Below are 72,089 nucleotides of genomic sequence, written 5' to 3' on the forward strand. Positions count from 1 at the left end.
GGGAAGTTGTTTGAAAAGTTTGAACTGAGATATTATTACTAGGCAGGTGATCTTCATCTCCGCTATCTCCTTTTCATCTGCACCAGGAGAGGCAGTTTAACATCTCGATCAATATCTGCAGGTAACTATAGACTGGATGAGAACCAATACATTAAGCATGAATCCTGGAAACTTCCTTGCATTCAAAAATGGTCTTCCCCATGAAGCTATATACTGTAGAGCAGACTTCAGTTCAGACACAATTTGGCCCAGTAAGCTAATATATAAATCCAGAAACTCAATCCTTTATTTTACTGAGATCATACAAAAAACTATGCAAGGACAAGGACATACATGTTAGACTGCATGTATTGCTGTACTCTTGCTGATTTTCAAAGGAGAAGCATAGTAATTATATTTTGTTCTGTGGACTCACACGGAGAGGTAGTCGTTGACTTACAACCACAACTGAGCTCAAGTACATGCTGGTAGCTAAATATCCAAATTTTAATCAGGTGACCGTGTAGATACTGCAATAGTTGTAAGGGTGAGAACTCTTAACTCTCCTTTTTCTACCTACCTAAACTTCTAGAAGGCAGATATTAAAGAACATGAACGGGTCTATCTGTCTGCATGCATATATCCCACGACTTTGCAGTATGCGGCATGCTTCCCTGGTCTGAAGCCAGTGGTGGGTTCCGGATTCCGTTCCAACCGCATGTGTCATACAGGTGCGCGCATGAGTCATACTTACCTGCGATGCTTCCTCAAGCCTCCACGACGCTCCAGCTGTTCGGCAGAGCATCACGCAGGCACCATATGCACCATGTGTGTGTGCGGAAGCGCCAAATGCTTAAAGCACAGGTAAGGAGCGAGGGTGGGCATGTGGGCCCTCCAGAGCACCATACCGGAACGGTATCTGGTGCTCCGGGCAGGCTCCGGTACACCCGTACCGGGGCGTACCGCCTGCAGCCCACCATTGTCTTAAGCCCTCCATATTTTTCAAATTACAACTCTCATCTAGATGACTGCAATATGTTAAGAGACTACTAGATTGGGGAAAGCTTTGAATATGGAGATAAATGGCTAATCAGATATAAGCAAAACATTTCAATTTGCTTTTGATGAGATTTTAAATCACTTAACACATATACATGCACACACATACATGCATACATACATACATACATACACAGGTAATTCACAACTTGCAACATTTCGCTTAGTGAACCGTTCCAAGTTACAACAGCCCTGAAAATTGTGACCTGACCGTTTTTCATAGTTATAACTTTGGCAGCATCCCCGTGGTCACGTGATCAAAATCCAGGTCATATTTATGACCTTTGCTGTGTCCCATGGTCATGTGATCACCTTTTGTGACCTTCTGACCAGCACAGTCCATGGGGAAGCCAGATTCACTTAACAATTAGGTTACTAACTTATCAACTGCAGTGATTCACTTAACAACTGGGTCAAGAAAAGTTCCAAAATGGGGCAAAACTCACTTAACAAATATCTCATTTAACAACAGAAATTTTGGGCTCAATTATGGTCATAAGTCGAGGACTACCTGTCCTTGACAGGAAGTACACACGCGCACACATACACATATAATGAGAAATTAAATTTTATTCAAGAGAGGCCTTTGCCTAATATGCGTGCCCATGCAGCTACACTAAAAGCAATGCATTTCTTCTACAATGCTTCTATGGACCCAAAGTTAACTTGTCATTTTTTCCATTTCACTGGAAGCCCAACTGGCACAGGCTATGACATTCCATTTGCCTTAAGCTTCAAGATGAAGTTGATTTAATATTTCATTCTTACAGCTCGTGGTTCAATTCCCATTTGCACTGGTTCGGTGACTACCTTTGAATAGTTAATCCCTTTTCTGAATCCCATGTCATGAAAATGAGATGACAGTTATTCACAAGCTACTTTCTCACAGATTAGAAAAGCAAAGGATGGAAGGGGAAGGGTGTCTCACCATTTGCAATAGAGGAAGCTATCTTAAATAACATTGCAATCTATTGTAATGTAATAATACTAGATAAACCATGTCCCACTGGGTTATCATTTCAGAGATATTTCCTTATCTAAACAGAGTAGTAGAATGTCCAATAGTGGCAAAAACAACAATAACAACAACAATGGGAGCAGAAGTGAGATCTGACTTCCTGCCAGCTTCCCATTTGGCTATTTGACAAGGAGCATTGGAAACCTTCCTTCCTTCCTTCCTTCCTTCCTTCCTTCCTTCCTTCCTTCCTTCCTTCCTTCCTTCCTTCCTTCCTTCCTTTCCAGGCAGGAAGTAAGTGTCTGCTGTTGGGTGGGGGAAGGAACAAAGGATTGCAAGACTGGCTGGAAAACTGTCACGGAAAGTGGAAAATAAAAATCACGTGACTGCAGCAACAGCCAGTTGCACTGAAGCAGCCATACCTTTCCCAACTTTCAACCCTTCAGGAGTCATGGGCCCCAGACTCTGAACATGTGCTGTAAATTAGCACATTAGAGGTACCTTGGTTGAAAAGGTTTTGCTCTGTGAAATACCATTTTGTCCAGGCAAAGGCAATGATGAGAGGTTTAGTATTAATAGATACTACCTTTGCTTCATGACTTGTCATATATTTTGTGATCTGAATAGGCAAGTGAAGCATTCTGTAGTTGCCATTGTTGGGATCTGCTGAGAGAATTCTTAATTTTTCAACTCTAGAATTCTTAATTTTTCAATAATAGTAAGTTGCAATATGTCTGATAAAAGGATAGGTGGGGGTCAGGGTTCATTCTCGAAGCTTGTGGGTTGGTTTCCAAAGATTGTGACACATTGACCTACAACCAGCCTACGAATCCCTCAGAATCCAAATCAACCGCACAAGCAACCAGAGACAGCACTGACCCCCAACCGACCCATGCAACCCCCACACCAGCAGTTCACCTCCCAATGACCCTGACCTGATGTAATTTCCTTACATCACAAGACTCACCCATGACTCACATCTGACCCATCACAAGGCCCTCACTTGATACACCCACACCTGAAGGACACTGACATTCACATGCCCCAAACTCTGTTGAAGATGTTAACCTAGTCTAGTAATGAAACGTTTGGAAACTAACCCACAAGCTTGGAGAATGAACCACATCCTACACCAGAGCTACAGATATTCACCACTATTACAAGGATAGGTATCTATGGGGTGGTTGTCGAGAAAGTGAAGGTGGAAGCTGCAACTGCATGAGTTGGCACTTTCTGAATGTGCTTTGTCTTTTATACATGCTTAATATACATGTAAACATATAATTAAAACTTTGATCATTTCATCACTGCTGCCAGCTTGGCTTTTGCCTCGTCCCCCCAGGGGTGGGTTCCTGCCAGTTCTAACCTCTTTTATAGAACAGGTTCCACAAATCTACAGTGCCGTTTAGAACCGGTTCCAGCTCCCTCCCCCCTCCTGTCCGAACATCATCAAGATGAAGAGCAAGAGGAGGAATTCTGGGAGTTGAAGTCCACAAGTCTTAAAGCTGTCAAGTTTGAACACCCCTGGGGTTTTTTTTCTAAAGGGTTAGGGGTGCAAGGGTCTTGTAACTTGACAGCTTTAAGACTTGCGTGCTTCAAATGCCAGAGTTTCTGAGCCAACATTTCGGTTGCTAAACAAGAGTGTTGTTAAGTGAGTTTCACCACATTTTACAAGTTGGCCACGCCCACCCAGTCACATGGCCAGCAAGCCACTCCCACAAAGCAGGTCACACCTACAGAAGCTGTTCTAAAATTGTTTGAAATCCACCACTGCCTCCCCCCCCACATGCACAGTCCCCAAACCTCCCTTGCACACAAACATGTGTTTGCTGTTTGGCTGACTACCCTTAACACAGGCTCCTGATATGTGTCAAAGCTGGTCTTTCAAAATGTACATATTTCCATGGAGCTGCCTGGTAAAACCAAACCTCTATTATTGCTTACCAGTAAATTCTCTAGGTAATAAATCAATGGAATTTCTTTTCTTTTGTTCTTTCTTTGCTCCACAGCAGTAGTGATCTCTCTCTCTCTCTCTCTCTCTCTCTCTCTCTCTCTCTCTCTCTCTCTCTCTCTCTCTCTCTCTCTCTCTCTCTCTCTCTCTCTCTCTCTCTCACACACACACACACACACATCACTGTCCATTTTGAATACATCTATCTATCTATCTATCTATCTATCTATCTATCTATCTATCATCTATCTATCTATCTATCTATCTATCTATCTATCTATCTATCTATCTATCTATCCATCCTTCATATTTATTAACTGCCCATCTCCCTTGGGTTCTCATAAGTGAATGGCTTTACTCATTGTCATTGTCTATGATAGAAACTGCCATAGGCATTAAATAACTGATTAGCTGTCAGTTATTTAATAGTTAAATAACCATTTAACTATCATTAAATAACTGATACTATTTAATCATAAAGTAAAGTGGTACAGCTTTCAGCTTTATCTTTAAAAATAATGAAACCTTTACATCAAGATTCTTGGTTCTCACTAATGGGCATCTTATCCACAAGCAATTATCTCATCCCATCTCCATCAAATAAGTTGTCATTGGTTTATCTGCTGGGCTTGTTAGTCAGTTATATTGAGCATGGAATACTCAGCTGCTGGTGTTTCATGGGCTTTGACCTTCAAGATATATTTCAGGCTATTAGCATCAAGACTTGCCTTGTAGTGTCACGATCTAACTTTGCTCCATTATGGCACCCTTGTTTGCTGACAGTACAAGTGGGATCAAGTGTCTTTACTCTTTTCTGCAGCATATTTGTTCTGTCAAGATAGCTTGCCCCTCCCCATAAGAAGCAGAAGTGGGTGTGAAGTTAATCTAAACAGCACATGTTCTTAGCAGTTCCCTTCTGCTCATAGACCTGAATGCAGAGTAATTCATTCATTTCCGTGAATATGTATTACAACAGTATTGGCTATTTTAATATATTGTTTTTATTTTATTTTTTTACAAAGGCAAAATGATATACATGAAATTTACTTTTTATTATGCTTTTTATTTTCCTAATTTTGAAAAGCCTTGAAAAAATTGTGCTACTAATTAGGGTAGTATTGGAAGAAATGTCCTTCTGGGTTCAGTTCAGTGGTGGGTTTCAAAATTTTTTAGAACTTCTTCTGTAGGTGTGGCCTGCTTTGTGGGAGTGGCTTGCCGGCCATATGACTGGGTGGGAGTAGCTTGCCAGCCATGTGACTGGGTGGGCATGGCCAACTTGTAAAATGTGGTGAAACTCACTTAACAACGCTCTTGCTTAGCAACCAAAATGTTGGCTCAGAAAGTCTGGCATTTGGAGCACGCAAGTCTTAATAATAATAATAATAATAAATAATAATAATAAATTTGGATTTATTAGCCGCTCCCTTTCCGCTGTCAAGTTACAAGACCCTTGCACCCCTAACCCTTTAGAAAAAAAAAACCCCAGGGCTGTTCAAACTTGACAGCTTTAAGACTTGTGGACTTCAACTCCCAGAATTCCTCCTCTTGCTCTTCATTGTGATGATGTGCGGACGGGTGGTGGGAGGGAGCTGGAACTGGTTCTAAACAGCACTGTAGAGTGGTGGAACCTCTTCTATAGAAGAGGTTAGAACTGGCAGGAACCCACCCCTGGTTCAGTTCCAAATAGGGAAAAAGACACTGGAAACATGGAGGCTGCTTGGAAAGATGGTTTAATGATGGACAGGACCACATGGTTTGAGTCCTGAACAGAAAAGGTCATCACATGCTTGAAGATTTTGGGTGAAGAAGAAAAGAGAGTGAGATGCTGAAAGTTGCTGGTTTTATGCCTTCTTTGGCCTTTGATCTTGATCTTGTATTCTGATTGGTTGTCAGACTCCCATGAGGTCATGTAGGGGCAACTCTTTAGGCTATGCTTTGAGTCCAAGTTTGGTTGCCTTGCTGGGTGATGTAATTTCCCCAGATGCCTTGTGGTGAGTTTCTGTAGAAGGCGAATCCTACCTTTGTTATGTAGAGTAGACTAGCTCAGGCTTTTTGATGGCTTATTGACAAGGATGGGGGCTATTAAGAGCAAGTCTGTTTCCTGCCTAAAAACATGTTTCTCCATTCCTTATTTAGGGAAATATATTATTCTGCCTTTTCAATATTTCCCAGGATATTTCATTTTTCTAGGAGAGGGATGGGTTTTAACTTCCTACAGTAATCTGAGAGAAGTATATGGGTTAAAAAATATAGTATGGTGCCACATGAACTATCTTGCAACATAAATGAATAGCAGATAAGTATAAACAAATACAATGGTATTATCAGAACTGTTAGATCTGGGCAACGAGAGACAGACTGCGGACACGAAGTGACTTAACAGCTCTTTATTAATAGTAATAGTGATCCAGCTTGCTCTGTGGTCGGAGGGTTCCCCTTTTATAGGGATCGGGTACGCCCCTCGACCAATCAGAACGATACCTGTTTCCCGCTGTAGCAGCGGACCAGAGGGGAGACTTACTACGATATATGCTAATATCTAACACCTCTCCCCTCCTAGATGGAACGTTGCGGTAGGTAACATAGTCTTTTAGGTATGTGGGTGTTTGTCTTGCTCGGGAGGAGCGTCGTAGTTCGGGTTGGTTAGAAGTGGTTGCAGGATCGGGTGCTTTTCCTGTTTCACGTTCGGGAGGTTTTGTGCCTTCGTTGCTAGGGCGTTCTGGAGTCTGCTCGGTTGCGTTGTCTGGGGTTTGCTCTGCTTCGTGCGTGTTTTCTTGTTCCAAGCTTGGTTCGCAGGTGTCGTAGTTTTCTATGATGGGGCTCTCGCGTGGCTGACTTTCTGTAGGCAGGAAAATCTCGTCTTCGTTTCGAAGGTCTGAGTGTGCTAGGCGACCCCGAAGTTGATCAATGTGCCTTTTCCAGTTCCGCCCGTCTTCTAGTTCCAGCAGATACGATCGTGGACCCGTGATGCCAATGACCTTTGCCGGCATCCACAATGTTCCCCCTGCATAGTTGTGGGTGTATACTGAATCCCCTATGCTGAAAGACCGAATTTTGCTTGTGGAGTCTGGGGGAGCTGTGGCAGAGTAATTTGGGTGAAGACGGTCCAGGTGAGACCGTAGACGGCGGCCCATGAGTAGTTCAGCGGGACTCCTACCCGTCGTTGCGCTTGGTGTAATATGCTGAATTAGGAGGTAATGGTCAATGCGTGTTTGCCAATCACCTGGACCCATGCTAGCGAGGGCCTCTTTTGTGAATCACACCATTCTCTCCGCCTGTCCGTTTGATGCCGGATGGAATGGCGCGACGAGGGCATGCCGAATTCCCTGACCTGCTAAAAACGTTTCGAAATGCATGGCCGTGAATTGGGGCCCGTTATCGGAGACTAGGAGGTCGGGCAGGCCATGAGTGGCGAAAAGTCGCCGTAGAACCTTAATGACTGCCTCTGCCATGGTTGAAGTCATTAGGACTACATCTAGCCATTTTGAGTATGCATCCACAACTATGAGGAAAGTCTGACCTTGGAATGGCCCTGCGAAGTCGATGTGTATTCGCCACCAGGGTGCTTTAGGTTTCTCCCATTCTGTGGCGGGAGCTTCCGGGGGTGCTGGTCTCGATTCCTGGCATGGGTCGCAAGTGGCCACCCACTCCTCTATTTCTTTGTCCATGTTTGGCCACCAAACGTAACTTCTTGCTAACGCCTTCATTCTAACAATCCCCGGATGACCCACATGTAAAGCATCTAATACATTCCTACGTAAAACATACGGAATAACAACTCGATCCCCCCACAATAAACAACCTTGTAACACTGAGAGTTCGTCCCGTTTTGCCCAAAACATTTTGAATTCCGGGCCCACGTTTCCCTTCGGCCACCCCCTCCAAACCCAAGTTTGAACCTGCTTTATTACATTGTCTTTAGAGGAGAACCTTGCAACGTCGTATGAAGAAACCGGTCCAGAGTCCAAACAGTCAATGAGCAATACCGGTACTTCTGGAGTGGGGTCTGGCAGAATGTCAGGTAATGGGCAACGGCTGAGTGCGTCTGCGTGTCCGAGAGTGGAGCCCGGTCGATGAATCAATTTGTATGAATACGCAGCCAGGAAAATAGTCCACCTGGTCATGCGTGGAGAAAGGGAGACCGGGGTGGGGCGGTTTCCCGCCAAAAGTCCCAACAACGGTTTGTGATCTGTAATTAGTTCAAAATCGTGGCCGTAGAGGTATTCGTGGAAACGCTTTACTCCAGCTACAGCAGCCAGCGCTTCCCTGTCCATTTGGTTGTAATTCCTTTCGGCCGATGAAAGAGTTCTGGAGTAGAAGGCGATGGGTGCTTCTTTTCCGTCGGGCATCCTGTGGCTGAGGACTGCTCCAACTCTGAAAGGTGATGCGTCGCAGGTCAATACCAGCGGTAGGGTCTGGCTGTATTGGACAAGCAGTGAGTCAGTGGTGAGCAGGCGCTTTACCCCGGTGAAAGCTGCAGCTTCGGATCGTCCCCATTTCCATGGTGCGTTCCTCTGGAGTAGACGGTGTAGTGGCTCAGCAATGGTCACCTTCTGCCTCAGAAAAACGCTGTAGAAATTAAGTAATCCGAGGAAGGCCTGCAACTCGGTCTGATTCCGTGGTGTGGGGGCGTCCTGGATCGCCTTAATTTTCTTTGAAGTGGGGTGTATTCCCTGACCATCGATTCTATAACCCAGGAATTCTACGCTAGGCACGTTGATTTGGCATTTTTCCTTTTTAAGGCGGAGACCCTTTTCTCTGATTCTGGCCAAAACAGTTCTGACTCTTTTATTTAATTGCTCCTCGTTTGCAGCGGACACCAAGATGTCGTCAAAATAGGGGACGACTCCCGGTATCCCTTGCAAAAGTCGTTCCATGACGCTCTGGAACAATCCTGGGGCAATGCTCACGCCGAATTGTAGCCGGTTGCATTTGAATGCTCCTCTATGCGTCACTATAGTTTGGGCCTCCGCTGTGGCGCTATCAACTGGCAGTTGCTGGTAAGCTGTTCAGCGCTGCTGTTTCTCACGGCGTTGATTCCGGTGACTTCTAACCCCAGGGCTTCAAACCAATCAAGCCCCAGAAGGTTCTGTAATGGTGCGCTGGCGATGGTCACGGGCAACTGGGCTTCGATGTCCTTGAAACGGATGTGGAATGTGCCTTGGCCCACGATGGGGACTTGGTTCCCCTGGTAGTCTCGTAGCAGGACGTCTGGAGCCCGTAGTTGACTCTTTCTGAGGCTAGGGATAGCCTGTTTCATGGATGCCCATGAAATAATCGTCAGGGTCGATCCTTTGTCAACTTCTAGCTCGCAGGGTGAGCCCTCCAAGAGGACTGTGACTCTCAGCCTTTTTGGCCGCTTAGGGCGGACCTGATGTATTGTGGTGAGATACGTTCGCAACTCCTCTCTCTGGGTCAACTCTATCTCATCATCTACATCCTGAAAATACTCTCGTTGAGCGTCTTGATAGAACGCTCTTTCAGCTCTTTGTTTGTATTCTCTCTGGGGATACGCTCGCTCAGCTCCTTGTGAGTAATCTCTCTGGGGATACGCTCGCTCAGCTCTTTGGGAATTTTCTCTCTGGGTATACACTTGTGGATTTCTCTCTGGGCGCCCTTTCTGATTCCGCCAAGCCCCTGGGTTGGGCTTCTGTTGGCGGTACATGGGTGGCTGCCATGAGGCAGGGACTCCGCTCCGGCACACTCGTGCGATGTGCCCAAGTTTGTTGCAGTGCGAACAAACAACGTTCCTGAACCTACAAGTAGACCTGGGGTGATTCCCTCCGCAACTTGCACAGGGTGGCAAGCGGGATCCGGGTCTCCCCCCAGGCCTCATGTGACTGCTCCGCATCAGGTGACTGTCCTCGAACTCGGGATCCTCGTAGGCGGGGCTTGTGTCCTCGTAGTGAACTTTGGTGTGTCTTGGCGCTGGCTGGTCAGTGTTGAACCCGCGTTGAATTGTCTCCGCTGATCTGTCTGCTGCTTCTGAAGCTCTTGCCTCCTCGAGTACAATCTGTAGGCTTAAATTGGTTTTTGCTAACAGCCGCTTTTGTAGGGAAATGTCTCTCAGCCCGCTAACGAGTCGATCCATAATCTGCTCATCCAGGTCTCTGAATCCACAATGTGTGGCTGCTTTACGTAGGGCTGCAACATATTGGTTGATAGATTCTCCCGCCTTCTGGTTCCTCGTGTTGAACGCTTGGCGGCAAACATGGCGGGAAGGTTTTGGCGTGTAATGAGTCTGTAGAGCCTGTTGCAACGTCGCCCATGATACTGCCTGTATTGGAGTAGGCGTGGTGAGGTCTCTGGCCGTATTGAAGACTTCCTTTCCGCAGTAGCGAAGGAAAATGTTTTTCTTCCTTGCGTCGGTGATCCCCGTGTATTCGTTCGCTTCGAGGAAACACTCGAAACGAATCATGAAGGCTTCCCATTCGTCGTTTTCTGGGTCGAAAGGAGCGGGGGGAGCATGCATCGCCATCTTCTCTGTTTGAATTTGCCGCGCTGCGGAGATCTGATATGGCGGCCGGAATTTCTGCCGAATTCCTGGGCTGGATCAAATCCGGAGATTCTGGAGGTAGCGTTCTTCGTCCTATCTGCCTCTCGATCCCACCTTCGTCGCCAATGTTAGATCTGGGCAACAAGAGACAGACTGCGGACACGAAGTGACTTAACAGCTCTTTATTAATAGTAGTAGTGATCCAGCTTGCTCTGTGGTCGGAGGGTTCCCCTTTTATAGGGATCGGGTACGCCCCTCGACCAATCAGAACGATACCTGTTTCCCGCTGTAGCAGCGGACCAGAGGGGAGACTTACTACGATATATGCTAATATCTAACAAGAACAGATTACATAAGGCGAAAGGAATCACCAGTCGTCCACATTTGTCACAGGAAGCAATGATAACCACTAACCCAAACAGCTTTATAAATCATGTAAGCAAAATATTGCTCTATATATTACCTTTAGAATTAGAGACAACAGGTGTCTGAATACTGGATGCTTAGAAAAGCAAGGAGGGTGACTGTGAAGAAATTTTTAAATATAAGTCTGTTTTGAAAAGCAGCACTAAATACCAGTGAATTGGTGACATGGTGAATCACAGAAGTGTTTTTTCCAAAAGACAGCTGGATTTTTCTTGGACTTTCTAATCAAGAAAGTCAAGTTGCCTTTTGGAAAATCACCTTGGGAACATCCATGACCTGGATAATTGAGAATTCTCCATAGATATTGTGGCATGGTGACAGTATAAGGATATAAATGAAATTAGATTTTTATGTCATTAGAATGTGATTTATAATATTATTACTGTATTGTGTTATGTTGATTATTTTTGTTTTGGGAAAGGGTGCTTTGTTCCCTGTGAAGTAACGTTAAACCTTGTGAAATAAACACCCCTCCTTAGAAACTGCCATATATTTTGCTCATACATGAATTTTGCTTCCCTTTTTAAGATTTGTGCTGTAGTCCTTCATATGAATAAAAGCACATTTGCCTCTTTCGGATCTTTACCTGCACATAATGTTATCTAGTGCAGATGTTTTGTTTGTTTCCTGTCTTAACTAGATTACAAACTAATGGACAGCATGGCCGTTGTAATGTCAATTCACATTTTCAGATTAAAAAAAATAAATCATTTGGCTTTATGGAGGAGCAATTGCAACAATTTCCTTTCTGTTTGAAATAGGACTGTTCAATGATTGCCTCACAGCTTGATATAAGGCTGTCTTAAAGCAAAATAGCACCAACATCCCAATTAGTTCTGCTGAAATTGGCTGTATATCAGCAACATTTAGAAAAGGAGTTGCACGTTGGGCACATCATTTAAATCAGGGGGTCATATGGGAATCTCAGTTATTTTACTTTCTTTAACTTGTTATAAGTTGGCCTTTTTAAAAGTACCATCTGTTCCAAATTATGGGGCTTTGTCTTCAGCAAACCGTCAACCTCTATTAGGCATCCTTTTTGATTGCCTGCTCTCCATTTGTATTGTAACTTGGTTTAGTAAAGAGCAAAACTTGGTTTAGTAAAGAGCAAAACTGAAACAGCAGGCGATTCTGCCATATAGCTCCTCATCGTATTTTAATTTCCACTTGTAGTACCATTATTAATATAGTTCCATAAAATTAGAACATAGATATGATGTACATATGTGTGCATTTACTTGTTTACTTTACTTTATTGTCATTGTACTTTTGTACACAGTTTACACATACAACGAAATTCACATAACACCCAGAGACCAGGCCCAACACACATAACAATCCCCAAACTCACCCTCACCCACCAAAAAATTCCCCGCTCCTAAACCACCCAATATCCACACAACAGACCAAGTAGTGCTGTCCAATAGCTCACTGATGGTGGCCCTTTAGTTCATTGTTGAGTGTAATTATAGCTCTGGTATAAAAGCTATTCAGAAGATGTGTGATCCTAGTTTTAATTGTTCTGTATCTTCTGCCAGAAGGCAACAGTCCCAAAAGTTTGTAAGCAGGAAGAGTCTCCGAGAATGTTATGCAACTTCCTCAAACAGCGAGATGAGAAGATGCTACCCAGGGCTGGTAGCTGCAGCCCGGTGATATTCTGGGCAGTTTTAATGATTCTCTGTAGAGCTTATTATTCATATATTTAAATTATATTACAAGTCTAAGCTTAATTGGCTAAGGAACCAGATTAGATGTGTAAAAAGTTTCATCCAACTGCTCTAATCTTGCACTGGTTTTTCTGCTGGTAACATTTTACATTCACAAAAGAGGAGGCTCCTTCCCTAACACTGATCATTAGTAGAGGTGCATTATATATCTACATAGCAGTGAGAATTTTTTCAGATCTTGAACATTTTCCAGGAAGAAGATTGAGGACCTTTGACTTGAAGTAGATAAAAAAATCATTTTTATTTGCTCATGTCTTTTTAAATGTCAATTGAAATGTATTTTATGAGGGCTATTATTGGGGCTGTGATTTTATCTTCTGTAAAAATTATTAAGGCACAATCAACTACTCAATCAACTGTATAGAAGCTACCGGTTGATGTTGGCACTTCAACAACCAGTTCTCCTTTCATAGGACTCTTTGTTTAAACTGGACTTGGGTTTCATAGAGGATGACACCAGACCTAAGCACCACGGAGTGTGATTGAAGCCACATTTTACCATAAGTATTGAATGTTTGGCACCAGGCTAGCAGATACGCAAATTGTTGCATCTTGGGGTTAATGGTTATCCATTTTCACTTCTGTCAGAAAGAAAAGATGAACTGTTTATGTCTCCATAGCAATAAATCAGAATGGGAAATGTCAGTCCAGAATGATACACTGTCAGCTGCTACAACATTTTTTCCATCATCATATTTATTAATATAATATATTTATATATTAAACCATCAAGATCAAATTAAACAAAAAAGCCAACCAAGTACTGTTCATCAAAGGCAAAATAAATATAAAAATAAAAATAAATAAGGCAATGCAAACATTTTATCTCTGACCAAAATTAGGACACTGCAATCTCACCTACCAATTTATGCTTACATCAATAGGATTCAATCCTCACAAACACCAGTATGGAGCTTTGATGCTAGAAATTAAGACTTCTTCAAGTTGCTATCTCTACTTCATGGACACATCCATATCATTTTCTTGGCAACAATATGTATGTGGCTTGCCGTTGCTTTAATATGAGATGTTTCTGCATCTAGTCTATAGCCATAGTATATTTGAATTCACGCTGTAGAAAAGCAATAAGTTACAGGCAATGTAAGAGCATTTGAAAGTTTTATTGGCTCTGATACATCTGTGATGGCACATTATCATGTTTCTTCTGGTTAATATGTCCTGTCTATAAGAAGTGAATATGCAGTCATGAATCAGGCTTTAGGGATCCTTGACAGGTGTTCTTTGCTAACAATGATAACTCGTGAGGTTAAAAAAAGTAATGAGAATTGCATTTATATGTTATGTCACTTGACTTAGAAGAATGTTATAGCTGCAGAAATTGATACTAATAAGCTGACACTATCAGCCACACACTAAAATCAAGAAGGAGAGTTGAACACATCATAAGAGTGAAGAAGATCTAAAAAATCCAAATGCCATGGAGCAAATACCATCAAGCCAATTAACACCCAGGCAATTCTAGTCATCAGACTGGACATTAGATACACTTTAGAGTCAAGCAGAATTAAAAGCCCTAGAGAGGAATATCAGAAAAGTAATGACAATGAATCAATGAGTCTACACAGCGTCATTGACAGACTCTATGTACAAAGGAAAATAGGTGGGCGTGGAATGTTGCATTGTAAATAAGAAAGACAAAGAAGTCTGGATACTGGACAATGCAGTACTGGAGATTGCAGAATAGAAGAGGAAAAACAGGAGGAAATTGCAAAACACAAAAATCTGCAAATAGAAGTAGTGCAATAGTGGCAAAAGAAAGCAAAAATAGCAATATTAGTAATATGTTCCTTGTGTGCAATCCCCAAAAATCGGAGTACTGCAAGATCCACACTGAGTCAGTCACTGGAACTGGAGGTTTCATTGTCTAAGCTTTCAGACTCGTGCTGGAGCCCAACCTCAGGAAACTTCTCTCTATCAGAGTGTGTGCTTTGGACTATTCTGTGTATGGTATTTATATGATGCCTGTTGTGCATGTGGCTTTTCAGATATTGATTGGGATGTTGATGACTGACTAGTAAGTGGTTGGTTATATTATTAATAGCCAGGCATCAACACCCCAATCAATATCTAAAAAGCCACATGCATATAAATACTGCACACAGAAAAGCTCAAAACACATACTCTACTAGAGAGAAGTTCTCTGATGGGCTTCTAAATGGGCTCCAGCACAGGTCTGAAAGCTCAGAAAACAATCTCAACTGACCAAGATTGGATCCAGTGGTGGGTGGCAGTAGGTACGCCCCGGGTCGGGCATACCGTTGTCTGCCGGGAGCACCGGGTTTCATTCCATTCTGGTGCTCCAGAGGGTCCGCCCGCCCGTCCGACCTCCTTATCTGTATTTGAGCCCTTGGTGCTTCCGCACACATGCACAGAACGTACAGTGCCTGCACGACGCTCCGCCGAGCAGCTGGAACATTGCGGAGGCATCGCAGAGGTGGCGTGGAGGTAAGGATGCATGCACGTGTTGCGTGCGAGTGCCCACATGCTGCACGTGTTCATGTGGGGGATGCTGGGCCCCATTGCACCGTACCAGTTTCAACGGGATCCGGAACCCACCCTTGATTGGATCCTGCAACATTATCCTAGTACAGTGATGGCAAACCTATGGCACGCGTGCCACAAGTGGCACGTGCAGCCATTTGTCAGGGCACACGAGGCGCTGCCCTGTCAGCTGGCCAGCACGCAGCTGAGTTCACCCTTTTTTAAAGCCGTTTTTCACCCTCCCCAGGCTCCAGAGACTTTATAGGTGCCTGGAGAGGGTGAAAAGAGCCTCCCTGCCCCCCCCCCCGAGGCCCTCCAGAGGCTTCATGAGCTTCCCTGAAGCCTCCGGAGTGCAAAAAACCGGCCCTACGGGCAAACTGGAAGTTCAGGAACAGACTTCCGGTTTGCTCGGAGGGTCGTTTTGAGCATTCTGAAGGCTTCAGGGAAGCCTCTTGAAGGTCCCTGAGCCTTCAGAGCACTTAAAACGACCCTACGAGCAAACCAGAAGTGACTTCCAGTTTGCTCGGAGGGTTGTTTTGAGCGGACTGCTTTGGAGGCTTTAGGGAAGCCTCCTGATGGTCCCTGAAGCCTCCGGAGGGCTTCCGGGGGGGGGAGGCTGTTTTTGCCCTGCCCATGCTCCTATAAAGTCTCTGGAGCCCGGGGAGGGCGAAAAAAGCATGCAAAAATAGGGGGGTCATGCTGCGCCTGTAGTGCGTGCATGCGCACTGGAGGGGTCGCGCATTGCATTATGGGTGCGGCACGCCTGCACACGACCCCCCTGTGCTCCCCCCACTTATGGCACGCGAGCCAAAAAAGGTTTGCCATCGCTGTCCTAGTACATATATATTTATCTTCATTCATCTGGAGTACTACTTGAATTCTATCAACACTGGGGGGGGGGGGGGCACCATCACTCAATTGCAAAAAGTAGTTTTATTTGGAACAGCTTACATCCTGTGACAATATTTTTAACACTGCCAAACAATATTTACCTACCCTAAGTCCTTGGAAAGCACTTGAAAGGTAGACCAAAATACCACATCCAGTCTAAAGAGCGGCTAACCGTGCAACCAAATATAACTTCATGCCTCTCTTATTGCACCAAAAGCAAAACTATCCACCACTCCATCCACCATCTGATATCAATTGTAGAAAAACAGATTTAATAAATTTTGACTCCTGGAAAAAATAAGTTATCATAAATGATAAAAAAGCTATTCACTTCTAGTTTACCCATCCATAAAGCAAAGGGCAAGAAATGGTTTCGATGCAACATTTGGCTTGCAGGCCTTCCTTACAAATGTGTCCCTTTTGGCAGGCAGCATTTTATGTATGTTCATAAAATGGTATCTGCCCGGAATGCCTAGTCTTTTATATAGCCTTATTAATGGCACATCACAAAAAGTAGGTAAGATCTCAGAAATAAATACATTTTCATTTAATATGGAATTAATTAAACTTGGTTAATCTTATTACACCCCATGTAGTCTCATTCAAACTTTTCATTTGGCAGCAGCTTTTGGAAAGGCTCCGGAAGATAATTCCCTGAGCATAGATTATTATGTAGCCAAAATGATGCTAATCTATAATATGGGGAATCTCAGCAAGCTTTCAGGAACAATTAAATTTAGAGAAATAATCTCAAGAACCAACAAAGAATGCAGTGGTGTTGACTGCTGGCTGGGAATAAATCTTTCCTGAATGCAATTCTTTCCAGTGCTGTCTGGATAAACGTATATAGGGTTGCATTGTTGGATATCATTGCAAACCAGGCCTGAGCTTATTGGGGAGGCATGGAACATAAGTTGTACTGGGTAGAACAGTTGAACATTTTATTATAGGCCCTATATGTCAGAGAGTGACACAGAGAGAGAGAGAGACAGACAGACAGACAGACAGGCAGAGAAAGAGAAGGCGAGAGCGAGGAGAGAGAGGGAGAGGGAAGGAGAGAGAGGGAGAGGGAGGGAGGGAGGGAGGGAGGGAGAGAGAGAGAGAGAGAGAGAGAGAGAGAGAGAGAGAATATTTTTTCCAGAGTAAAATAGATAAAACTATCTAAGAGATTTGTTCACTTAAAAAATGTGGGGTCTCTACATAGGAGTACCATATCTGAACTATATCCAGAACGCGGCCGCGCGGGTGATTATGGGGAGTACAAGATACTTCCATATAACACCTCTCCTGCGCGAGCTGCACTGGCTTCCTGTGGTCTATCGGGTGCGTTTCAAGGTATTGATTACCATCTTCAAAGCGCTCCATGGCACAGGACCTAGCTACCTGCGGGATCGCATCCTGCCCCATACATCCCTACGACCAATTCGCTCTCACAGAGAGGGACTTCTCCGGGTGCCGTCCACTAAGCAGTGCCAAAGGGCGGCGCCCAGGAGTAGGGCCTTCTCTGTGATGGGCCCAGCCCTCTGGAATGACCTCCCCCCGGATATTAGGATTACCACCGACCTCCGCTCCTTCCGTTCAAAACTCAAGACCCACCTTTTTCAACTAGCAGGCCTGGCTCAACCATAGCTTCATTTTATTCCTCCTGGCAATTTTTAAACTTGTAATCTCCATTGGGGTTTTAATCTTAACTTATTTTAATATTTCTATGTTATTATAATGATTGTATTGTGTTTTATACCTCCTCCGTACAATGTGTAATTTTATAATATGTGTTTTTATTTATTGTACGCCGCCCCAAGTCCCTTTGTGGAGAGGGAGCGGCTAACAAATTTAATAAAATAAATAAATAAACAAATCTCTATGTTGCTATCTCATGGCAATCCAAATTTCTACAGCTCAGAAATGGTAGTTCTAGGCAACCTCTTTCACAGTTTGTATATACACACTGGATAAACTGGTTTAAACATGGGCCGTGGGATTTAACCTTCTTCAATATCTTGAGGTGGCAGGCTAATTTGGCATGGGAGAGAGCTATGGCATTCACAGATCTGCTCTCCAATAGAGGAAGCAATAAGTGAATCTGCATTCTGAGAATGTGTCAGCATTGCATAGATCTCTATAGAGCTGCATGTTAACAGGAGAATCAGTCTACGATAAAATTAATCAATGCATTCCAGAAGTGAAATACTCTATTAGCTGTCATAAATGACTGAAAATAAGATGAAAATTAGGGAAGAAGTGATTGGCCAATCATAGAACCTAAAATGAATGAGAGTGATGACTATGAATATTGACTTTAAAAGGGTCTTTGCTTTTGACCATATTATCTGGAAATAAACCTATTTATATGTACTCTCGGCAAAGGAATAAATACAGATTTAAAATCAAGACTGATATAATCATTTATGATGGAAAAGTGAGAGGAGCAGAGAAAAACAAAATAATGACAAGAGGTTCTAAATACAGGGCAGATTATTACTTGATAGTGTCAAGAGTAAGGTCTCGGAGGAAAAATGGACCTAGAATAATCTATAGTGAAAGCTGAGTGATTTCAGGAAGGAAATATATGAGTTCTCTATGAAATATGTAATGGAGAATACTTCCCCAACCCAATGAATAGAAAATGAATATACGAAAAAATATGGAAGCTTCATGAAATGCATGAAATTATGCCATAGAAGTATTGAAAGTATGGAAACTTATGAAATGAAAAAGGCTGTGAATGAAGAGAAACTAAAGAAAAGAGAATTATTGCTGAAATAAATGGGAAAAAGAGAAAGGTAGCTAAATAGACAGAATGTAGAATGTAGTTAAATCGAACAAGCAACATTTTACAGGTAAAGGAAAGAGAGCATGTAAACATTTTTTTTAAAATATGTTTTTATTTTTAAAACAAACATAAAGAAATAAAACACGTAACATAAAAACATCTTCAATTCCGTACAGTGTGTCGATTGGTTACAAGGTTTTTGCGCATCCTTTCCAATCATCCCTTAAATTTTATATAAAGTCACATAGTGTCAATCAAGTATATTTGTATACATTATTATTATTATTATTATTATTATTATTATTATTATTATTGTTATTATTATTATTATACTTCATTTGTTTGACTGTCACTATTATTTCTTCATTTTAAACAAGGTATTCTAAATATGGGTTCATTTATGTTATAATAATTCGTTACATCATCTTCAACATGTCCAATAATAAGTATTTTTTAAAATGCTATTTTAAATAATTCTATTTTGGTGTTGGTAACATTCTCTAATAAATTTTCAATTCCATATTATTTTTGTTAATCTAACTACTAATTAAATAGATTCCATGTCCAATAAAATTGTTTATCTTCTTATTCACTAATTTCATATGTCAACTTACTCATTTTCACACATTCCACTGCTCATATCATCAATCTAATAAATGTGCATACAATTATTATGATTATTAAACATTCATTGAATATAGCTGTTATTACATCCTTTTTATGTGTAGCATACTAAATTTAAAGTAAATTTATATTATGGTATTTCATTACATCATCCTGGACTCATCCAATGGTGTTACATACTTGCATTCTATTCTACATAGAATTGTTTATCTTTTATTTTTTTAAAAAAACTTTTCCACATCATCTCCATGGTCCTCATTTACAGCTTATACAAAATTCCATATATCAATCTAGTATATATAAATGCATTATTAATCATTTATTTGACTATAACTATTATTACTTTGTCTTATACATAATACTCAAAGTTTAACTAAGTTTAACTTAATTTTATTGTGACATTTCATTTCATCATCCTGTATCCTTACAGTAGTAGTGCAGTCCAAAATCTCTTGCCATTTGTAAAATCTGCATTCTAGGTGTTTTCTTGATAAGTTTTATGTGAACTTATCTTGGCAACTTGTTGTTCATTACATATTTTGTAAAGACTCGAAACCCTGCATCTGTTCCTTTCATTAGCTTGCCTTTGGTTATCATTGGTGCTTCTGCCAAAGATACTCTCATTGTTTCGGCCAAAAATTCTCCCCTTTCTTCATCTATGTTTTGAAGCATGAGATAGAGATCCAGCTCGTTTACCTCTCCTTTCAGTATTCCATACGTATCATTTCCCTCCACTATCGGTTTGCTGTCAGTATCAACAATTTTCTTGTCACTTTGTTCATATTTCTCTGCAATTTTTTGAGTTCTATCTTCAAGTTTCACCATTGTTTCATCAATAGCCTCAACTCTTCCCTCCATTATTTCTGTTCTTTGTTCTATAATCTCCAGATTCTTTTCAATTCTTTCTGTGCTTATTAGGACTTTTTGAATTTCTAGCATAATTTTTTGCAAAGTTATTTCCTCTTCTTCTTCATATTTCACCATTTTCCAGGTTGTAAACACTGTCACTAGGACATTCAAGGTCTTTTACTAGGTTTCCAATAAATTCACTATAATCTTTCAAGTCAAGGCTTTCTCTTTACTACAGTCCAGCTACTGATAATATTCCAGAAGAGCACCTGTGTAAACAAACTGTACTCTTCCCACTATTCTTTCAATAAACAAATTCTGAAGCCTTGAAACATGAGATATACGTCAAATATTTTAAAAAACCATTTTTCCAAGCCTCTAGATGGCAGTGTTACTTCTTTTTCATCTGCTTTTAGCTCTGTCTCTAAGCTTTCTTTGAGTTAAGAAAAAAATGGTTAAAAAGGACAATCCTGCCATGCGTGACAAAAAGTTAAGAAAGGAATCCTTAATCCACAAATACAAAAAACGAGAAAAAATAGAAGAAGGGAAAAAGAGACCAGTCCAATTTAAAAAGTAAGAGGCATTTGTAAAAATTTCATCCATAAAAAGGAAACAAAATTAAAGAAAAAAAGATAACACAATAGTTTTAATTCAGGCTAATCCACCGCTTACTCTCTTCTGTCTTCAATTTTAACTTTTAGGGTGTTCTCTAAAAGTAAAATTTATCTCACCAATTCCGACACTCTCTCCTGCTGAGCTTCTGTTCAGGGGTCTGTCTCAACCTTATGCAGCTTAAAAATGGCTGCTTTTCTTGTAGCCAGCAAAAAGAGCTTCTCCTGGATCGATCAGGGACTTTGCGATGTCCCTGAGATCAGCAGGACATGCTCTTCTCTATCACCTTCTCTTCAGGACAGTTTAGGTCCAAAAGGACCATCCAGCAACAGAGATATCAACAGCAATCCTGGAGCTCTAAGATTGCATGTTGTGTTGTAGCAACGTCAGCCATGCCTTCTCCTACATGCAAACAATTTTGATGCAAATGAAACATTGTTTTGGAATTTTTGTGGGTCACACAAGGAGCTGCCCCATAGGGTGAATGGCATTCAAATGGAAAAGGATGAAATTACTTGGGATGAAACTGAAGTGATGAAATGGTAGATAAACTATTTTAAAGATGTGTATAGTAAAAACTGTGCTGTTGAAAAACTGAAATTAAAGTGGAATAAAAATGGATGCTATAAATATCAGAGCCCAAGAAGGGGTGGGGGTGGGGGGAAAGCAGGCCATAGATGTTGTGAGATTGTTGCAAATGTAAAGCTGGAAGGATACATGGTGTTAATTAGAAATATAGTGGAAATAGCTTGTTTGCTTTATGGAATGGCTGTGCAATTTAATATGTTTGGGAGGCTATATATGCTAGCATTTGGAAGAATGGGGTTATTGTTCCTCATACAAATGGAAAAAATAGCAGAAATAAATGGAACAACACTAAGCAGATTAATTCATTAAATGTGCCAAGGAAGCTATTTGGCAGAATCCTGATAGAAAGTCTGTGAGAATTGACTGTGAACAAAATTTGGGAAATGTCCTATGACTTTATGTGAGGCAGGATGTTTTCAGACTTGCTTTTCAGCAAATCACTATGAAACATATGATTGTGAGAAATAAATTTTATTACATATAAGTTGATTTAGAGAAAGAAAATGATAAAACAAATAGGTTTGAGTTTGCATGAATATGGGATTGGTTCTCAGTGCAATGAGACTGATATGTGATAGAAATATAACATACATGACATTTAAATGGAAGGCTTAGTGAAATGATTTAGCATTGAGATGCATTAGGCATGTATCATGTTCCCTTTGTTACATTTATGCATAAATGAAAAATGAATGTGTGCAGTGACTTTATAGGCATGTTAACTGAGGACATGAATGTACATACACTGATATCATGTTCTTGGCTGGGAAACTGATTGGTTTTCAGCAGGTGTCAGATAAACTGTATGGCGCAACAGGCAACAGAGAGCTGAAAATTAATATATCAAAGAGAAATATTGTATAGTTGAGAATGTCAAAATAAATGGAATCAATCTGCATGGATGTGCCAATACTGGTAGAATTATAATGAATAGCACATTGCCTATTGTGAGGAATTAATGTTTGTGGTAAGAAGCAAAAATGGCTGGATATAACATCATGTTTCTTTGTGACACAAAATGGAGAGTTGAGTATATTAGTACATTATGTTTGATATTTCTATCCCCATCCCCATTTGCTTTCTTAGGAAGTCACTTTATTCAGCATATGGTAGTATTAGAGCTTCTAGTATAGTATGAAGTAGGTAGGTATTTTCATTCTAGAATAGAATAAAACATTGAGTAACCCTGGTGGATCTGTCAGCTTCAACTTCCAGTCTTCAGCCTCTGAAGTCTTTGGTTCTTTATTTGATGTTCAGATTTCTGAAGTTAAAACTTGACCCATTGACCCTGAAATTGATCAACATTCTGATAATATCCAGCTTTATATTTCCATCTCAGGCTCCCTGAACAATGCTGTTGATGTCTTCTTCTCAGTGACTGGAGGCTATAAGCGACTGGATGGGATGTAATGGGCTTCAAATCAACTCAAACAAGACAGACTGGTATTTGAACTTCCTGGTGACAAGGTTTTTCCACCTCTAGTCCTGGATAGGGTGGCACTGTCCCAGACAAACCCAATTTCCCAATGTGGTTGTACAGACTGAGAAATTTATTGGACTCACTATTCTTACTAGCAGAGCAGGTGAACCAATGAGTAGTACACCAGTTTCTCTCATTCCTGCATCAGGAGGCTTTACTCACAGTCACTCATGTCTTCACGACCACTCATCTGGATTATTGCAAGGTGCTCTACATGAGGTTGCCCTTGAAGAACATTTGGAAACTTCAACTGGTGCAGAATCTGATTTGAGTAGTAAAGAGAGTGGGGTATTCGTGAGTTTCATTGGTTGTCTGTTTCCAGGTACAATTAAAAATGTTAGTTATCACCTTTATAGCCCTAGCTTGAGGTCAGGTTACTTAAGGGAGCATCTTTTCCCAGTTTTGTCTATACATCTAATATGGTCAGGCAAGTTGGCCATGTTGTGGGTCCCCTCAACAAGAAATGTTGGCTGGTTAGAACCAAGAGGCATGGCTTCATATTGTAGCCCCTGCCTTCTGGAATCATTTCCCCATAGATATCAGGATGACCCAAACTCTGTTGACATTTCACATATCTGTGGACACAGGTGCTCAGGTCTGGGGGGGGGGGAGTATGCTAAGGGCCCTATGTCCTCTCTGTATTAACATCCATAATCATAGTTTTACTTGGTGCTCTATATATTTATTTTGTACTGTTTCGATCCTTTTAATAATTTTAATAGTTTACATTGTTTTTATGTTTTATCATGTATACCACCTAGAGTCACTTGTTGAGATGGACAGCTACAGTATATAATTCAAATAAGGTTAAGGTAAAGGTAAAGGTTCCCCTCGCTAGCCATTCCCGACTCTAGGGAGAGATGCTCATCTCCGTTTCAAAGCTGAAGAGCCAGCGCTGTCCAAAGATGCCTCCATTTGTCATGTGGCCGGCATGACTAAACACCGAAGGCGCACGGAACGCTGTCACCTTCCCACCAAAGGTGGTTCCTATGTTTCTACTTGCATTTTTATGTGCTTTGGAGCTGCCAGATTGGCAGAAGCTGGGACAAGTAACGGGAGCTCACTCCTTTACGTGGTGCTAAGAATTCGAACCGCCAAACTGCCGATCTTTCTGATTGACCAGCTCAGCATCTTAGCCACTGAGCTATCGCATCCCAAGAATTCAGATAGATAATAACAATTTTATCTCAATACTGCATAATTATTGTATTTATTAATATCTCATTTTTGACCCAAACTTCTCTATTGTCTTCCTGTAAATTATTATGATAATTATTAAGAAATTGGGAGGGAGAAGATACAACCTGCCTTCTTTGGTTTTTTTCCCCAGAGATAAGCCTGCATTTCAGCACACAGATAAATCCATTTGCGGGCTACTGCTGAAAGAGTAGAAGGAGGCCCCTAACAATGAATCTTAATTTTGCAAATCTCTTGGAACCTTTCAGCATTTAGCTGCTGGCACGTTCATCTTATTTTGTATAGCTTTCATCATTGTTGATAATGACAAACTGTATTCTCCTCTTTTTTCATTTTGTTTTGTTTCCAAGCCGACTCTCGGTGGCAGATTGTGCCAGCTCATTTGTTGCAATGAATGCCTATTATCTGGCCTTTCCCTTGAAAATAACTTCAAATAACTTCTTGCTCTTGAACAGCATTTTAAAATGTTCTGTATTAAAGTGTCCTCTTCCAGTCGAGCCATACAAATTATTTTAGACATCCAATAATCTGTTTTTGTTAGCAAAGTCTGCTTCTATTTCACCCCTTATATGTGAGCTTGATCTAATACTGATGGGAGAAATATTTACAGTAGTCAGAATGTTTGCAAAATTAGACAATGGCTGTTTCTTTCCCTTTCTTAATTTTCACCTTAAGAAATAATTTGGGCAGAATTAGATACATAGGGAAGAATATTTTTCAAGGCAGAATGAGGAAATTTAGTCTTCTGGAAATCTGTCCAGGCTCCTCAGCATGTAGACAGAACTTCTTTCAATTTAGTACTATCAGGAAGTTTGTCAAATAGATTTAAAAGGTTGCATTTTTTACTCATGTAAGTATAGGTCAGTGGTGGGCAACCTTTTTTTTCAACTGAGCCAAATCTCGCCAAAACCACGATTGAAATTTATTTTGAGAGCCACATTTTTAAAACCGAAAATACATAGGATGGTACACTGTTTTTAGTTTCAATAAACTCTGGCATTTGAAGCACTCACGTCTTAAAGCTGTCAAGTTACAAGATCCTTGCATCCCTAACCCTTTAGGAAAAAAACCCCAAGGGGTCTTCAAACCTGACAGCTTTAAGACTTGTGGACTTCAACTCCCAGAATTCCTCCTCCAGTCATGTTGGCTCAGGAACTCTGGCATTGAAGCATGCAAGTCTTAAAGCTGTCAAGTTGCAAGACCCTTGCACCCCTAACCCTTTAGAAAAAAACCCAGGGTCTTCAAACCTGACAGCTTGAAGACTTGTGGACTTCAACTCCCAGAATTCTGAGAATTGAAGTCCACCAAGGGCATCAATCATATTAGCCCAGGGATCTGCAAAATTGGCTCTTAAGACTGGTGGACTTCAACTCCCAGAATTCTGAGAGTTGAAGTCCACCAAGGGCATCAATCATATTAGCCCAGGCAGGGATCTGCAAAATTGGCTCTTAAGACTGGTGGACTTCAACTCCCAGAATTCTGAGAATTGAAGTCCACCAGTCTTAAAACAGCCACCTTTGCAGACCTCTGTGTTAGCCCAAAGCCTGGCGCTGGGCGGGCCTTGCTCCCCCATTGGTGGAGCCCCAAGAAGCGAGGAGGGAGAAAAAGAGACGGAGGCAAGGAGCTTCTCCCCCCCGCAAAAATCTTATCAGGGAGCCGGCGGGCAGTAGCAAATTAGCTGATGATGCGGCGTGATCGGCTAATTTGCTACTGCCCGCCCGGCTCCCCGGTTAGATTTTTGCTGGGAGGAGGCGAGGGGGAAGCTCCTTAGCCTCCGTTTCTTTTTCTGCCTCCTCGCTTCTCGTCCCCGCCCGACTTCAGGATCCTCCCTAATCATTGTGGGTCGAAAAGAAAAAAGGGAAAGGGGCGCTTGTTTTGAAGTGCCCGAGAGGAGGGAGGGGAGCGGGCGCCCGGCACACAGAAGAGCCACATTAAAGTGTGTAAAGAGCCGCATGTGGCTCGCGAGCCGCAGCTTGCCGACCACTAGTATAGGTAAGAGCTTTACTGGTTCTTCACTTGTTACGCTAAAACCAGTGAAGCCCAAGGGTGGTTTTTCAAAAGACAATTCGACAGAGTTTTCTTGGATGAGAAACGAATCATCTTCAAGGAAAAACAAAGTCCAGTTGCCTTTTGAAAAAACAGCTTTGAGACAACCATGATCTGAATGTCTGAGACTCTCCATAGACATGTTACTGAAGTTAGTTAGTAGGATGGGGATATAGGGCAGGGGTGAAATGCTACTGGTTTGGACTATACCGGTATTTCCGACGATCAGCTGTGACACACGATTTATATTAGCTAGAAAGCAGGATTTCCTGCTTTCTAGCAAATCTAAATCACGTGACACAGCGGATTCCCCTCCTCTCTGTTCTACTTACCTTTCAGGCGCACTTGGTAGCAGGCTTCACCCACCCGCCCGGACGTTATCACATCCGTTTTTGACGCTCTGAGCATGCGTGGAAGGTCCTGCACATGTGCAGAGGTGGTGCATGTGCTCACATTTGCGAACCGGTAGCGAAGGTAAATAGATTTCACCCCTGATTAGAGGGCCATTTCGATTGAATTTCAATTTCTTATCTCCAGGACCTTAAAAGACAGAAAAGTCCTGAGAGCATCTGGTTCTAAACCTCCTCAAATTCTTCTCAAAGAAGATTTTGAATGAGTAACTATTGCTGTTCAGAGAGTTCTTCCATGCCTACAGGGTTAGTGATTCCCAAAGATTTCTACTCAGGAACATAAACAGTGCCCTATTGGATCAGATCCTCTCCCATCTAGTCCTATTCCCTATTCCCCATGGATAGAGATGTTTTTTTTTTCTGAGGTCCTTTACTTTCTTCAGGATTATTTATTCTAGATGTGATGGCTCATTATGGGTATCCTTATTGAACTGGCTTTTTAAGAAGAGTTAATTAGCTGAAAAACAACATCATGATGTCAGCAAAAAAATGAGATTTCTTTTAAAAAAGATCTATAACCATGAGCTCTCCTGTCCAAGAAGGCTAAATTTGCCTAATGCTAAATAGTTATGAAAATAGACAGGGAAAAGGCAGAAGCTGGGGTGGCTGTAGACCTATGTTATTTAAGAGCTGCTTTTCAACATGAAACCCAGGCTGGCTGGTAGAGTGATAGAACTTGAATCCTTGTCAAGCTTTCCAGATGCAAAGTAGGGAGGCTTAAGAACTGTACAAATTTCAGAAAGACTTCTTTAATGGTAGTCTGGGATAAAAAAAAAATACCTCCTTCAAAACTGTAAGAGTAAATTCCTAACCAGATTTTCATTAATTAAAGTGGAGTCTCCTTGGACACTTTCTACTTATGGCTTCCACATCTGAACTGTGTACTCTCTTCTCACCTAAACTGCAGTCTTCTTTCACTTCTTTCCCAGAGTCTCTCACATTCTTCCATGTGTATTATGGATTTTCAGCTATTGAGCCATGATACATCACAGTGGGTGCTGCATGGATTTTCTTTAGAGTGGGGGAAGGGGGAGAGAGCGATTTCTTTCTAGGGCAGTGGTTCTCAACCTTCCCAATGCCACAACCCTTTAATACAGTTCCTCATGTTCTGGTGACTCCCAACCATAAAATTGGTGTCTCAGTTCCTAAGACCATCGAAAATATGTGTTTTTCGATGGTCTTAGGTGACCCCTGAGAAAGAGTCGTTCGACCCCCAAAGGGGTCCCGACCCACAGGTTGAGAACCACTGCTCTAGGGGAGAAGGTTAGTCTCCAGTGCACAGCTCCTACTGCAGATCCTACTTGGTCTAGCTTTTTATATCTTTTGTTGGTCATTGTTCTTACCATCAACTATTTTATATTTGAGTTCCTGTTTTACTCATTTCCTTGTTTGTTTCATTAGTTTTATAGGTAATCATCAATTTATAACCATTTGTTTAATGATTATTTGAAATTGCAATGCATTGTTATTTACTGGTGATATGAAGGAAAGAGAATACAACCGAATATGCCCAAGATCTTTGAGTTCTCCAAAGCCATCAGAACAATAAAAATATATGCATGTTCACTTTTAGAGGAAAGAAACTTCTAAAACAGAAAGCAAAGTAGATACATTTTTCCCCACTCTGAACAACTATGCTATGCTGGACCAGGCTGGGATTCTTGCTGGAACTAGAGTTAGAGAAGCAAGGTCTGAAAATGCTCTCCTCTTCTCTATTTTAGGAAATTAGCACAACTGGATAAGTCACCTTCTTCATTCAATACTGTCAACAGCTTTAGCTCAATGTTCTCTCCAAAGGATTTCTTAAAGAGTCCATATCTTCTATATAACAAAGGAGGACAAGAGGACTTAGATTTTGATGGGTTCAAGCTGTGCTGTTTAATTGTAGAGACAGTAATTGCCTTTTTAAACAAGTAGCAGCAACAAACCAACTGATTTGTTAAAATGTGACTTCACACAAAAAGAAAAAAATTGACCGCTTTTACCTTTGAGATGCTTAGCAAGTCAACACATTGGATAACCAGACACAGAATGATTAAATCAGACCCCTGCAAAACTTAACTCTTGGTGTCAAGTCAATCAGATCTTTATGTAAATTAATTCCAACAGAGTTAATAAGGGACACTGTTTTTCTGGAACAATCATCATTCACTCCTTGTGTCATCTCCTTTGCTGCCATCATCATTGTACTGATTTGAGTGCAATCAAATGATAGTTGAGCCTGGTAGGAAGAAAGAAGATTCATTTAATATTTATTTGCTAGATGTAGTGTCTGCCTTCAGTAGAGCAGCTCCAGGTAGTATACATTATGCTACCTGTTATCCCCCCCCCCACAATAATCCTGATGTTGAAAGTCACCCCTCCATAGCTAGAACCTGGATCTCTCCAGTGCTAGTCCAAAATCTCAACTATTACATTGAAGTTTCTCTTCAACGTGTACTTTTCTGTATAACTATTCTATAACTCTGCCTTATGTTGTATAAAATCAAAACTTTTTAATTGTGCATCAATTTTTTCTGATATGGTGCTTCCTAATGAGAAAACTCTGGTAATTATTTTAAAGGAAACAGCTCAGGACTAACTACTTGGCATTGTGCTGATAACATACCCAGTGGTCTTGTGCTACCTACAATTTTTATAAACCAAATTTTAAGCAATCAATCTGAATCCAATGAAAAGTTTTTTTAAATAGCTTATCACAAGCCCAGCTGAATAGCTCTTTCACTATACTTCCAACCGATCAATAATTATAAAAATATTTTCTATTCTTGGAGGGGTCGAGGGGGTTCTTAAGCAAATGGTAATATCATATTAGTATTATTTATGCAGCTGAATTATTCTCTTTTGCAGAAACCATGCCTGCTGCTAACAGTATAAAACAGGAGATAATTGTTTCCTTTAATGTCACTGAAATAGATTTGAATCAGAGAACTAGAGAGTTAAAAAGAGCACTAGAGCCATGGAGTCCAATCTCCTCCCCAGTACAGAAAATCAAATTTAAAAATCCAGTTATATGGGTGTGTAGCTCCTGTTTCAACACAAATGTTGAAGGAAAACCAACCAGCTCTATGGGTAATAGGCAAGCTGGTCTTATCATTTTTCCCACCTAATATTTATTCAGAAACTGCCATTCTTTTGTGTCTGCCATGCAGTGAAATAAGAGAGAACTGTTGAGAGTTACCATTCAATTAAATATCTCAGCAATGAACACGTGTATTCCTCTAGAACAAATAAGCCAATTTTAGGTTTTCTGCTTCAGGAGAATATTCTCCATCTTCCTGTTGCAATGCTATCAGTTGACTCAAGTTCTTGAGTTTGGAAGACTCTCAAGAACTGACCCAGTTCTTGCAGGTCCTTTGGTTATATAAATTCAGGTAGACCCTTTGCCTTCATTTCTATTAGTAAGGGCTTATTTGACAAGTGCATAACAGCTCAAAAAAATACATTAGTAGCCATTTCTAAGCTCTATAAGGTCAATAGTACATTAGTTTCTCCACAGGCTGTATTGATCCAGAACATACAGTATAAAATCTTATTAAGAGTGAAAGAAAGGGTTGTAAGGGAGCCATTTTATTCAGGCCTTTGGATCCAAAGAGGTATTTGCTTTATGATAAACAGTAGGAGTCTAGTCTTACAAAAATTTGAGATGTCATCTTTTGGCTGAAGCACAGAATTAGTATTGCAATGCCTTGTACTTTGTGGATGTTACCTAGGCACCTCTCTAAATGGTTTCCTTTGACTCATTCTCAGTATGGATCCTAGTTATCCCAAAGGAGACATCAACTTAAATCCTGGATATGATCTTATTGATTTGTTTATTAAATTGATATAGCTGCACTGGGTGTCATGCAATAATCAGTAAATATGTAGATTTTCACGGGTGTAGGTATGCTGGTCTTGTTGTGTTCAAGGCTTTTCCCCTGTAAGATTGAGATTGTCTTGGCAACGTTTCAGGAAGGTCTCACTCACCATCTTCAGGCTGGTGTTTTGGGCTTAAAGCGTGATTGGAGCTGCCATCCCTCTACAAACCTTGGTGGGGGTGTGTGGAGTGCTGGTTCCGTTTTAGCAAGTGGATTGATTGGATGCGTGGCTGTATCATGATTGGTAGATTGGTGCTGATTGGTGCTGTCTGTGGGTGCATTGTTGTTGTTGTTGTTTTAAACAAAGTTTTATTGGTTTTTTAAAAAAAATAATAAGGAAAAGGGTATTGGAGTAGGTTACAAAATTTTGACAGTTAGAATGTGTGAAGGGTATCCCCCCCCCCCCGTACTCATAGTATTCATTTAAACAAATAATTCAATATTACGTAGTGATAGTTTGTCAGCATATAAATTCATATAAAAATTTCAATCAATTTATATAAAGCCGATTTCCTTATTCATTTTTGTGATCTGAGTTTTCTTGGTATTGCCCACTCTCCCCCCGGCAGCAGAGCTCCGGCCCCTCCCGTGTCCTGTATGTCGGGTGTAAGATCATCAGGTATATCTAGGAGTGCTTTATTTTTTTCCATGAAGGCCTGTGCCTCTATGGTTGTGTTGATTCTAACTCTAGTATCCTCCCAGAAAATTAACATACCTTCAGGCATCAACCATCTAAACCACACCCCTTTCTGGTAAAGCTTCTTCGCTAATTGCGAATAGTTTTTTCTTTTCTCTCTGACTTTCTTAGGGATCTGTTTCAGAATGGTTATTTCTCTATCTTGATATTTCAACACTTGCCCTCTTTGTGCACTCAGAATCTCATCTCTTGTGGTCTTTCTGAGAAATTTAACATGTACCTCCCTGGGAACATTGTGTGTTCTAGCATATGCTGAGTTTACTCTATAAACCAGATCCAGTTCCCACCCCATCTGTTGTTTTTCTTTCTGTATATATTCAGCCAAGATGTTTGTCATGATGTCCCTTAAATCTTCATCATCTGCCTCCACTATATTTTGGAACCTGAGAAAAAAGGACATTCTTTCAAATTCTGTTTTCATTTGGTGGATTTCAATCTCCTGGTTCTCCTTCTGCACCCCTCGCACTTCCCCCCTCATCTCAGCTGTCCTTCCCTCCAAAAGATCCAGTCTCTGTGTATTTTGGTGCATTGTTGTTTTGTGTTGTAACGGCCTGGGTGGTAGGTGGGGCTCGTTTGTTTACCAGGGCTTATTTCCAGATGTCTGGTAGGCGGGAGGTATCGTCACATTTATTCATGTTGTGGGAATGTTTCTCTATTTTCGATAGCTTCCATAATTATTCACTTGTTGAAGTGTTCAGTTTTGGAGATTAACCTGGTTCCTTCAAAATTAATTTTATGTCCTGTGGTTTTAAGGTGCTGGAAAAGGGAGGAAGTTTTTTCTTTTTTTCTTACTGCATTCTTGTGTTCTGTGATGCATGCATTTATTCTCCTGTTTGTTTGTCCTATGTATGTTGCAGGGCAGATTTTGCATGGTATTTCGTAGACTCCTTGGTTTTCTAGATAGATTTTGTCTTTGGGGTTTCTTAAAATGTTGGCTTTTTTTGGTCAGTGTTGAAGGCTGTCTTGATATTGTGTTTGTGGAGAATTTTGCTGATTTTATCTGTGGTGCCTTTGATGTAAGGGAGGAGCGTGATGCTATTGTCCTGCTTTGTGTCTCAGTCTTTGGGGGGAGTCTCCCTTTGGATTAGGTTGGAAATTGTTTTTCTTTGGAATCCGTTGGAGATTAATACATTTGTGAGCATGTGTAATTCAGTTTTCAGGTGGTCTTTGTTGGCTAGGCATTTGGTTCTGGAGATGAGTTGGCTACAGAGTTGATCTGTGCAGGGTGGTAATGGGATTGTGCATTTGAGTAGCAGTTGGTGGGTGTTTTTTTTCCAGTAGATGGTGTGTCCGAGGGAGCCATTGGGTTTTTTGTAGATTAGGATGTCCAGAAAGGGAAGTTGGTTGTTTGCTTCTATTTCCATAGTGAATTGTATTTTGGGGTATAGGCTGTTGAGATGTGTGAGGAATTTTCAACAAAATTCCTTTCAACAAATAATGAAAGTGTCATCAACATATCTAAGGCAGAGTTTGGGTTTGTGTTCAGATTTATCTAAGGTGTTAATTTCAAAATGTTCCATGTATAAGTTTGTGATGGGTGAGAGGGGTGATCCCATGGGTGCTCCTTCTATCTGTTTGTATCTTTGTCAATTATGGATGAAGTATGTGTTGGTTAGACAGTGGTTGGTCAGGTCCAGGATGTGTTTCGGGGGGTTGTGTTTGTTCCGGATAGCTGAACATACATAGGACAAACGAACAGGAGAATAAATGCATGCATCGCAGAACACAAGAACGCAGTAAGAAAAAAAGAAAAAACTTCTTCCCTTTTCCAGCACCTTAAAGCTACAAGATATGAAATTAATTTTGAAGGAATCAGGTTAATCTCCAAAACTGAACACTTCAACAAGAGAATAATTATGGAAGCTATCGAAATAGAGAAACACCCCCACAACATGAATAAATGTGATGATACCTCCCATCTACCAGACATCTGGAAACCAGCCCCGGTAAACAAACAAGCCCCACCCACCACCCAGGCTGATACAAGACAAAACAACAATGCACTCACAGCCAGCACCAATCAGCACCAATCTACCAATCATGATACAGCCACACATCCAATCAATCCACTTGCTGAAATGGGGCCAGCACTCCACCCCCTCCCCAAGGTTTGTAGAGGGACAGCAGCTCTGATCACACTTTAAGCCTAAACCACCAGCCTGAAGATGATGAGTAAGACCTCGCTGAAACATTGCCAAGATAATCTCAATCTTACACGGGAAAAGACCCGAATACAACAAGATCAGCATATATATAAATGCACGCATTGTAGAACACAATACCTGTAAGAAAAAAAGGAAAAAAAAACTTCCTCCCTTTTCCAGCACCTTAAAACTACAGGACATGAAATTAATTTTGAAGGAACCAGGTTAATCTCCATCACAACCCTACCCCAATTTTCTGAACCAATCCAGAAGGGTACCATGGTTGATGGTATCAAATGCGACCAAGAGATCAAATAAGGCACAGGTAGATAAACCTCTGCCATCCTGACCACACCAGAGTTCATTCAAAGGCATGACCAATGCCGTTTCCATCCCATATTTAGTTTTAAAGACTGACTGAAAAGGATCTAGAGCACAGGTGTCAAACCCGCGGTGTCACGTTGCTGTCACATGGCATTTCGTGGAGCTAGGGTGGACATGGCTGTGTGTGATGCATCCAGCCTGCAGGCTGCCAGTTTGATACCCCTGATCTAGATAATCCAAGATCCTTTGAAAATTTTATGCAGTCACTTTCTCAACTATCTTTCCCCAAAAATGAAATTAGATATTGGATGAAATTGGTCCAGTATATTGGGTTTAGCCATGGCTTCTTAAGAAGGCAGTGAAGCAAGACTTTTTATGAAGTAACAGAACAATCCTCTCAATGAAAGAATAATTAATCACTGCTAATATACCCATTCACATGATAACCACCAGGCCACTTTCACAAGCCTGGAGAAGCATAGATCTAAAGAGCAGGTCACAGACCTAAGTTCCTTGTACATTTTCTCAGATCCAACAAGTTCAAATTATTCCTAGATAACTCAACCCCAAATGTTTCTTCTGAATTTGGAGTCCAACCAGCATCTAATTGGGAACAAATCTGAGTGCTTTTGTCCCACAGATCCTGAGGAAATTCCTCTGCATGCCCATGAAAATGATTTCCCAAGCCTCCTTCACCCAAGAGGGCTCATGTCACCTGAACCAGGGCTGTAGAATGCCAATCTGCCAAGGCAATAATGGTGGAGAAGTACTGCCACTTTGCTGCCTTGATAGTAGTTCTAACATGTTTTCAGTCAAGTTCGTTGCTGGTTATGTGCCCAGAACACTCTTGATATCTCTTCTTTCTGATCCTACCACTGGAATTAATACAATGCCCACAAGATGAGCAGACTTTCCTCTCTTGCAGATCACAGCAAGCTTCTTGATTTATTGATGAAATCAGCAGACACCCAGAACAAAATTGGAGAAGAACAGAATGTGAAAGCAAAGACAGCTCTATGTCATGTCCAGAAGCATACTGTAGTGGTAAGGACAGCAACACATGTTCATGTCCAGAGGCTTTATTTAATGTTACCCACTCCATTTTACAGAAGGATGCAGGTGAAGACATGCTGTGCCATATTGTAAACTTTTTTCACAGCTGATGTATCTCACATTTGTTTCAATCTGGACTCTACTTGGATGGCTCATTTCTCCTCAGTGTAAATAAGATATTGGAATATTCCTCTTGGGGAATGACTTTATTCATGTGAAATGGAGGCACTCTAAACAATCATATCTTCTTGTATTGTGCATCCTAGCATTACATTTGCTCTATTCTTGTTGCCCCCTTTTCAGAGAATGGGCCAGTCTGAATTTGTATTCTATTCATACTTATTGCAGCTAGATCTTAAATTGCCAATTATTTTCAATAGGGAAAATGTATGCTGCCCGAAATGTTTGATAAAAGCTGGAATCTACACTCCCTTCCAATCACATATGCAGTTCCTAGAAATCTATCAAACATGCATGTTTATAATGGCATGGCAGATGTCTGTTGGTGTCCGTGTGAATCAGGGGAAAGGTGATTTGAATAACTAACCCCTCTTTGTGATCTGATTCAGTTCAAATTTCAAATGCAGTTCAGGACCTCAAATCCAAGTTGGATTTCCAAATCAAATAGTCAATCTAATAAAGGATAATATTTGTAGGGCAGGGTTGACATGAGCGGTCCTTGATGCTCTCTGCGCTTGCTTGTTTTCTTGAAGACATTTCATTACCCAAACTAGGTAACATCACCAATGTGTAGTTGTTGTGATGTTACCTAGTTTTGGTAATGAAATATCTGCAAGAAAACAAGCAAGCTCAGAGAACACCAACACATAGCCACACCCGTCAATCCGAAAATGTCTGATTATCCATACAAGTCTTCCAAACAGACTGAATCAATTTGGGGGCATCCATTTCTGTTTTTTAACTCATGCTGATTTGTCAACTTGGAATTCTAATTCAGCTTTGAGCATTGACTGAATCACCTTCTGAGTTTATACCTATACTGAGTTTATATCTATAATTAAATTATACCAACACCCTTTATTTGTTTTCTGAAATTGTATACTCCTTCCTTCCTTCCTTCCTTCCTTCCTTCCTTCCTTCCTCCCTCCCTCCCTCCCTCCCTCCCTCCCTCCCTCCCTTCCTAATTCTTTATATTTTTGGATTAGCAACTTCTACTGAATCAGCAGGTAGAATTTATGATCTGGGGAGCGTGGTGTGCTTTGCTCAAGTGCAACTGATCAAACAAATATAGTCTTACTTGGGGCAGGAGGACCTAATCCATGTAGCTTATACACTCATCACAATATGCATAGACCACTGCAATGCACTATATGTGGGACATTCATTCAGTTGATGAAAAATAAGCAGATGCATACAAGTGCTTGACAGTATACCCATATTTGAATTCTATTCAAATTCTTGCATTTGTCAGCTCAGTTCCTAATGTTGCTAGTACATAAAGAAATTAGATATCATATTTGATCTTAAAAGGTTTGAGTACCTTTTTTGGCAGGAGAGGGGTGTTATGACTAAATTAAAAAGAGTATTTTGGGGACATCTGTCTCTGCCCTGAGACAAGACAGAGACCAGATTATCTCCCCTCTTTGCATACTCCCATCATACCTAAGGAAATGATTCCCTTCCCAGAAGAAATCTTCCCTAATCCTTTCCTTGCCAAAAAGAGAGAAGTGTTGCTCACCTTAACAAAGACAGAATGAAATTGACTAGAGGCAGTGGAGATCCAGCCCTATGTAATTTTCTAAAGCAATTCTAATGAGAAAGGGGTGGCAATATAACTGTGCAAAACTGCAGATGTTTCATTGTCAATTAAGAGCACGTGCCAGGTCCCATCAATGTTTCTCCACTCGTTAACAAGAGATAATGGCTATTTCCAGCATTGCTGCCACCTCTAAAAAGCACAGTTTTCCTTAATAATAAAAGTCTGCCCTTACCCAACAAAACTTGCCTGTTTTCTTCTTATATAGTCCCAACATATGATGGCAAATCAGAATCTTATTTTGCCTTTCAGCTGTTCTCCATTCCTCTTCGTTTGTATGCTGGAACCCAAGGATCATCATTTCAATAAAATATGAGCTTTCTCCTTAGAGTTGTGCAGCATTTTTTACTTCAAAATTTTACATCTGTTTTGTATCATTTCATCAGGACAACAATAGCAAGGACAACTGTGCTTGGAATATTTTAGGAATCAGAAAAGGGGCAGGGGGGGGGGCTATCTGAGCCATGGGTTGCTCTCACCTATCTGTAATCAAACTTCTAATATTTTCATTCTTTCATTTGTGGCTTCAACTACCTGTTGTAATTTGGCAGGTCTAAAAGGACAACAAACAACCCCAAAGGCCTATTCCAATGTTCATTTGGGTCAAGACAATGTAGACACTTAGAAGGGTTTGTGAACATAGATGCATTTTGGAAAACAGGGTGGGAAGGATGAATTTGAATTCCACAAATGGTGTTTTTGTTTTTTAAAATTTAGCTTGATTGTGTCCTATCAGAATAATAGATGAACAGAATGACTGGCTTTATGGCTAATTGAGTGAAACACATGATGAGAATTGGACCTTGATATGAAATGGAAGAGCTGAATTTCAGAGCTTGTTGAACCAATCCACAACTTCTTTGAATACTAGCTTCTAGAGAAAGATTAGAGACGAATTTGGAAACTTTGATATTTCCTGTCCTTTTTGTTTTTCTATCAACAATATATTTGTTAGTTTATTTCAAAACCTGTGGATAAGCATTCGGAATATTTCATCAAAAACACAGTGTCACTGAGATGATAACTTTAATGAGGCATTTAAAAAAAAATTGAAGTGCATGGCTCCTGGGATGGAATACTAAGTCCTGAGGATAACAGCAGCAGTGACAACAAAAGGAACAGCAAATCCTTTGGAAGAAAAAAGGAAATAAATATGTTATTGTGCTAAAAAGATTCAAAGGAAAATTTAATGGGTGTCCTTAGATGTTCTAAGCATCAAAAGAGAGCTATTAATAATCAACAATTAAGCCTGGTAACTAGAAAAAAAATATGTCTCCTGGTGTGTTTAAAACAAATACAACTTTATTGTATCTGTTGATGGACTGTTTTGCTGATAGCTGACTCTCTGAAATGGGTATAATACTAGTTTTCTTTGTAACATTTTCTCTTTCTGATTTCTGTTACAGAAATCAGACTACTAACTTCCTCTGTTCATTATATGCTCTGTCTGCAATTGTAGCAATCCTATAAATGTTTATTCAATTAAAAAAAACCTTCAGCAGTATATGCGTAAATAATACTGCATCATTCTAGTCTCTTGCCTTCTCATAAATAAACACAGAGTAAATGTTAGATGTTTATGACCAGTCAATGCACACTTTTACAGATTCCAATATGTTGAAAACAACTTCAGATCTTCAGTTTGGGGAAAGAGTTGTACACATCAATATTTCACAACCAGGTACAGAGAAAACAAGCAATAGCCTTCACACCCTCTCTAATGGCAATATTATGCAATAGGCCAGGTTTGTGGGGTTTGCTACAATTTTTCTTTCTTTCTCTCTGAAGATGGGCATTTTCAATATGGACAAATATTTTCTGAAATAATCTATGCAGGATCCCATCTGGGTCAGGCACCAGGACCAAAGGTTTTGTGTTCTGAGCTTTCAGACTTGCACTGGAGTCCATCTTCGGCCTCCAGAACAAGTCCAAAAGCTCTGAAGACAAAACCTCTGGTCCCGATGTGTGACCCGGATGGGGTCTTGCAACATTATCTTGGCACACATATATTTGCCTTCATTTCTAAAATAATCTATCCCTACGGTCAAATACCGTTATACTATTGTCACCTCATCTGCAATTGGCATATATTTAGACAGCTTTGCCTTATGCAAAAGAAAGAAAATATTGCCATATTCATTTGAATGTGTGCATTTCTTTTCCAGTTGTACAATGTTTGGAATGCTTAAATCTAATTAAGGAAAAGTACCTGTCTCAGCTTGTCAATTAGTCATCACAGCCACAATCTACTTAATTCTGCTAAAGCTGCTGTAGTATGCAGATAATTTGCTACATTGCTGCCAAAGCAGAGAAAGCTTTCATTAATAATTATTTCACTTAAGACAAACAAATAGTAGCTTACGTTGCTATGTTAAGCAATGTGCTTTCTTCCAAAACCAAACTCAACTAAACCAAAAATAGCTCCTGAAATTTCTTCTTTACTGCTCTCAAAAATGCAAGATATTGTACACCCCCCCCCTTTTTAAAAAAAACACACCAGAAAATAACTTTTTGGGGAAATTGGGAGATGATTTAGGCCCCGTGTTACTCACGCCTTTCATTGCTTGGACCAATGTAAAGAAGTCCTTATGTACAAGGCTGAACTTGAAGCTTCAGTAGAGCTCTGGGATTGACTGAGTACCTTTCTGTAGCACAACGTAGGACTGGACTATATTAACCTACATACTAAACTTTTGCAAATTCTAATTACATGTTTAATGTGTGCATAGAACATGTTATCTTTTAGATTTTTAAGCTATAATTTCCAACTCAGTAATAAGTCATTTAGCACCTTAAAGAAATATCAATTTATTATGGCTTAATTTATTATGGCCAAGTTTCTTTACTGCTTTTTTTTCCCTCCCTGCAAGATTAGTCAACATAAATCGGTGGTTTAAACAGTCTGTTCACACTTATTTGAGAGTAAATCTCACTGAACACTATAGCATCTTGTTTTGGGATAAGCATACTTAATTATGCCATATGTTTCTATTTTATTAATCAGAAAATATGTTTTTACTTTATGGGACAAAGTTGCAATCTAGTCCTTTTACTTTTTCTTCCTTTAATCATAAGAAGTCTGATTGTGTTTCATTAATAGACAGACCCATTCTACTCACTTCCGAATTGGCAGAACTGCATAAAGAAGTTTGCAAACTCTGCTGTTTGAACTTGGATCTGTCAAGCGCAGTTGACCACCTGCCTTTCAATTATTTGTGGTGTATATTAAAGATTTGACTCGATGAACCCATGATCCTGAAAACATCTCATGCAAATGGCTCCATTGCCAGGCCTCTGCTTTCCATTCACTACAATTGGCTCATCCCCAATCACAATCTAACCTTGCCCTGCGTCTGCAAGACACTAATAAAGGACAGAGTAAATACTGTTCCCTTAGAGGTGACTTGTATATTTAAAAAAAACCACATCTGCAAAGTAGTCAACTGCCCTTAATTTGGAAGTTTTCTTTTCCTTCCTCACTCCAGTTTTTTGGGAGTCACACACCAATCACTGTCTCTGTATACAAGTTATTAAATAACTAATGCAGGTAAGTGGAACAGAACTGGAAACTTCGTATGTGGAAATGTATCTTTTCATGTTTCCTACTAGGCCCTTGAGGGTCTGAACTGTAAAAGGGAAGGTAGAAGAAAACCACCTCTTACTGGCTGCTTTCATGGAAACAACCTTTTGTCATTTATTATCTTTTTAATACCTCCTATATTGTCATCAGACCAATATTAAACCAACAATAAATTTAGATTTTGCTACAGTTTTTGAAAAAAGCAATTTTACAGTTGTTATAAAGATATTTTGTAGGGAGAGGGAATAGATATAAAATCACATTTTTTTCAGTTAAACATAACATTCTCAGAGAAACACCTCAGTTGAAGCATAATCAGATGGCTTCCCTTTATCAGGTGAGATTTAGCACTGAAACAATTCCTTTCTCTTTTCTCCCTGTTACCTAAAGTTCTTTTATGAAGCTATCATGTCTCCTCCTTAACATGCTTTTGCTTGCTTCCCTGTAGCACTTACATATATGATTCTATTTCTCCCTTACAAGAGTGATAAAGTTTTTATAACTGCCTGTTCCCATAGAAAATATATTTCCTTCCTCCCGAGGCTTGAATTTTCTGAGTTGACCTTTTCAGCCCTTGGTAAGGATGGCCTCTAAATAGAAAAGCAAACATTTTTCTAAGAAAAGCAAACATAAAATGGCTGAATAGATTCATTCACCCAGAATGAAGAGAGATTCCTTCCTCCAAGATAGATTATGAGCATCAGCATACCATTATTTTCACTAAGAGGAACTTCTCTAATAAATTTAAAAGTACCTTTGGGATGATTTTTTAAAATTGAGATTACAACAGGGGAAATAATTTAGACTCTTTCTTTATATACCATTTTCCTGATCCTGTATGGAAGAGGAGCATCCCTAAACAGGAGAGACATGCCAGATATGAACTACAGTTATCCATACATCCAGGTGAGGGCAGCAGCTGTCAGGGTTCCAAGCAATACACTCATAGCAAACAGAACTCTGTGGCAGGTGAATTCCTCAAAGAATAGTTTTATTGGATATATCATATTAGTCCAGGTTGGTGAAAACTGACTCTGAATATTCTCACGGTTTTCACCTAATTAAAAATAAAAATGTTCTCCCTTTCCCAAACAATCAGTCACATGGTCCAATCAAGGTGTCGTCCAGTTGCCTGGTAACTTCACTCTTCCTCTCTCTGACCACCTGTGGGAATGTTCTTTTTTTCCCAGGCTACAAACCCCAACTATCTCTATTCCAGTGGTGAAATTCAAAATTTTACTACTGGTTATGTGGGCGTGGCTTGATGGGCGTGGCAGGGGAAGGATACTGCAAAAACTCCATTCCCATCTCACTCCAGGGGAAGGATACTGCAAAATCCTCATATCCACCCCACTCCTGGGGGAAGAATATTGCAAAATCTCCATTCCCACCCCACTCTGGGGCCAGCCAAAAGTGGTATTTTCCGGTTCTCCGAACTACTCAAAATCTCCGCTACCGGTTCTCCAGAACCTGTCAGAACCTGCTGAATTTCACTACTGCTCTATTCCCCCCTCCCTATCCCCCAGCTCCAGTGTGGCATCACTGAAGCATCAAAATGCCTCGGTCATGTCGGCTTCAGGGTTGACAGCAGTGGGTAAAAGGCCCGCCCCCCAATTTTCTTTACCACCATCTAGTGGTCATTCATATTTCAGCAGCTATCTGGGAGCCCAATCTCTGCTTTGCCCATTAATTTTAAAATATGCATGTTAATTGTATTCATGAAATTTATTTATTATTTAAGAGGTTTATGTGTTCTTCAAAACAATATCCACCTGGGGGTGAGTGGGCTGGATGACTTTCAAAATTGCAAAAAAGCGTCAAAATGTTTAAAGTAAAAATGTTATTATAAAAGGAATCCTAAAAACAGTTAAGTGCATAAACATAAATAAAGCGGTAAGTTAAACGAGCAATTAAAACCGCCTCTGACAGCAGGAACTAAAGTAGCAGAAGACTAATTAAAAAGCTCCATTGCAGCATGAACATAAAGTTTACATTGAAAGGCCCAGGAGAATAAGAATGTCTTTACTGGATGCCAATAATGTTGTTCTTATCTGTACAGGTTCCAGGTCAAACATTCAGTTTCTGGAAAAGTCATTAAGCAGATAGGGCCTTACACCTTCTATTGGAATCCCTGCATCCATGAGAGGGTAAATGTTGAAATGCACATGACAGCATTCAGCAAATGCTTGAACTATGAACATAACATACCAAGGAGCATAACTGTGATATTTACATGGTGATGTTTTCTTGCCTGTGATCATCTTCCTGCCAGTGCAGTTTGGGGTGAATGCCATTGGATGAATCCAGATTCCCCTATCTTTTGCCTAAAGCCATCCTTTAAACCAGAGGTATTCAAACTTGGCAACTTTAAGACTTATGGACTTCAACTTCTAGAATTCTCCAGCCAGCCAGCTAATACTGTCAACATAGCTACATCTGACAAATCTTAGTTAGCAAAATCTATGTTTTATGTAAGGTAAAGTAAAGGTAAAGGTTCCCCCACACATGTTTGCTAGTCGTTCCCTACTCTAGGGGGTGGTGCTCATCCCCATTTCAAAGCCGAAGAGCCAAGGCTGTCCAAAGACGTCTCTGTGGTCATGTGGCTGGCATGACTAAATGCCGAGTGCTGTTATCTTCCCACCAAAGTGGTCCCTATTTTTCTACTTACATCATTTACCTGCTTTCAAACTGCTAGGTTGGCAGAAGCTGGGACAAGTAACGGGAGCTCACCCCATTACACGGTGCTAGGTATTCAAACTGTTGAACTGCCGACCTTCTGATCAACAAGCTCAGCATCTTAGCCACTGAAGTCACTGTGTCCCTTCACATTTTAAGTAACTTACCACTAAACATTCTTGACTACTCTTTGCTGTATCCTTTAATATACAAATGCCACCATTACCCACTGTCTTCTAGTACTGATGATGTTACCTAGCTGGCTAATGAAACCTCTTCAAGGAAATAACCAAGCTTAGAGAGCAGCAAGGGCTCCACAGTTCAACTCTGAGCTACAAATATTCTCTTCTATCAATATAAATGCCATTTACCATTACTTTCTGTCAACTGGTAATTTCCCCAGATCAGGGAGCACTCTTAGTACCTGCATGTGTTTATTTGGTTCTTAAAGAGAGGAAAGGGGGAGAAATCATTCTGAATAAGAGTTCACCTTTTTCTGAAGGTGTAACCTTTAAGCCTGATTTCATAAAAGTTACATCTTGTCCTGTGTTCTTTAATATCTGCAGTATATGAAACCACTAGGAAAGGAATGGGGTGCTATTCCAAATTTAAGCAACTCCACTATTATTGTTTATCAGTTACGGTAAATCCAGGAAATCAGTTCACGCCCATATCTTTCTCAAATTTGATCATTAGTCTGCATAAGAACAAAATGAAGTTAAATTCAGACCAAATGAAGATACTGTTGATCAATAGCCAGGCTGAGGACAGTTGTTTTGGATGGAGAGTCCCTAAACAAGCAACTCTGTAACTTGTTAGGATTCAGCTCTGTTACTACTGGATTAACGTTTGCAAGTTATGGTTAGTGTATTCGCTGCAATACTTTCCAAGCTGCTCAGATTTGGGAAGTTATCCTTGGCCTGATTACACTGTGCCATCACATTGAAATGTCTTGCAATGTCCTCTTCATTAAGTTCTGCAAGATAAACTTTTGTAAAGATGCCTCGAGCTATCAAAACCTCCCCTCTTGGCAGACTGGGAAAGATAATTGTCCTGCTTGTTCAGGCTGTGGAATACACTCTGCAATTTGCATCTGAACCCTACTGACTCTTCCTTTAGAAGAACAGCCAGATCTCTCTCTTTTATACTGCCTTGTTAATTGATGGTTACATTGATTTTTAATTGATGCCATTGAATTTTGAGGCCACTTGGGGGTTTATCTATACCTTCAGGGCAGTGGTGGGATTCTTTTTTTTTTTTTACTACCGGTTCTGTGGACGTGGCTTTGTGGACATGGCGTGGCTTTGTGGGCATGACTTTATAGATTGGCAGGGGAAGGATACTGCAATATCCCCACTCCCACCCCACCCTACTAACCTTCTTTCCAGCTCCATTCCCCTGTTCAGGACAACAAAAGAAGATCAGCTGGGAGGTTGGGAGGGAGCAGGGGCAGGGCCAATCTATTTGCGGTTCTCCGAACTACTCAAAATTTCCACTACTAGTTCTCCAGAAGCTGTCAGAATACCACCTGTGCTTCAGGTTCACTTGAATCAGAGTGTAAACTCAACAGAAGGGAGGGGAGATGGCACCATCTTCCCCATTTACAACATAGAGTCCTTTCAGCAGTCCCAAGAGGGTTCCACACCCATTTGCACTCTGATTGAGGTGACCATAAGGGTAAGATCACCCCCAACGTGGCCTCAACGACTCTCAGAGAGCTAACAACTAATCTTCATAGTACTAATGACCAAATGACTACTAAGGAATATAAAATCTTCCATTCCCCACCATTCAGCCAGGATTGAAGAAACTTCTAGGATGAGAAGTGAAACATTTTCAAGGAAATTAAATCACGAAAGTCCAATTGCCTTTTGAAAAAGCACCTTTTGGTAACAAAGTAGCACATAATAAAATAGGTATGGATATAACTTCTGGGAAAACTATTTCTAGAATTCACTGAAAAATCTTATTTTTGGACAACCAGTCCGAGAGCAGTTGGAGGAAAGATTATGAAAATAATCTTAGCTCTTGGTAGAAATACATAGGAAGCAAGGTTCTTTCAATTATTGTAGTCCTAAGCCACAAAAGGCTGTGTGTGTGTGTGTGTGTGTGTGTGTGTTGGGCTAAGAGTATCAAAGATGTCAAAAGAGTGGGTATGTGAAGCTTCACCCATTTTTTAACATGCATTTTACACAGACACACAGATACACAGTCACACACACATGGTAAAAAAGTTGTACTCTCCATTTTGACATCTTTAAGATTTTATGGATGTTCCTTCTTTCTAATCCAAAACATCATCTTAAATTAAGTCCTGTGGTTTCATTCTAACAGCCAATAATCCGAATACCACAGGAATATTTATACTGCACATTTTAATGGAAGATATATATATATATATATATATATATATATATATATATATATATATATATATATATATATATATATATATATATATATATATATATATATATATATATATATATATATATATATATATATATATATATATATATATATATATATATATATATTGGAATAATCTTAAGAAATTTTGATGCTTTTTGATGACCTTAATGAACCTGAATTTTGCTTTAGGACTGTGTAAAGTGGCTGTGCTTTGTTTGTACCATATGCAACTCAAATGGACATGATTTTCCATGCCAAGATGAGAAGGCAATATGAAATTCCTTGATGAAGTGCTTCATGTTGCTCCAGCCGTCTCATCTTGCAGTTAACACCATTTAGCAGAGACTTTTGCTTTCAAACTATGGAAATTCCCTTCTGAGTTTGTAAATCTGTCATGGTTGAGAAAAACATTGAAGCTTCACAACAAAACTTTCCTGCAGGCAAATAGTCATCAAATTATTTTATACTTTTTATGCTGTCATTTCATATTTTACTACCAATCATCTCTTGGCAAAAATTCTGTTTCATGCTAAAGATTTTAGGCAATTATCATTAGAAGGAAAGTAATCTTCCAGGAAGAACCGTTAAGTAAATCATTCATGGGTGTTATATATGCCAACAGAAATGATTTTATAGAAATGGAGAACTGAGCAAAAATTGGAATAGAAAGAAATTGAGTGACATAAAAACAAAATGTGTCTAAAGACACTTTTATTTCATTTACTATAGCCTTTTAATCAACATTTTAGAGGGCTTTTTTTGTCTGTGTACGAAGGAATTCTCAGTCATAATAACTGTAAAAGTTTCATTGTAGTGCACATTCTCTCATGGAAATCATGGGGAACTATTCTTCTATTTTCAAATTGATTCTACATTAATTATTCCTTAGATTGCAGGATAAAATATGTGAATAATGGTTGCAGGAATTGGGTATATTGGGTTCTAATGAAATAAAGGATTTGGGGAGACATGATAGCAGGGTTTCAATATTTGAGGTACTTCTACAAAAATGAGGGGCTTAAACTATTTTCCAAAGCACTGAAAGGCAGGACAAAAATAATGTATGGAAACTAACCAAGGAGAGAAGCAACCTAGAACTAAGAAAAAAAATTCCTAACAATGGCAACAATCAATCAATTGAACAGCTTGCCTTCAGAGATTGTGGGTGTCCACCCCTGGAGGCTTTCAAAAAGAGACTGGACAACCATTTATCTGAAATGGTATAGGGTTTCTTACTCAAGCATGGGGTTGGACTAGAAGACCTCCAAGGTCCCTTCCAACTCTATTCTATGTTCTGTGATAGTATATTTATTTTATTTACAATATCATTAAAATACAAATAACATACATTTACTATAAAACAATAAATATGAAAGTAACAGATAACCTGAAGGCAGTTTACAATATTCTCTTTAGATATTTAGGATTTTCTTATCTTTATTTTTTAAAAAATGGAAATCTCAAATAAAATTTTAATTTACCTCCTCTACTGCCCCCAGAAGAATGAATGAATGAGTAAGTAAAGCAAGTCATTGACTACCAATTTTGTCTGTCTGAGAATTTTTAAGAACTATTTAAGAACTTTGCGCAGAGCCAGATGCTTGTCTTCTGGCCAAGCTGCTTGGCAGATGTTGGCAACGGAGGTTTTTGGATGACAGCTGGATAATTTGACTTTATAGGAACTGAATTTTTTTTGTTTAAGGTTTAGAACTATCCTGAACAATTCTGATAAAATATAAGAAACTAATAAATAAAATGAGCTGTAAGATCAGGAAGAAGATGGAATAAAGGTAAAGGTTCCCCTCACACATCTCCATTTCAAAGTCAAAGAGCCAGCACTGTCCGAAGATGTCTCTGTGGTCATGTGGCCGGCATGATTAAACACCGAAGGTGCACAGAACACTGTTACCTTCCCACCAAAGTGGCCTCTATTTTTCCTACTTGCATTTTTACATGCTTTCGAACTGCTTGGTTGGCAGAAGCTGGGACAAGTAACAGGAGCTCATTCCGTTACACGCCACTAGGGATTCAAACCGGCAAACTGCCAACCTTTCTGATCAACAAGCTCAGAGTCTTAGCCACTTTGTGTATGTCTCGGTATATGTCTCTGTTATATGTTTGTTTTGTCCATATTTATTTCATATGTTTCATTGTACGCCGCCCCGAGTCCTTCGGGAGAGGGTGCGGCTAAGAAATAAATATTTATTATTATTATTAACAAGATACTCTTCTCAATTGATTTTTTAATATACAATAATTACAAAGATTTAAAGTAGTTAAAATAACTTTTGATTTTGATCATTGTAAGATCGTTTGAAGTAGAATTATGATTAATATTATTATTCAAACATATACGTTTTAATAGAAATTTGAAACAAAACAAGTGAAATTGGGCTAAAAACTTTGATTATAATATACAAATGGAACAGGAAGAACATGTGGAAATGACTGAAATTAACAATATATTTTAATCTAAAAACACTTTATAAAATGATGTATTTTAGTATATTGTTCTGGAAAAATTGTCCAGAATGTGTAAAGGTACTTCAAATTTATGGTGGAAATATAAACAATAAAAAGGGACATTTTGTCATGCTTGATAGATGTGTAAAAAAATCCAGAAAATTTTGGATTTAATTTCATACATTAATATATATGATGTTAAAAATTAATATACATTTGAAATCAGAGGTTTTTCATATATATATGAAATTGTGATATAAGGTTTTGATTATTAAAAATAGATTGTAAAAAAAATTAAGTCATGCTATAACTATAGAGTAACAGGTTACTTTACATTTATTAAACTGTTATAATGTTTATTACATTTAAAAGTTCTTTTTCTTTCCTCCTTTTTCTTTCTTCTTTCTTCCTTCCTTTCCTCCCTCCTTCCTTCTTTTCTTCCACTTTTATCTTTTTCTTATCTTTCTTTTATTCTGAATATAAGTTTTTGTTAGTTTTTATCTTTCTTCCTCAAAATGTTAATAAAGTTATAGATACAGATGATAAAGATAGTTAGATAGACATACCAGGAAAAATTTCCATTGGATTCATGTTTTCATTTTATTTGTACCCAAATAATCATCATCTTGACATCCCATCAACTGAGGTTGTGCTTTTTTGTAATAGAGGCACATGGAGGAAAATTGTATTTTCTTTCTTTCAAGTCCTTTGAAAGACATTCTGAGAGGAATGCCAAGCTTCAAGTTACTATTGCAGTATATTACTCATAGTAGGACATTACATATATTACACTAGGTGCATCATTTACTACCCAATTTATCATTTTGAGCTATAATCTACTGGGGAGCAAACATACTGTCTTTTACCATTTTATGTAGGAGCTGCCTCAAAAGAACAGCAGTCATTTCAATTTTGTTTTTCTTTACTTCCTTTCCTTTCCTTGGACATTTCACTTCAGAACCTCCCCCCCCCCACACTGCAATGTGGAGAGTCAAAACCCTAAGAAATGAATTCTACTCTAATTTAGGTTGGCTTACCTGCTAGCATCAATATAACAAAACCACCTAAACAAAGATAGAATTGAAAGCTGAAATATGTTTTTCACTCTCTAAATGAGATTGCTTTTCAACAGCTCCCACCTTGCCCTCACCGCATTTTCAACTGTGACTTGAATGAAACACACTAGAAGTCTAATTACTTGGTTGGTAGGGTGGCACTGAATGATATAGAAAAAAATAATAGGTCCATTTCCCAATGGCAAAGCCTCAGCAAATGAATGTTACCTCAGGTATGAAGCTTATATTTGCTCTGATAGTCCAAATAGGTCAATACAATTTCAGTTGATAAAATATTCCCAGGATTGTTCATAATTCAAACTCTTTTTTCACCATGTTTACTGATGATTTTGCTGTATGGCTAAATAATAGTTATTGGTAGAATAGAATAGAATGACATAGTTGGAAGGGACCTTGGAGGTCTTCTAATCCAGCCCCCTGCTCTAGCAAGAAATCTTATACCATTTCAGGCAAATGGTTGTCCAACAGCTTCTTAAAAACTCCAGTGTTGGAGCATTCACAATTTCTGGAGGCAAGTTCCACTGATTAATTGTTCTAACTGTCAGAAAATTTCTCCTCAGTTCTAGATGTCTATGGAGATTCTCAATCATCTAGGTCATGGTTGTCCCAAAGGTGCTTTTTCAAGAAGCAACTGGATTTTCTGGTTTTTCTTTGAAGACATTTCTTCAAAGAAAATGACCAGCAGTATAAATCCTTCCATTCCCCACCATCCAGTCAGAACTGAAGAAGCCTCTTGGCTGAGAATCGAAACATCCTTAAAGAAAAACCAGAAAGTCCAGTTGCCCCTTGAAGAAGCATCTTTGGGACAAACTTAGTTCTAGATTGCTTCTCTTCTTGATTAGCTTCCATCCATCGCTTCTTGTTCTACCCTCAGGTGCTTTGGAGAATAGCTTGACTCCCTTTTCTTTGTGGCAACCCTTGAGATATTGGAAAACTGCCATCAGAATCAGATCTAATCATGTTATTGTTGTCTTTATGCATTTTAACCTCCTAAAATAAGACAAATTCTTTTTACTGTTGTGGTCTTTTGTTTTCCCCTGTTTGTCCTGAACATTTTCCAGGTACTGTAAGACAAGACAGCATACCATGATGCTGAATGGAAAAAAAAAAGAGATGTAGATTTTTTTTTATTCTTAACCCTGGATTACATGCAACTTATTTCTTCCCCTCTCCCAATCATCTCTAGATGAGAAAGGGTCCCAAAATGGCCACAAGAGGTTATTCTTGCCCATTATCATCACCATCTAGATTTCTATACCCAAATTAATCAATTATTTACTCTGGTAGCTTATAAGTGTGACTTCTCACTGCTGGGTACCCTGGATCACATTTATGAGAGCGTGTTTTAGAAGTACACTGCAATGCATTTACTGCACACTTACAACCAGTGGTGGGTTGCAATATTTTTACTACTGGTTTGGTGTGCATACAACGCTTCTGCACATGCGCAGAAGCATCCGAGCGGATGCGCGGGGCCGCCGCTACTACCGGTTCAGCCGAACCGAGCCAAACCGGGAGCAAGCCGCCACTGCTTATAACTGCAGCAGTTCATTTAGTGGAACTGAATCAGGATGAAATGCTAATGCTTGACCAAGAAAATGAAAGGTTCCAAGTGTAATCCAATTTCTTCCTAGGTATAAAAGGGGCAAGGTTCATAGATTTGCATAACCAAGGGTGGGAAAGGGGCACTTGTGGGATTTTGATTAGCCAGAAATACATCTCATATTGGTTTTTATTTTCTGATCAATCCTGCTGGACCTTTTCAAGCTTTCAGATTATTATATATGAAGCCGCTGGGCGAGATCATCCGTGGTTTTGGGGTGGGATACCATCTGTACGCTGATGACACTCAGCTGTACATTTCCACCCCAAACCACCCCAACGAGGCTGTTGAAGTGATGTCCCAGTGTCTGGAAGCCGTACGGGTCTGGATGGATGACAACAGGCTCAGGCTCAACCCCTCCAAGACAGAGTGGCTGTGGCTTCCGGCTTCCCGGTTCAACCAGCATATGCCATCGCTGGCCATCGGGGATGATCAATTAGCCCCGGTGGAAGGGGCACGCAATTTGGGCGTCCTCCTTGATGCCCGGCTGTCTATGGAAGATCATGTGGCAGCCGTGGCGAGGGGGGCGTTCCACCAGGTTCGCCTGGTGCGCCAATTGCGGCCCCTTTTGGACCGGGAGGCCTTGCGCACAGTCACTCACGCGCTGGTGACGTCTCGCCTGGACTACTGTAACGCTCTCTACATGGGGCTCCCCTTGAGGTGCACCCGGAGACTGCAGTTGGTCCAGAATGCAGCCGCGCGGGTAATTATGGGGAGATCGAGGTTCTCCCATATAACATCTATCCTGCGCGAGCTGCACTGGCTTCCTGTGGCCTACCGGGTGCGCTTCAAGGTGTTGGTTACACAGGGCCTAGTTACCTGCGGGATCGCGTCCTGCCCCATACATCCCTGCGACCCGTCCGCTCACACAGAGAGGGACTACTCCGGGTGCCGTCCTCCAGAGAGTGCCAGAGGGCGACGCCCAGGAGTAGGGCCTTCTCTGTAGTGGGCCCCACCCTTTGGAATGACCTCCCCCCAGACATCAGGACAACAACCGACCTTCGCTCCTTCCGTATGAAGCTGAAAACCTACCTGTTTCGACTAGCTGACCTGGCATAATACTACAACCTCTCCAGCCCAGGGCATTTTTAATTGGTAATTTTAGTTTTTAAGGGTTAATTTCACTGGGGTTTTAACTTTTTTAGGTATTGTAACTTATTTATTTATTCTTACCTCCTCTGTACGCTATATAATACTTTTGTACGTCGCCCCGAGTCCCTGTGGGGAGAGGGGGCGACTAATAAGTTCAAGTAATAAATAATAAATAAATAATAAATTAACAACAGTTCATGAGTGTTGGTCCCAAAGGTGAACCTTGTACTGCAATGATACTTATGTATTCGACTGCTTGAAGTCAATTCAGGAACAGCGGTTAGTGTGCGGCCACTACTAAGATTTTATTATTATTATTAATTCCCACTATACTATGAGCTCAGTTCATAGCTGGATTGTTTTTTTTTTTTAAGCTGGGATGTTTTGTCTGCCTACTGATTGAGATGGTCACTCTGGTTTGTCCCTGAATAATACCTCCATCTAAACCAGAATGAATGATGATTAGGGAACAGACTTTTAACTAGTAGATAATTGGTTTTCTGAGAAGCATTTTGGTGTAGTGGCCAGGTTAGAAACTAGGAGAATGTGATTTCTAGTCCTCATTTAGACAAAAAGGCAACTGGTTATCTTTGGGCCAGTCTGTCTCTGTTTGTCTGTCTGTCTTTCTCCTCTATATCTCCCTCCCTCCCTCCCCTGCCCCTCCCCTTTACCCTCTCCCCCTCCCTCCCCCCTCCCCCTCACTCACTCTCTCCACTTAAGAAGAAGGCAAGGGTAAACCACTTGCCAAGAAAACTGCAGGGACTGGTTGAGGCAGTTGCCAGGAGTCCATGCTGATTTAAAGGAACAAAAATGAAGAAGTTGCATCTGCAAAGTCTTTTGCAGAAGGCTCTGGAAGGTAAGGCCTATGCTGACAGTGGTGGAGGGAGACCTGCTGCACTTGGCCAAAGAGCCGCCTCAGGCGGACATGGTGAGGCTCACTCGCTTTTCAGGCCTGGTGCGCTTGGCTTCTGCAGGGCCTCCGGGCAACACTGCCTCCACTTCTTTGTGGCAGCCCCTCAAATTCTGTTTTGTGACCTGCATATCACACTCTTGGGCAAATCATGCGAGCCATTTTCTCCTTTCAGTGGTCCATGAAAGTACATCTATAATATGTAGATGCAGAGAATAAAGTAGAAAAAAGGTGAACAACATTTATACAGAACTATAGATACCTTGAGGCCAGGCATGACAAGGAGTGACTGGGACAGGAGGGGTTGGGTGAGGCACCCCTGGACGTGAGTGATTCTGAGTTAGGCCATGCCCACCCAGTCACATGATCACCCAGCCACGGCCACCCAGCCAGTCATAAGGGCAGAGAACCAGTTGTTAAAAGATTTGAAGCCAACCACTGGACCGAACCATGTATAGCATTTCAACTTGGGTGTAATAAATCATCATAGTAGATCAGTCTGTTATATTACTATTTATATGTTTATTGGATGTTTATTCCATCTCTCCTACAAGAGAGAGAGAATGCCCACAAGAACAACTCTGTAGAGTAGGTTGGGCTGCCGGAAGTGACATGTCCTGATACATATTTAGTTTCCATGTCTGAGAAAGAATTTGAATTTTAAACATTACATTAGTGATTGGTGGGGAGGGGAAATAGTTCATTTTAAGAAGTTGTGGGGGGCAGTCCACTTATATTCAGAAATGGTGCAGTCCAGTCCCTTGTTTACTATGTTATCTGCTCACTGTGAGACCTATGCCAAAATCACAATTAATTTCAACTGGCTAGAAACCTCTTTCTATCTATTAATACAAGGCATATGGAGAAATGCCTAGGTACAGTATACCTACAATATTTGCAATGCAAAATACATATCCAAATGCATGCAGTAAAAAGTACAAGCATACATTGTGTATTAATAAAGCTGGATAAATTAATGATCCACCATAGGGAATCTTTGTAGATGTCATTCTGAAAAGATCAGTAAACAACACTTACAGCATCAGGGTTACAAAATATTCTTTCAAATAACTTCACAAACCACAACACAGCTGTTGCCCTACTAAATCTTGTGCAATCAAAACAACCAACACAAAGAATGCTGTGCCTCTGTTTGGAGTATTCCCCATGAAAGAGCAAGATTCATCTGAACCACCCTTTTAAATATTATTTGCCCTTCTGGAAAGAGTCAGTTCTGGAGATTTTTGTATTTTTTTTTAAAAAAATCAGTGTTAGATGCTGATTTGGTGCCGGACAGGTTTCACTATAAGTTTTAATGCAAAGTACTTTGAAATCTTTGAAAGCATGCAACATTGTAATGAATTATACAATTCATGTGTATTTGCATTTTATATGCAGTCCAGACACTGGAATGGTCCGTATATTAGAATATACTTTGCAATTTAAACAATAAGTATTGAAATGTATAGAATGTATAGAAAGGTAAAGGTTTCCCTTTCAGTCATGTCTGACTCTAGGGCACTGTGCTCAATTCTGTTTCTTGGCTGAATGAACCAACATTTGTACGTTAAAGGCACCCCGAACACTGATGCTTTCCCACTGAAGTGGTACCTATTAATCTACTTGCATTTGCATGCTTTCAAACTGCTAGGTGGGCAGGAGGTGAGGCAAGTAGTGGGTGTTCACCCCATTGCAGAGTTCGGGCCTCAAACCCTGGCTGTCAGCTCTCCAGCTGATGAGTTCAGCGTGTTTAATCACTGAGCCATCGCATCCCATACAGAAATTTGTGTAATAGAGAAAAATGGATCCAAATGCATATTTCTGGAAAATGTACATATTAGATGAATGCCTGCAACAATGTGTATATTTGGAGAAAAAGCTAAACAATATGCATTTAAACTGATTGGTTGACTACGTACTATTAAATTATCATCAGCTCTTTGCAGCCAAATAGATAGATTTTCTCCACCTCCAGGGGTCCTTTTGTTTTTGTAATGGTTCCCCCACCAAAAGTGTAACTGAGACCATTCATCTTGCCACTAGTTGTTCTCTTCTTCTCTTTCCTTCCTCTTTCTTACCACTAGAGCCTTTTCCAGAGAGTTAGGCCTTCACATAATATGCCTGAAGGAGGATAGCATCATCACTTGTGCCCTGAGTGAGAACTCTGGGTTGACTCATTTAATAATCTATTTGTTTGTTCTCATGACTTTCCACAGTACTCCTAGGCGGTGGTGGGATCCAACTAATTTAATAACTTTTTTGTCCTATAGACTGAGTGTGTATAGCTGGGGGGTTTCATGTGACTGAGTGGGTGTGGCCAATTTGATATCACTCACGGCAAGGTGGGGTGGTGCAGGAGGGCTGAAGTGGTGGTGGCCTGAGCCTCAGACTTACCTTTGTGCAGCAACGGCAATGGTGATTCTCTGAAGCTTCATCTCTTGCTGGGTCTCACTGCCTGACAGTCAGGTTTTTTAAAAGAGTTTTATTTATTTATTTATTTATTTATTTATTTGAACTTGTTAGTCGCCTCCTCTCCCCACAGGGACTCGGGGCGACGTACAAAAGCAACAATCAAAACAGTATCATATAGAGGAGGTAAAAATAAATAAATAAATTACACTGCTTAGAAAAAGTTAAAACCCCAATAACATTAAAAATTTAAAAACTAAAATTAACAGTTAAAAAATGACCAAGGGGTGGAGAAGCTGTAGAGTTATGCCAGGCCGGCTAGTCGAAACAGGTAGGTCTTCAGTTTCATACGGAAGGAGCGGAGGTCGGTTGTTGTCCTAATGTCTGGGGGGAGGTCATTCCAAAGGGTAGGGCCCACCACAGAGAAGGCAGGAGAAGGCCCTACTCCTGGGCACCGCCCTCTGACACTCTCTGGAGGACGTCACCCGGAGGAGTCCCTGTCTGTGTGAGCGAATGGGTCACAGGGATGTATGGGGCAGGACACGATCCCGCAGATAACTAGGCCCTGTGCCATGGAGCGCTTTGAAGATGGTGACTAACACCTTGAAGCGCACCCGGTAGGCCACAGGAAGCCAGTGCAGCAGGAAATGGGGGTTAGCAACTTTTAGTCTTTGTTGGTGCAGCTGGGCACATGACCCCAACCCAAGTCACTGAACTGCAGCCACCGCTTCTTTTTTGGTGCGAGAAGCCTGCAGTCGCTGGAATTTTTCAGTGTGAGAAGCCTGCAGCCACCAGTGTGTTTTGGCATGAGAAGCCTGCAGCCACTGCTGTTTGCTGCAGCAAAGGGCCTGCAGAAGCTGTCTCTTTGCCAGCTGGAACCTACCTGGCAGTGGTGGCTGGAGACTTCTCGCACCGGTAAAGACCAGTGGCTGCAGGCTTCTCATGCTGGCAAAAAGGTAGCAGCTGCAGGCTTCTTGCTCTGGCAAAGACTGGTGGCTGCAGGTTTCTCATGTCAGCAAAGATCAGAGGCTGCAGGCTTCTCATGCCAGCAAGATGTAGCAGCTGCATATTTCTCGCACCAGCAAAGATGGTGGCTGCAGGCTTTTTGTGGTGGTAAAGACGAGCGACTGTAGACTTCTCGCGCCGGCAAAGAGGTGGCAGCTGCAGGCTTCTCATGCCAGCAAAGACCAGTGACTGCAGGCTTCTTGCACCAACAAAGAGGTGGCAGCTGAAGGCTTTTCATGCCAGCAAAGACCAGTAACTGCAGGCTTCTTGCACCAACAAAGAGGTGGCAGCTGCAAGCTTCTTGGTGAGGTAGAAACAGCAAGGCTGGGCCACCTTTTGAGCCCTGCTCTGGGCTGTTGCCTGCTCGACCTTTGCTCCACCTTGGGTCCCACATCCAGCCCATGACAAGGGGACATGCTGCTTCCAGGCCAGCCCAGATTGTGAATGGGCAAGCAGGTGGCCCTCAGGCCTCCTGCCTGGAAGGCCCTCAGGCCTCCTGCCTGGAAGGCCCTGCCAAAGCTGAAGCTGGACCTGAAAGACAGCCAAGCCTGCCCCCCACCCCACAGAGGCGGTCCTTTGGCTGAGTGCAGCAAGCCCAGAGCAGATTTTCCTTCTCCGCTGTCAGCCTTACCTTCTAGCCCTTGGAGCTAGCACCGTTCTTACAGTGATGGCCTGGCATGTGGGCAGAGGCCCCAGGAATGGCAGAGCCAGGGAATGGTACATCCCCTGACCCAAGGTGAAGGGCGAGTGGGCAGCATGTGGGCAGAAGGATGGTGAGAGCCAGGCCCAAAAGGTGGCTGAGCCTCATCATGTCCACCCCAAGGCAGCCCTCCATGTGCCTTACCTCCACAGGCAGCCACATTGAGCAAAGTGGGCGAGATGCAGAGATCAGCTCGGCCACATGGTTTGGGTAAGCTAGTGCGACTCTAGCCAGAAGTAGCTGGGCACGGATGTGATTATAATCACCAGCCAAGGCGGGCGAGGCAAGATAGGGTGGGGCAGGGTGGGTAGGGATAGCCAGTGGTGGAATTTGTAGTTTTCTGAACTGTGCAGAATCTTAACTTGTCACCTACTTGCCACTTTTTCCCAGCAATGGACCAATTGTTTCCTTAACTTTTTTCTTGTTTTTAACAGGTTGGAAGAAGCTTTTTTTGTTATTTTTTAAGAAAGGCTTGCCACAAAAGTAAAAAAAATAACAAAAAAAGCTTCTTCCAACATGTTAAAAACAAGAAAAAAGTTAAGGAAACAATTGGTCCATTGCTTGCAGAAAGTGGCAAGAAGGTGACAAGCAACAGGGAGAAAGCAGAGCTATTTAATTCATGTTTTGCATCTGCCTTTACACAAAGGGATAAAACAGTCCAACCTATCAAAAACAGCACCACAAAAATCAGATTAGGAACACAAGTTGAAATAGGGAAGAAAATGGTAAGTGAGCACCTGTCTACCCTAGACGAGTTCAAATCACCAGGACCGGATGGATTACACCCTAGGGTTCTGAAGGAACTGGCAGACAAGATCTCAGAACCACTGAACTATATCTTTCAGAGATCCTGGAACACCGGGGAACTACCAGAGGACTGGAAAAGAGCTGATATGGTTCCCATCCTCAAAAAAGGGAAAAAAAACAGATCCAGGAAACTACAGACCTATCAGCCTGACCTCAATAGCAGGAAAGATTCTGGAAAAGATAATCAAGCAACAAATTAGCGAACACCTAGAAGCAAACAAATTAATAGCCAAAAGCCAACATGGGTTTGTCAAAAACAGATCATGCCAGACTAATCTTATTGCATTCTTTGACAAAGTGGCAAAATTAGTGGACCAGAGGATTGCCGTCGATATAGTTTACTTGGACTTCAAGGCTCTCTTTTGGACCCAGTACTCTTCAACATCTTCATCAATGATTTGGATGAGGGAATAAATGGGAAACTCATCAAATGTGCAAATGACACCAAGCTGGCAGGAATAGCCAACACTCCAGAAGATAGGATAAAGATACAGAAGGATCTTGACAAACTTGAGCATTGGGCACTATCTAATAAAATGAAATTTAATGGTGAAAAGAGTAAGGTTCTACATTTAGGCAACAAAAACGAAATGAACAGGTACAGTATAGGTGATACATTGCTCAACAGTAGTAACTGTGAAAGGGATCTTGGCGTCATAGTGGACAACCATTTAAATATGAGCCAGCAGTGTGCAGCAGCTGCCAAAAAAGTCAACACAGTTCTAGGCTGCATCAAGAGAGGGATAGAATCAAGATCACGTGAAGTGTTAATACCACTTTATAATGCCTTGGTAAGGCCACACTTGGAATACTGCATTTAGTTTTGGTCGCCACGATGTAGAAAAGATGTGGAGACTCTAGAAAGAGTGCAGAGAAGAGCAACAAAGATGATTAGGGGACTGGAGACTAAAACATATGAAGAACGGTTGAAGGAACTGGGTATGTCTAGTTTAATAGAAAGAAGGGCAAGGGGAGACATGATAGCAGTGTTCCAATATCTCAGGGGTTGCCTCAAAGAAGAGGGAGTCAAACTATTCTCCAAGGCACCTGAGGGTAGAACAAGAAGCAATGGGTGGAAACTAATCAAGGAGAGAAGGAACTTAGAACTGAGAAGAAATTTCCTGACAGAACAATTAATCAGTGGAACAGCTTGCCTCCAGAAGTTGTGAATGCCCCAACACTGGAAGTCTTTAAGAAGATGTTGGATAGCCATTTGTCTGAAATGGTATAGGGTTTCCTGCCTAGGCAGGGGGTTGGGCTAGAAGACCTCCAAGGTCCCTTCCAACTCTGCTATTGTATTGTATTGTATTAACAATTGGTTCACCTGAAACGGTCTGAACTGGCTAAAGCCCACCTCTGCTCTCAGGTGTCTCCTCCAGCATCAAAGTTCAAAAGTGTCAATACTCCTCCTATTATACTCCTTCAAAATCCAAGTTTTGCTTCCATAGAGTGTCATAAGAACACCATGGTTTGCATAGTTCTGATCTTTGTAGGTATATATAAAGCATGGCATTTGAATATGTTTTCCAAGAGCTTCATGGCTATTGTAATTAGTGCTAGTCTGTAGGGTTATTTCTTGCTCCTTGCTCCTTTCCATTAGAAGAAATGTCCAGCACTGTGAATATAGTTCTGAAATACTTAAAAAGTTAGAATGAAGAAAATGGAAGAAAGAGATCCCATTCCCACTTTGCTCTCCTCAATTTACTACTTCTCCCTCCCTCCCCTTTCTACATTTCTTTCTGTATTTCTCAGTTTGTCAGCCATGGGATATCTGTAATCTTAAGGACACTCATTTTTCATTTTTCTCCTCTTAAAATTAATGTCTGTTTATTTGTCTATTTGTTTGCTTGTATAATGCATAGGACACTTTGTTCCCAACAGCCCAGGGTGGTTTACAATTACAAAGTAAATTTAAAAGAAATACAAAAGAGGGGGAAAAAACCAAGTACTTTGCAAAACAATATATAACCCCCTAGCCCCCCAAAAACCCCACCTCACCATCCAGTCTTTACTTTGCCCTAGAGCTTGAGAAAATAGCCAGATCTTTAATAGTTTCCTGAACATGATCAGGGCGAGAGTCATCCAAATCACTGGGGGATGTTATTATTTTGTGTAGGCTTTTTACTACTTGTAAAAATATTTAAAATAAGATTATCGCACTTGGCAATGTTGTGAATTTCTCTGCTCCTTAGGGCGTTTATGCTGTAATTTGTATTTTCTTTTCTTTTAAACGATGTGGTTAAATTTAACTTTCTGGGATTTCTCAACTAACCAGAGAAGCCTGGGGGATGGGATGGATCATAAATGTTGCAAATAATTAAATATAAACCCCTTTAAGAATTAGTCATGAAATACATCTTTACGAATGCCGCTCACTGTGTAGGAATTACAAAAGGAATCAAGGTTCATGTACAATTATTTCAAAAGTAAAGTTATGGCAAAGAAATAGCTGCATTCTGAATATTTCTCAGCACTGAACTAGGAGGAATTCATCCAGCACTAATGCGCAGATGAATATTCATTGAAAGTAACAAGAATTGTGATGGTAGTAGATAACACATTAAATAAAGGCTTTGGTAACAGTGGTGGTATTTGTCAATTCTTGAGTTTTCGTTATTATTATTATTGTTATTCTCTTCTGAATATTTGCATTTTATCAAAGCAATCTGTGCCCCGGTGGGGAAAATGGTCAAATGGATAATATGAACTTCTCTGAAGGAAATGTCTTGGGGGGGGAAGTAAATGAGAAGTCGTGGTTTCATTAAAAAGCTGATATGCTTTTGTGATTTATCTGTCACAGCAGCTCCTCCTTGCTAAAGAAACTTGACTGATCCAAACAAAATTTAAATGAATTCACAAGCAGGAAATGTTAAAATGTGTAGCAGAGCAAGTCAGCCAAACTAAGAGTCAACTCAAGGGAGACCAAAGTCTGGAAGAAAACTAAAATGGCATCAACTTAACTCAGAGAAAAGACAGGGAAGGAAGGTATTTGCCATGTAAAATGACTGTAGGCCTCACAATCTTAATTCCCTGAAATTGCAAGGACCCCGAAATGTGCATAGGCAGCCACTTAAGCATCCTGACAGTCACAGAAACTCTAACCTTCCTTCACTATGTACCATATTTTTCAGAGTATAAGACGCACCTTTCCCCCCCAAAAAGAGGGTAAAAATTTGGGTGCATCTTATACACCGAATGTAGCCCCACCCACCACCACCAGAGGCCAAAAATGCAAGGCATGGAGATAGCGATGGTCGGTGGCAATCCCTGCAGCCTGAAACAGCTGATTGGGGGCATTCCAATCCACTTGCCAATCAGCTGTGCTGAATCAGGATGCAATAAGTGCTAAAGTTGACCAGGCTGGTCAGCAGCAATCACATTCAGAAAGCACACACAAGTAACTGATTCAGCAGGATTCAAAATAATACTAAGGTGACCAACCATCCTCCTTTAGGGAGGACAGTCCTTCTTTTATAAGTTCTGTCCTCCCTCAAAAAGTGTCCTCCTACATGTCCTTCTTTTCGATATTTGAAGACTAATCTGTTGCGTGTTATGTGACGTATTTGTATTTGACATGACAATTCGTCAAGACTCGGTATAGTGCGGTATAAGACGCGATTATGAGACGCATGCGCTCCGCACGGGAGACCTTGAGAGAGAGCGCCACGTGCAAGTGGCTTTGTTTACTTCTTACCGAAACACAACACGGCACATACGCACACAGTAGACTCATGACACGTTGGCAATTGAATGACTCACGGTAATTATTTCTTTCTCAGTGAATATTCAATTATACAGAGGTAAGTACAATTCACATTTTATTAAACAGTTTTTAATGGTGTTTTTTTTTACTTCATCACAAGTATATTGAACAGATATTGAATCTTGTGTTGAATTTTTATCTAAAGAAATGCTAGACATTAAAATAGACGACAATTGTCTCTTTGAAGAAATTAGAAGACTGAATGTATATTTAAATTCTGAAAAATTAATACAATGGGAAAATCAACATGTTGAAATTGATAAAAGATGGGTGGATATTTTCAGCCATTTCAAAAATGAACATATTCCATGTGAACATTTATTTATACTTGTTCAATTTACGTTGTGCTGCCCTGGAACTAATGCAGCAGTTGAAAGAGTTTTTTTCAATTGCCAATGATTTTTCGACAAGTGAGAAATTGAGATTGAATGTTGATACTCTAGCTGCAGCACTTGCCGTAAAATTCAATATGAAGGATATTTCTTGTTCAGATATTTCCAATATATTGTTAGAAGATGATACATTGACAAAAAATATTAATTCAATGGAAAAGTACTCACTTAAATAATAATTAACAGGCATGTAAGCATAATTACAATATAAAATGTTGCAAATGTTTTTATTATGCATATATCATATTTCAGTGTATTATTGTTGCAATGAATAAAATAATTCTTTTATTTACGATATATTTTTTCCAATTTATTTGTCCTCCTTTTCATTGTAAAAAAGTTGGTCACCTTAGCATTTTGGACAATAGAACGTACTTTGTCCTCCTTTTCATTGTAAAAAAGTTGGTCACCTTAATAATACTAATATACAATACAATACCAAAAGCAGGTTTTCCAAGGTAGCAGTAAATACAAGCAAAACACAAGCAGTTTCACTTTCAGTTCTCACCTAAGCCAGGCTCCTTCCTGTCTCCTTGTTGCTCATGCAGCAAATACTGTTTCAGAGTCCAAATAGCCCTCATTAGCTGACTTAGTAGGTAGGCCTATTAATTGGCTGACCTTGTTACCATGTGTTCCAAGTCATGAACTCTCAAATACTGACAGGAAGCTAGCCAGCTGAATACCATAGATGCTGGTAAGTACAGACATACTTTTTTTCTTCTCCTTTTCCTCCCCCAAAACTACCATATTTTTCAGAGTATAAGATGCACAGAATATAAGACGCACCAAGGTTTTGAAGAGGGATTTTTTTTTAAAAAAGTAGGTAGGTAATAGAGGGATAGAGAGGGAGAGAAAGAGAGAGAAATACAGTAGGTAGATAGGGAGAGAGAGAGAGAGAGAGAGAGAGAGAGAGAGAGAGTAGTTAGGTAGGTAGATAAAGGGGTAGAGAGAGAGACAAATAGAGAGAGAGAGAGAGAGAGAAATACAGTAGGTAGATAGGGAGAGAGAGTGGGTGGGTAGGTAGGTAGAGGGAAAGAGAGAGAAATAGAAAGAGAGAGAGAGATACAGTACATAGGTAGGGAGAGAGAGACTAGGTAGGTTGGTAGGTAGAGGAATAGAGAGAGAGAGAGAGAGAGAGAAATAAAGTAGATAGGTATGGAGAGAGAGGGGGGATAGGTAGGTAGAGAGATAGAGAGAGAGAAATAGAGAGAAATACAGTAGATAGGTAGGTGTTGATCACATTGATGAAGTGCTGGAACAGCACCTGATCAATGTAATTCTCATCAATCAGTTAAAGAGCTTTCCAAAAGGAAAAAAAAAGGTTTTGCACTCTGCAAACCTCCCAAAAACGGCCTGCTTTTTGGGAAAACTGACCTTTTGTTTCCAAAAAAGGCATGAATAGCCTTGGGGGGGGGGGGGGCTTGCAGAGTGTTCCAAGGGGGGCAAAAACAAGCAAAAACTGCCCATTTTTCACAAAAACGGGCCCGTTTTTCATAAAAAAAAAATGGCACGCATAGCCTTATGGAGGCTTATAGAGGGCTGCTGGGGGCTGGGGGGAAAATGGCCCATTTTTTGCTCATTTCTGCCCCCTCCCAGCCCCTAGGAGCTCTCTAAAAGCCTCCATAGAGCTGTGCGTAGCCATTTTGGTGAAGGGGCGGAGCTTCGGGAGGCAAAAAATGCTGTATTTGGTGTATAAGACGCACCAGATTTTCAGCCTCTTTTTTGAGAAAAAAGGTGTGTCTTATACTCCGAAAAATACGGTAAGGTGTGTCTTATACTCTGGAGTGTCTTATACTACGAAAAATACAGTAGGTGGATTTCTGTCTTCAATGAAAGACCAATGGCCCACATTTCATGCCAATGCAGAGTAAAGTCTAGTTAGTTTATTTACTTGCTTGGTTGGTCGCTTACAGACGTTGAAGGATATTGTACTATCCAGCATTAGGCTGCATGTAATTGTCTCTGACCAATCTCCGCCACTAATCTTTTTCTTCAGGGAACTTTTTTCCCCCATGATTCTGATCAGTTATTCAAATGGAATGGTTTTGATTGTAATAATAGCATAGGGATGTGCCTTCTAAATAGCCACATTGTTAAGGTGGTGTTTTCAATAAGGCCTGGTAGCAGATTGCTGAAACATTATTCCTTCTTGGAGATGTTAAGTGTGATCTTCCAAATGCAGATCATAGCATTTTCCACTGAACCCCCACCATGCTGATTTTAATTATTCTTGAACGATTATACAAGATTTGTAGATGAAAGATGACAAGATCTGTGGATGAAATACTGTTCAGACCAGAGTCCATTGACACCAAAAAGCATTATGAGAATTGGTGATACTTATTGCTCATTAAAAAACTGAATACGGTACTTTAAAGAGGCAAGCTTGTTTGAAAATAGCTTTTGGCTGAAAAGTCGGTTCCAGTTGTGGCTGAAGATGAATGGTAAATAAGAAGAACAATTTTAGGGAGAAAGTGACACTCTTAAGGGAAAATCTAAACTGCACATCTATGCTGTTCCTGTCCTCTTCTCATGCTAGTTTGACTTGAGCAAAATTACAACAAAAACAACAACAACAAAGTTAAATTGTATCTGGATAGACTTATTAAAAGAAAAAGGGACGAAAAACCCACCAACAGAGAAGTAGGAGCTCAGGGAAAGAAAAAAAATAGTAATTAAAAAAAATCATGCTGTGTTTCAATCTGGGGATATTCTGTATGGAAGACAAGCATTATAACCATTATGCTAGTAAGAAAGACTTGTTAGAATAGCATTTGCAGCAAAGGTTACTCAGGGAAATCAGGGAAAATGCAGTGAGGGGGACATTCTCATCTCTGCCAAATAGCCAATATTCAATGGTTGTCCTACAAGAAATCCAAAGAAAGCAGGCAAACTAGACAGCAGCAGTTGAAATGAGAGAAGTAGAAAAACAGTATTTTGGAAGTAAAGCAGGAAAATGCATCCAGAGTCACATTCACAAAGATCAAAGCGTGAATACAGGGTGATGACATCCCTTCCTGCCTTCTGAAAATGTTGGCTTCTACTTAACAACATGACAGTCTGGTAGTGCGGATTAGTTGTAAACCAAGAGATCCCCCAAATCCCATCACACCCTTCTCCCCATTGGATAGTGCTCACAATCTATTTTTGAGAATTTTGCTGCCATTCCATAGCTGTCCATCAAAGCTCCCAACTAACGATTTTCTAACACTATATATAGTTTCCTATTAGCCTAGTACTGATCTCCAGGAGGTATATGTTCAAATTTCATGCTGTTTTCCAAGCCAAATTTGGGGCCTAGGATACTACCCACCTAGAAGTAATTAATTCAGTTTTCACCTTCTTTATTTTTGGGAAACAGAAGTATAAAATTCAGACAATTAGAACAGGAGTCAGACTTAGAAATTAAAAGCAAATAGCAGAAATGCTATCTCTGCGTAAGATTAGTTGTTTGTTTTCTTTCTCCATGTTCAGTATGAATCTCATCATTGGCAACGAACACCAAATTACTTTCTAGATTCTTCAATCAAAAATTAGTCACTGAAAAGGAACATCCTCTTCAGAATCTTCTGGTAAGGGGGGTGGGTGGGGGGCACAACTCATATCTCAGTCAAAACCTTTTACCAAAGCTGAAGTGCGGCTTTCACTTTTCTTCCTCTGTTCCAGACTTTCATAAAAATTAATAACTTCTTTGACAGGCTACTGGTCTTCTAAAGCATTTAGTGGGAGACCCAAAATGCCCCGGGGAGACAATTATTTTCAGAGTTGTGGCTTCTCTTCCAATAGATACAAAATTACTGCTCACATTAACATCGGGATAGCAATACTGTGTGGCCAAGCAAGCAAGAGAAATACTATGAACAACATTTTCCCATTACCACCATTACAGCATTGTCAACTTAAAATATTAGTAGGTGACACTTAGACAAGAGGATCTTGCTATTTTCCTATCCATGCTGCATACAGTGCCAAGTCTCCTAAGAATTAACTGAAAATTTGTTTTATCATATGTTGTGGATTGATGATTTTCCATTTAAACTGTTTGAGAATATCAAAATTTCAGTTCTAAATGGACTTGGCACAGGCATGCTCCAAGGACAGGAAAATGGTAGAAATAGTGGGGAATTTTAGTAACTTTCATTTTTTGTAAAGCCTCTCTGGGCTTTGGCTAGATAGCAAAGCAAGTTACATCCTCAAGTACAGGGATTCTTGACCAACTTTGTATCTGCCTGAAATAGAATTACCTAGTAATGCTACCTCAGAGGTTTTGTGATGGAGTCAAAATAGTGGCCACTGGAACCAATCAAACCAATGCATCTGTTTCCAAATTAATCACTTGAAGATCATTTATTTAAAAGTGCTAATAACTTTATTACTGCCATTTATTGGAAAACCAGTTAGCCCCATGAGAAGCACATGCTTTTTCAGTCCCTGAGCCATAGCTTGTTTTTAGAGGATGCAGCCATAGTAACACAGAGGTATGGTTCAAATCTCAGACTGATGGACTCTATGAATAGAGCATGCACTATTTAGTCCAGTATCTTAGAAATCAACCAATACATCAACCAAGAATGCATCCCCACTTCCTACATGAACCACAGCCTGGTTCAAGTAGGAAGTGGGGAGGCATTCTTGGCACCTGGGTGTATGGGATTTCCATTCTCTAGTTAGGATGGTGTTTGAACTGGTAGACAGTAAATAAACCTAAGGTGGAATGGTTTGAGAACGCACCATTTTAATGCTTGAGTAGTCACAAAACTGGCAAGTCATCTGATCTGTGATTACTTGTGATGGAATGAATATGATCAAAGAAAATTCATCTACCGGTATTTGTATTCAATGTGTTCTACAGATAGGGGAAAGAAAAAAAATCTTTCACTTATGGACATTGATTCCTGGGATTTTTAGTGACATAAAAGCAGATGTCATCTGTGTCTCACTATGGCAATGTGTTATTATCTGGGAGGCTGTATCATTCACTATCTTTATGATAGCATATATGTTTGGGAAAAGAAAGAAAAATTAAGTCAGAGATGTTGAATAGCTGCCTAATTTACATGGCTGTTGTAAAGATGCCAGAGAAGTCCTTTGACCTCTTTAGAAGCACTATATGAAATCAAGCCACAATTTTATTACTGGAATACAATATACTGTATATTATTTATTTTAATTTGGTAGAAAGTAAGCAACATTGATTAACAGATTAACTGTCTCAGATATTGAACAAAGCATTAGAAATCTAACTCCAACTGATTGGAGTAGGCAAAGACCTTCCTCTGTCATAAACATGGATGGATCTTTGCCATGCCTTTTTTTAAACTAACAAAGATGAATGAACAGATTCTCGAGGAAAAGTGTGTCCCACTTACTGTTGTTGTTGTTTTTTAAATGGGAATGAAATGTTACCGAAATACCATTAAACCATCTTTATGGTCCATAGATCAGAAAAAAAAAGCTTGAGACACAGGCATATTTTTCAGGGGTCAAAATGAGCAGAAAAAGCATTTGAACAAAGAAGCAGATTAAGGATTCTGACTGCCTTGTCAATAAAACATCACGATTAAAACGTGACATAACATTAAATAACATAATAAAACATTATATAACATGACAGCCCATCAGCTTCTGATCTGTGTTATCTGCTGACATTAACTGATTTTAAAATTAAATTGCCCCTTTGTTTCCTCAAAAAAAATCATGTAACTTAAAAACTGCATGATATGCAAACAAAGATACACTTGTTTAATGTTTTGTAATAAATAGGAAAAGAGTATTATTTATTTTATAATATTTATTAATTGAACTCACAAGGATGGCTATAGACCTTGAACCAATGCAATTACTCAGTGCAAAGAGAGAGAGACTCTGTGCACAAACCTGACAAAGGAAAGAGGGAAAGGAAAATCTAAAGAGCTGGAGATAATTTTGCCTCTGAGGATTAGATCTATAGAGATTCGAAATTCACAATGCTCTGATAAATTCAGCAGTAAGACAAAAAAAAGAAAAGAAAAGACTATATCTCATTGTCAGGAAAACCGTAAAACTGGAACTGTTCAAAAATTCAGAGTAAGTTTTAAATTCAGTAAGGATTCCTGTTGGTGTCTTGTTTCCTAGAGGTGCATAGATATTATGGAGGGCCTATATAGCTATGTACTCTATAATCACAGCAGTGGTACACTCTAATAATCTTCAGATTCAGCTTTTATAAACCTTTATTCTATATCTATATTTGAAACTTTATCCATTTTTCCAAAATTTCCAGCAAAATTGCTCTTGGGCATTTTTAATTTTAATTTTTAACTTTAACTATCATTGGGGTTTTAATTGTTTTAAATTATTGTAATTTATTTATTTATTGTTCCACCTCCTCCATATTGTATTGTTGGAACCGCTGCTGGTGTACGTCGCCCCGAGTCCCTTGGGGGAGAGGGGGCGACTAAGAAGTCAAAATAATAAATAAATAAATAAATAAAAATATAATTCAGCTGAGGTTTAAAAATAGTTCACATTTTCTCACCAATGTATGCGTATGCTCTGGAAAACCCCTTTTCAGATGATCTTGAGAGACGCCTCCTTTTCTGACCTACAGACTATAAAGTATTTGTTGTTGTTGTTGTTGTTGTTATTGTTGTTTCCATTCAATTGTATCTGATTCTCAGAGACTGCCTGTTCCTCTTTTTAATCTTCGTATTGTTTCCAGTCTTCTCTTGGTCAAATTCAGGAGGTCAATCATTTCAGATCAGCTTTAGTGACAACATATGCACTATTTACCTATACCTTTAGGGGATGTTCCATTCTATCCTTCACTATAATATTTCTGGTTTCACAAGAAAATGACCAAGAAGATGGAACGAAAATAAATAGTCAGAAGTACAGTTGGCTTGAACTGGTTTTTCTTTTCAGCGTAGGCTTTTGAAACACGGGATAGGATCTCAGCGATGTAATTGCCATACATTTTCCAAGATTGAATTCAGCAAGCTCCAGACTCAGGTTTTGATCCCCTGCCCTGACATCCCCATGAACTTAGCACTAGAGTCAAAACTCTGTGGCATAATTGTTTAATGTTTTACCATGCTACGCTCAGCATTGTTACAAGATAAAACTACTGTTAATCAGTTGCCTATGAATCCTTCAACACTGTTTAGGGATTGTCTAGATACAGTTGGCAACTAGACCAATTAATCTCTATTTAAATTCAAATTAAGGAAATTAATCATTCTTATACAGTTGTTACTTCAAGGTAAACCTGAATATAATTTTGATTAATGCCTAGTGACTCTGCTTTTCTTTTATTTTCTTTGTTTTTTTGGCCTTCAGAGAGGTACATTTGATAATCTTGGACATGGTATTTCATGCAGGAGGAAAATACAAAATAATAAATTATGGATACAGAATGCCATCCTTTGTGTTGTTTCTGGCTGAAGCTTTAAGTGCCTAGGTTTTTTTTCCTAGTTTTGTTTCAGAAATTTGAAGTGTACCTTTCTACAACATGTGTATTTTTGTTGGAAAGTTATATAAAACCCTCCAGATGTGCTTTTTCCCCCCACACAACAATCTCAAACTTTTCCTGACATTCATTGTTGTGATTTTATAGAACTTTTCTAAAAAAAAAACACCAATTCCTTGACAAGTACAATGAATGTCAACACACTCAAATAATGTTGTCTTGCCATGATGAAGTCCACTTGGCTCTTCAAGATAAAAAAACCACATTATGGTTTCTTTTTCATCCGTAGAATAATGGCCACTTGGTGTAACAGAAACATAGAATCATTGTACAGGGTTTCCAATTTAGTTCTGGAAACTGGAACATTGTCAGAGATCACCTAGAGCAGGGGTGTCCAAACTTGGGAAGCTTAAGACTTGTGGACTTCAATTCCCAGGATTCCCCAGCATAGCTGGCTGGGGAATCCTGGGAGTTGAAGTCCACAAGTCTTAAGCTTCCCAAGTTTGGACACCCCTGACCTAGAGAAGCAAGGCAAAATGATTACACCTTTGGGGGGGGGGGAGCTGGCTGAAAATGTTGTGAGATGTACTGAAGCTTAACAATTCCAGAGGACACTAACTTGGGTAAGGCTGCTCCAGCACATTGTTTTTTTTCTTTGATGACAATGAATGGCAACAAAATGTAGTTATTGAAAATGCATTCCGTTTCTGCTATAGCATCTGAAGAAACCTCATTCTGCAACTTTCAGCTACAACTTTCAACTAGCTCAGTATTGCTAATCAGCCTTTATGCACTTGTTTGTGTTTTATAAAGATCTGTTTTCACAAAGCACCCAATGAAGAAATCAAAGAGGTGGACATTTATTCAAGATAGGTTTGTCATAATTATTTAGTGGACAATCGTATTTTTCATTATGGGCATCTAACATTAACATATGGCACCTTAAACTCTCAAGGAATAGGACTTCAAAGTTCTAACCTGCATAGTGAAACCCATTGGGTGTTTGTTTGTTTTTTGTACAAACACAATCCAATAAAATTGTAGCTAGTATCCATGCACCCACAACTATAGTATAGCAGTCAAAATTTATGAAGGAAAGTGTTGCAAGTGACTTATAAGCAACCATAAGACAGGATTGTGCAGATTGTGTTCTTCATGGAAGCATAATAAAAGACAGAATTTTATTTACTTCTATGAGAATGTAACACAACTTAAATAATTGATTATTAAATAACCATAAATGACCATTTTATCCATCATTTCCATCATACATTGTGTGTACAATTATTAGGCAAGTGAGTACATTGACTATATCATCATTTTATGCATATTTTCCACCTCTGAGCTGTATAAACTTGAATGCTTAGTGGATATAAACATACCAGGTGATGTGTATTTGTGTAATAAGGGAGGGTGTGGCCTAAGGAGATCAACACCTTATATCAAAGTGTGTGTTATTATTAGTCAGCTTCTTTTCCTCAGGCAAAAAGGGGCCAAACAAGAGAGTTAAGTGACTCTGAAAAGTCAAAAATTGTAAAAAATATTTCAGAGGCATGCAGCACTCTTGAAATTGCTGCGATACTTGGGCATGATCACAGAACCATCAAATGTTTTGTTGCAAGTATCTAGTCAATAAGGTCTCAAGAAACATGTTGAGAAAAATAGACGCACATTAACTGCCAAAGATTTGAGAAGAATTAAATGTAAAGCTACCAAGAATCCATTATCCTCCATTGATGTCATATTCCAGAACTGCAACCTACCTCAAGTGCCCAGAAATACAAGGTGTTTGGTGCTCAGAGGCATGGCCAAGGTAAGGAAGACTGAAACCCGACCACCACTAAACAAGACACATAAGTTGCAGCAGCCAGACTGGACCAAGAAATATCTGAACACAGATTTTTAAAAAGGTTTTATGGACTAATGAGATGAGAGTGACTCTTGATGGACCAGATGGATGGGCCCATGGGCTGGGTCACTTACGAGCCTACTTGGGCTAGTATTATTAAATATGAGCTAATTGGACCTTTTCATGTTGAAGATGGGCTCAAAATTAACTCTCAAACTTGCTGCCAGTTTTAAGAAGACACTTTCTTCAAGCATTGATACAGGAACAAAATCTGCATCTTTCAAGAAGACCATGATTTTTATGCCAGACAATACGCCATTGCATGATCGAAGTACTTTAAGACCAGTAAAGGTCTTAAAAATGAAAGAATAATGACATGACACCCTTCCTCATCTGACCTAAACCTTATTGAGAACTTGTGGGTCCTTTTTAAATGGGGGATTTATGGTGAAGAAAATTTTTATTTGTACATTTTGAGTTGTTTGTTTATTATTCTCACTTCAACAGTGCAAATAAACAAGTGAGATGGACAAATGCTCATTTTTCATTTAGTTGCATAATAATTCTGCACACTGATAGTTACCCAATAATTGTGCACACATATTCTCATAAGAAAGCCAAAACATTTACTTTCTTAAATATTTAGGTTTGAGGTTTGAGGTTTACTAACATTTTGGATTGTCCGAGAGCACTGTAGTTTTTCAGTAATAAAATTAATCCTCCAAAATACAACTTGCCTAATAATACACACAGTGTATAAGTTTACTAATTGACACAAGGTCTGTTTTTTTTTTCAGTTCTGCTTCTCCTCTACTATGACAGGATTCCTTTTTAAATGTTCATTGTAAATCTAGGTTATTCTGAAAATACTAATACTGGCACTACCACTTTCATCTGTAAAATCATTCACTGCTCAGCTAGTGTCAACTTTCTCAGATAGACCAGACAGGAATCATGACTAGATGAGCTAATTTTACTTTATTGTAAGGCTACCACCTTAATGGAATCTGGTAATTCTGAAAGTGTAAATTTCCTGCTGTCTCCTTTACAACCTTAGGAAGGAGCCCTTCTTAACTTTTTTCTCCACTAATTATGTAGCTGGGTTATTCCCTCTGTTCTGTGATGCTTCCCTGGACATCATTTCTTTTCTCACCTCCTAAGGTCGTTCCCATATACACAGCTATTTAATCATGGAACTAAAATTTCTTGCAAATTTCCTTCCTTCCTTCCTTCCTTCCTTCCTTCCTTCCTTCCTTCCTTCCTTCCTTCCTTCCTTCCTTCCTTCTATTCAAGATTTCACTTATAGAAGGTTCATTTTAGAAGTTAATGGTCCTTGTCCTAGGATCTACTCTTCTCTATCCTACTCACAATCTTGGAAGATCACTGAGTGATTTGGGGCCAATAACAGCTCTTAAGAGTTGGGGGAAAATAAGAGCAGCCAGCATCTATGCTTCCTGAGCATAATTTGAGTTCCTGAAGAAAAGA

This window comes from Natrix helvetica (assembly GCF_964273705.1).
Source record: "Natrix helvetica genome assembly, chromosome: 2".
In the NCBI taxonomy this organism is placed as follows: Eukaryota; Metazoa; Chordata; class Lepidosauria; order Squamata; family Natricidae; genus Natrix; species Natrix helvetica.